This window comes from Phoenix dactylifera, unplaced genomic scaffold (genome assembly GCF_009389715.1).
Source record: "Phoenix dactylifera cultivar Barhee BC4 unplaced genomic scaffold, palm_55x_up_171113_PBpolish2nd_filt_p 000196F, whole genome shotgun sequence".
Lineage (NCBI taxonomy): Eukaryota > Viridiplantae > Streptophyta > Magnoliopsida > Arecales > Arecaceae > Phoenix > Phoenix dactylifera.
This window is the reverse complement of record NW_024067720.1, coordinates 394,302-458,330: the sequence shown is the minus strand read 5'-3', so window position 1 is coordinate 458,330 and position 64,029 is coordinate 394,302. Positions and strand designations below refer to the sequence as shown.

The 64,029-nt window shown below is 41.2% G+C and overlaps 1 protein-coding gene across 7 annotated transcripts; it reads left to right on the top strand.

The window, feature by feature from the left end:
* The first annotated feature begins 29,687 nt into the window (after positions 1–29,687).
* LOC103698076 (protein FAR1-RELATED SEQUENCE 5-like) lies at positions 29,688–39,674 on the top strand. 7 transcript variants are annotated; one of them, XM_026801482.2, is made up of 7 exons: positions 29,688–29,876; positions 30,018–32,308; positions 32,498–32,538; positions 32,620–32,751; positions 34,606–34,704; positions 38,182–38,332; positions 38,633–39,674. In XM_026801482.2, the coding sequence occupies exons 2-7, from the start codon at positions 30,178–30,180 to the stop codon at positions 39,274–39,276; spliced, it is 3,198 nt and encodes a 1,065-aa protein (XP_026657283.2). In that variant the 5' UTR covers positions 29,688–29,876; positions 30,018–30,177; the 3' UTR covers positions 39,277–39,674. The 7 variants fall into 7 exon arrangements, with proteins under 7 accessions (XP_026657283.2, XP_026657281.2, XP_026657279.2 ...); XM_026801480.2 differs by having other exon boundaries at positions 29,689–29,876; positions 30,167–32,308; positions 32,498–32,751; XM_026801478.2 differs by having other exon boundaries at positions 29,689–29,876; positions 32,498–32,751.
* Positions 39,675–64,029: the final 24,355 nt, after the last annotated feature.

Genomic DNA, 64,029 nt, shown 5'->3' with positions numbered 1-64,029 from the left:
CTAAAACCCAATAGATCGCATGTGGGCCCGAGTGTGGCTCGACCAACCCATATACACCTATTGGTAGGTTTTGAACCAATTGTTTCACCAAACAACTTCTAGTGATGATTTTGCCCCAGTCTCTTCGGCAGGCGTGTAGTGCCTTCACCAAAAAACCTAGTTAGGTCCAACCATTAAATGATAGGGTTCCATATAATCTACTAATAAATGACCAAGCCTAAGTGTGGCTTGGCCCACCTGATCACTTATTGAAGGTACACTCGACTCATCATATATTGAATGACAATTCCAATATCCGATAAGCACCAGGCGTGTGGCATTTCCAATGATTATCGAAACATTGGACTCATTATCACCCAACTTAATGGGAGGCTATGACCTAGTTATCTCCATAACTATTTCATTTTAGGGATCTAATAATTTTAGAGGATTTTATAATTAGGATAGATGAGAAGAACCGGTTAATCTAGATCCTTCCACTGATTTCATCAAGTCAGATTAATAAGAACTAGATTCAATCCGGTTAAGGAGGCACCTAAATCAGTTATACTGATTTTTTTTAAGGGCATGGGTCAACTCGAATCATTAAGTGATCCAATCAAAATGTGATTGACCATGTCAGTCAGATAAGTGAGATTGATGGAAGGGATATGCCGTTACTCGACAAAGGCGAATCAGTGCGAGTAGCTCCCAATTAAAATTCACCGGTCAAAACTGCCAAACTTACCTTAGACACAGACTGGTTAATCAATTTTGATTTGATTACTCAAATGACTCGGGCTCAATCTCTGAGCCTCAATCAAGTTCCATCTTGGTCCAATCAAAGACATGGAATTTGATCAACTACAACTATTGTATTTGACCTAAAATTTTCTTGACCTAATCTAGTTACTACTTAATTAGATTTGATCAATTAACTCTAATTAGACCATGTTTAATTCTTACCCTAGGTATAACCCAATTATAGAACTTGACTTGAGCTAACCCAAAACCTCAAGAATTATGCAATGTCATTTAATTGAGTTCACAATTCTAGATCTAGGTTTTCATATCACTTAATTCTTAATTAAGTGTAAGCTTATGAAAATTTCAGATCACTGCATATTCTTTTAATTATATACTAATTACAAAGTTTCAGTTCTTATATCTTATTTTTCAGATCTGAGATTTGCAATTAATCATATTAAAATTTAGATTTAATTCATGTTTAAATCTTAGATGATTTATGTTCATATATCACATATACAAACTAATATGAATTAACTTAAACAATATACATCATATGCATTTGTTTTCAGATCTAATTTATTATTCAAAATCAGAAAATAAATAAATCAAAAATTTTATTTAGATCTAATCTAATCAAGTTTATGATTTCAGATTTATTCATATTCTCTATATCACATATACTAACATGAATATACATCACATGCATCCTATTTTTCAGATCTAATTAATCATGTAAAAATAACAATTGAATCAATCATAAATCTCTTTTAGATCTGATCTAAACATATCTATGATTTTAGATTTAATTACAAAGATTAAAACTACTTTTAATCTTCTTTTCGTGGTTCATCTTCAAGGATTGAATCACAGTGGCACCCCTACACACCATAAGAGATCTTATTGAATGGGAAAAGAGGATTATGAACCCTTCTTTCTCCTATGACCGGACGGCCTGGTGATCATTCCAATCAGATTACTTGACTACTAGGATTAGAAAACTTGTTTTAGGCATAAATGTTTAAACTACTTTAAACCTATGGCTCAATACCACTGTTGGGAACCCTAGTAGTCGCATGCATATATTTTTAAAAATTTTACAGCGGAAGCATGAATTAAACTATTTAATTTTTATGCATGCTAGAGATCATATCTCTACAACAAAAATAGATCCAGGACTTTAAACATTTATCTTAAACAAGTATGCATGATTCTATGTCTAACATGTAGTCATGCAGAATTTCAGCAACCTAGTTAATTTCTAATCCTAATTTCTAATGAGATCAGATATCATACCTTTTTATTTTGAGAACTTTGATGATGCCTTGATCACCTTATGTAGCCGCACACGTGTCCGGCCTCTACGGATAGTCAATGCGAGGCTCTAGGAAGATCCACAACTGCAGGAGTGCTAGCTCGTGCAGAGGTGCTGCAATGGCTGAACTTTTCTCCCTCGAAGCACTCAACTTTTGATTCTTCTACGAGAGGATGAAGGATGGAGATGAAGAAGAAGGAGGAGGAGAGAATGTGGCTGGCTCTTAGAATTTTTCTAGAATTTAGAACCCTTTTTAAAGACCATCTCTTGCAAACCCTAGGCGTGGGGGTCTTTTTATAGCCAAAAGACCCCCCACGCCTCACACCTCTTTTGGCTAACAAATTTGGATGATAAAATTCCTAAACAATTCTAGTAAATCAGCAGCTAAGAGATGAACAAATTTTCTTTTAATCTTGTGCCATGAATCCCTAAAAATTAGGAGGTTATTGCACCCCAAACTTCAGCCGTACGCCACCCTCCTTGATGCGCCTTACAGTCCCTACAAATTAGAGATTTAATTCCTATCTTTTTAGGAAGATTTGAGGCACCATATTTTTCTGAAAAATAGCCCCACGCCTTCTCTTTCTCACACCAAAAATTGGCCAAAAATAAAGAGGATAGGCACCACTATTTTTAGGGATAACGATGAGGTGTCTTTCTTCTCCAAGAAAGAAAGCAAGGATCCTAAAATTTAGGGATTCTTTTTCTTATCAATTTCTAAATTTTTGAACTTAGAATCCTTATCAAATAAGGACTTTTAATAGGCTCGGGTCAAGCCCAATCCAATTGGGTCAAGTCCGATTAATTGGGTCAAGCCTAATCAACTCGGATCGAACCCAATCTAATTAGGTCAAACCCTGATGTAGCCTAAATTGAATTTTATTCAATTTGGCTTAACCTAAGCTCAATCATTCAATCAATTGAGTTCATTAGCAATCTAATTGCTAATTAATTCTTCAATAATTCAATAATTATTTTACTGCAACTTTTGCTTTGGGTAATTTGTCAATCGAACTGATCGATGTACCCTTCGACGATTCTTAATCGTCGATCAGCCATTTGATCAACCTAGAAACTTCTATGCGTGTGACTCCATAGATTCGAACCTAAGTCAGTAGCACAAGAACAACTTCTTGTACTAATCGAAATGACCATCTAGTAATGGTACCCGACGTCCAGATTGGCCGAATGATTGGAAAGCAACATTCAAGAACCCTTGGACAATGGTTACCATATAATTCATCCCTATGACTCCAAATGCTCAGGACGACTTCAGAGTTCACTGTCAACTCTTTAATCAGTTCATCTATAATGTATTTCAACTTTACAAATCCTGTGACTCTTCACAAGGATTACCCTGGCCAAGATTTTGCTAAATTGAGCACAAGGGCATTATCTCCTGTCACCAGAAGGGGTCAATTCCATCTTGACTCATGCACCGACTTCGCAAGTACTTGACTGCACTCAGTAACCTTCTATCACTGAATTAGAAACTCAGATAGTCCGGTACCAAAGTATAGTGAGTTGCTTGCTAGTTACCGTGGTGATCTCAGGTCGGAGGGACACATATACCCATATCCACTCGAAACATCTCTTGACAGCAGAGTGTTTCGGAACTAGTCACGTTCAGTGAAGTATACTCCTATACTTTACCTATGTGGCATATCAGTGTCTCTACACTCCTTGGTTAAGAAGACAACCAATGATATGGCACACAACGACCTATTCTTGATAATGCTATTGTCCTAGTAATAGCACATTGTTTGGTCGCGAATAGGTTTAAGGACTCATAGACAAATCCTCCTTTATCTTTTAAAGAGTCCTAAGGACTTCATCACATTACATGAGTAAAAATGTACAAAATATATGCGATGAGTAATGCCAAATAATCTTTTATTAATTCATTAATTCATATACAATTTAATCATGAACAGGCTGACGATTAACTTTTAGGACACAATTCCCAACAGAGATCTCACGCCAACTGAAGATGGATTTTTCTAAAATTACTTTTGTGAACTTTTAATTGAATGTTTATAAGGCTTGTAGCCAGTTTGCATGTTAATCCAAGAACGAATTAAAATACAAGTAATCTTTGTTCCTATGTTAGTGGTGAATTTCTTGCCTCAGGTTCTTTTATTCATATCATTTTTAATTGCATCTCTTATTAAATTGCTTAGTTTAATAGTCTTCACAAACTTTCATTTTCAAATATTTTTACGAAAACAATTATACCCAATCCCTGTGGATCGACATGCATAATCACTATCCTACAAGATACGTGCTATTGCGTGATCTTTAAAATTGACTATCACGAACCTAATTTGATTTGGCTCATCAAATTAGCCCAATTGCAATCCAATTGCAATCAATTCCACTTAATTCTTCTTTTTTTAACTCACTAATACTTAGTGGGTTAATTCAATCACCAATCATATTGATAATTGACACCAATTGTGATTCTAAATCACAATTACGACAATCGGACTAATCAAATTCTCTAATGTGTGTGACCCCGTATGTTCTCTTTTGTCTGGTAGTGAGATATATTGAGATCTCCATCTCAATATCACTGAAACTTCTTTCAGTGGACTGAAACGATTTCAATTCTACTCATCAAGGTTTATCGATCATCAAATAAATGCCCATGAGCCTCACAATCCACCAGTGACACCTAGCAGTATGTAGTGGCAACCCACTAGAACGGAATATATGAACCTCTAAGTGCATTTAGCGTATGATATAGTCCCTCTATCATGAATTCCGACAGGACGGAGGTTATGAATAACTCGTCAAACCCCATCGTCTGTTATATGCAAGATGTATTTGATTCCAGCTCGAGATTTGGAAAACTTCTTTTCCAAAATATCTGGCCAGAAATTTAATCGAACTTAGTCTCATAAATCACATAGGATCACTTCTAATCTATCAAAGTTGACAGATCCTCTCTAGATGCACTTCTATTCCTACAATGAACCTACTGCAGCCAATCTATACGAGAAGGACCCGAATGGCTAGGGCCCATGTGTATGTACTCGTCAAACTATAGCAACCTCACAGTGAATAGCTAAGGCACCGTAGGTCAAAGGACCGGTCATACAACTGCAGTATAAGTATGTCACTGACGAGTGGATAGACATCCATATGTTTACTTATTTTGGTCACGCTCAGTACCCTTATTCTCTAATAGGCACTTGCACAATTACTTTAGTGTCCTCACACTGTGGACTTAAGACTCATCCATCTGAATAAGTGATCTGTGCACTAATCTCGGCGGATCAATCATCATCCTCGTGATGATCCATCAGTCAGGAGTATTTAGAAATTAAACACTAACGACACATGCCTCAAATTCTTAACTCTTGAGAATATTTGTCATTATCTTATTAATTTCTTGGATGATTCATGGACACATAAAACAATGAATGAAAATAATGCCTAATCTTATTAATAAATAATAAGGGTCAAGTACAAATTTATGTTTCAGATTATAAATATGCGTCAGCCACATTGGCTTATAGGACATACTTGTAACAGTACTTTCTCAGATCTTTTTCCACTATTGTTAGGCCAAAGGTCTAGTTATTCTATTCATTACACTAGCACTATTCAGCCTATACCTTTATGCTCCTTATGATCATTTGAACCCCATTTGGCCAGTCAGATGTCACGTGACAACCCAGCTAAGGTTATTCTATCCATCAGCCTATACCTATAGTTCTTGATGTGCCAATTGTCACTTCTAAAATATTCTCTTGGAATCCACTTTTCAATCAAGATATGGTGTAAACAAAGTGCCTTAGTCTTTAAGCCTTTAATAATAATGTCCTCAATCCTTATCTAGGCTAGTACTATAGATCCACCTTATCTACTCTCTTTTCTTCAAGTTTGCTAGTTTTTAAGCTACAAAAGGGCTAGTGGTGAGTCCAAAGTTATCCTGGATCGTAGTTGAGGCCCTCATTCTAGAGGATCATTGCCCTCTAGCAACTTTGCTAGAAAAATTGATTTGAAATTTAAAAACTTATATGATTTGGAGTCGCCATTTAGGGCTTATTGCTTTGTTTTAGCTTTGTTTCTTAGTCATGTACTTCTCCTTTGCTTGTTTTTATTTCTTATTTTAGGTCAAAATATTAAAAGAAAGTCAAAGAGCATTCAAGGAGGTAGGCCTTAGTCCCTTCTGCTTTTAGATATAGAGTTTTACTTGGATTTCCTAGCTTAGATCTTTACTTTTCTACAAGTTATGTTTCTATGCTTTGTAAATCCATGCTTTGATTGCATGCATGCCTACATTCTATGTTCTGTATTGCTTATTTGCTTAGACCTATGATGCTTTTTTGTGGATTTGTGGTCTTCTTGTGTGGATCTAGCATGAGGTAGTGTAGATCGTGCTTTGCCTAGTTATATTTAGTTTCTTTTGATGGCGTCTTGTTTAATTAAATCTAGTTTTCTTTTACTTGATTTAGTGCGGATTTTTTTTTTTTCGCATACTTCTTGCTTAGACCTAGTTTCTTTGATTGCAATATTGCTTCTTGCTTTAATCTTTGTCAATCTTACATCATTTTATTTTAATCTATTATAGTTTTCTTGCTTTCTTTTTCATGTTGATTGCAAACATGCTAGTTTTAAGGTTGCAAATGGGTTGGGTTAACCTATGACCCGACCCGACCTGCTTAAATCCAACCCGACACATTTTAGAGGACCTAAAATTAGATCCATTCCATTTTCTAGGTTAGATTTGGCTTTACTGAATTCAGACCAAATCCGACCTATTTGAAATTTGGATAATTTTGGATCTTAATCCTACGACCTGACCCGACTCGAATCTATAAAACTATTTCGGTCCACAAGTCGCAGCCTGTGGGGGTGCAAACAAGTTCTGAAGTTATAGATGGGTTGACCCAAACAAACTTGACTCGGACCTAAATTCTTTAGGTTGAATCCGGGTTATATATAGACCTGACCCGATATGAATGACCTGTTAAGTCAAAAATTATAGCAGTAGACCCAACCAACCTGATCCGGTCTTTTATTGGGTTGGGTCTGGGTCCAAAATTAGGACCTGAATAAAGAACCAGGTTGGGTTAGGGTCACTCATTGTCCGACCCGACTTGACCCATTTGCACCCCTAGCTAGCTTCTATATCTGATCATATGAAATTAGTTTGCTTGTTTATTATTTTTGCTATAATTGCTTAGTTTAGATATTTTCTTCTAGCTTTGACTTGTTTATACTTTGTTTGAAACTATCAAATAACGTACAACAAACATATAAGATACAAACCATCAAAAATAATACTAGTCCAACATTTTTAGTTGTGGATAGAACTCCCCGTGACTTAAGTTGGTATGAAAGGATCTAAAAGTAGCCTACCTTTGGCTTTCATCCCCAACCCACCTATATATAGTCATCCCTTTTGCCTCTATCTAAAGAATAAAAAGGAAATATAGGCAGTTATGTCTAGCTTTTCCATGATTTTTTGCCATGACTTAATATTGGCAAGTGTTGTTTTAAATTTTTACACATGCTTGTTATCAAATTCTCTATTCTCTTAATCAAAATAAATATACTTTCTTTCACAAATATCCTTCTTTTTTACCTTTTTAGATGATGACATTCTTCCAATACAAGCCATATTGCCATCCCTTATCCCTTTCATTCCTCCTCCCCTCATTTTCTCTCTTCCCTTTAGACCCACAAGAACTTGTCTAACCCTTTTCTACTCTTTCTTTTCATAAGAATCCCACCCACCCTTCTCTCTCTCCCCCCCTCCCTCTACAATCCTGAACCATAGCCTCTCCCCCAATTTTGAAATTGCTCCTTTTTTATCTCTAAATGAAAGAAGTTTGTAGCTCCAAAAAGATTATTTAAATAAGATTCTCTTACACATCAAAGATATTTTCCTGGTGTTATGGGAACATTGTTCTTTTAGGATAATCTACCAAAAGATCTCAGTTGACATTCAGAAAGAAACTATCATATTTCTGCAATAAAATAATGGAGTCTGCTTTGTTTCTTTAAAAATAGAAAACCATATGAATATTTTTTTTAGAAAAAAGGAAACATCATAGAAATTCTCCAAATGAGGTATGTATGGCTGGAAAAGAATAGATATGGTAGATACTTTATTTACAAATCATAGAAGTTCACATCATTTATGATAATCGAAGACCATATTATTTTCACAAATTGTGTGCATTTGAGATTCTATCATACAGTTCAAAAATAGCTATATATTCCACGTCGTTAGGGAGATCTAGAAAAAGGAGACTTTGAGAGTCAAGAGAGAGAGAGGGAGAGGGGGGGGGGGGGGCGAGAGAGAGAGAGAGTTACAAATGGAGAAAATGGAAGGGGGGAGGTAAGCCATGGTGTCCACCACAACGAAGGAACTCAAGTAGGGTAGAAGAGGCGTAACGAGAGAAATCTATGCTATTGGATGATCCAAAATCTGCATGAGAATGATGATCAAGAAAGCAAGGGCCTAGTCATTGAGGGGTATATTTGGCATAGAATTTTTCTTGAATCAGAGAATGCATCTTCTTAAAGCATGAAAAGGAGTATTACAATGGAAGCTTAGTATCCCTTAAGAATAAATCTGGCATGTGCACTTGTTTGCTCAAATAGACCTGTTCAAAGGTGGGGCAGCTTGCCTAGCGCACTTTGGCGTGAAGCTTTTTGGACACGCTCAAGTAGAAGTTCTTAGGCCCACATGGGCCAGGCCGAGTTTGGAAAATATATCTATTTTATAAATGGACTAAGCTTGACCTTGGGGATTAAAGCCTCATACAAGCTTAGCCTGACTTAAATTTTTTATTTGTTTATGCTTGATGTATATGTAGACTTAATTGACAATTGTTGGTGATATGTGAACTTAATGGGATATTAGACGTAAATTGTTTGCAATATGTATTCATATTTAGCATTTTTTTATAAAAAAATTTGAAGTATTTTAACTTTTTAAACATTTAAATAATGAACATGAAGCTCGATGTCCGGGCCTAGGCTTGGAAGTGAGGCCTAGGCTTGAGCCTGGAAGTTAAGCTAGCTGGCTGGGCCAAGTCAGGCCTAGGTCTAAGTAAATCAAATTATCAAAGCCTGGCCTAAGTACAACCTAGCTTGGCCTATGAACAAGTCTATAGGTAAAAGAATGAAATCTAAGAGAAACCATAAAGCTTTATATTTTACATGATATACACCATGAAACATTGCCAAGTATGAAAAAAGCGACGTTATTTTTGAAACTCTAGATTTCTTTTTAAATAGATAACTTCAGAATTTGGTAGGATATTTTTGATAGTCTCATAAAGATAGGGCTCGGAAAAAGCCAGTTATGCGTGACGTTTAGGCTAAATTTAAGCTTGAAACGTTTATCAAGGCTTCAACCTAAGTTTTATTAAGAGTCTAACTTGAAGTCAAAATAGGCCTAGCCTTGCTCTAAGCTCGATTGAATTAAGCTTCCATCTTCAGCTCTTCGCCCTAACACGACATAGGGAGGGGGGAGAGGGAGGGAGAAGTCAATAGGGAAAGAAAGAGAGATGGGGATGAAAGAAAGTGTAGAGAGAGTGTAGGAAGGATAGGGCTAGAGAGATGGTGGGGCACATATATATACATATGTAGAGAGAAAGGAGGGGGGCGTGGTTATCTGAGTGAAGAGGATGGTTTCCCGTTGTCCACCATACTAAGGGGAGGAGAGTTTCTTAGCCAAGTGACTTAGCAGTTCAGGGTGTTCGGGAGGGTTAGGGTTAAGGGTGGCAAAATATGATCCGACTTGCCAATCCGACCCGTGTTCGATCCGCCATAAATAAGTTTGGATTTGGCTTAAATAGGTTCAGGTCGTAAACAAGTTAACCTGTTTAACCTGTTTATTAAATGGTTCGGATATATATTTTAGATATCTGACCTGTTTGACCCGTTTAACCTGTTTATCCGTTTTCCACTCCAGACTTGTTTAAATTTTAAAGATGCGCCAAGGAGCCCAATTGCCCAGGGCCTCGCCCTCTTCAAACAACAGCTGTCCTCTGTCCTAGACCTACGCCTTTCCTAATATTTCAGCTCGCTCGTGCGAAGGAGAACAAAACCCTAGCCCAGGAAAGAAGGCCAAAGGAAGGAGAAGGAGAGGACGAGGAAGACTGATTGGGGCGCGCGAGTGAGCTAGCTTTTTCACTGAGGAGGCTCGTACAAAGGTTCGGAGGCAATCCATCCTTCTCTCTTTCTCATTCTCTGTCTTTCCCTGCCTACCTTTCGGCTTTTTATGCGAATGGATCTGGGCTACGTGTGGCGGAGTGTACTTGGTTGGGTGTGGTGCCTTGTGCGTCGACCGTGGGGGAAGGCCGGCTCATGTGGCGGAGAGGAGCGGCCATGGATTTGGTCGTGCCACCGCCGGCACGTGGCGGGTCAGCCCAGGTGGGGGTGCCGAAAGGTGTGGGGATGGGAGCCGGCAGCAAAGCCGAAGTCCACCCTCTTCTCAGCCGAGCCGTGACGGGGTGGGGTTGGGCGGCGGGGCTGTGCTGACTAAGAAGGGGGGTTTGCTCACCGAGCATGGAAGGGGTCACTATTGGGAATTGTATCCTAAAAGTCAATCGTCAGCATATTGATGATTGAATTTTGTAAATGAATTGATAAATTACTAAAGTGTTATTTGGCATTATTCATCATTTCATTGTACATCTTCAAATGAACTCTTACATGATGAAGTCCTTAGGACTTACTTTATGATAAAGGAGGATTTATCTTCAAGTCCTTAAAACTGTTCGCGATCAAATGATATGCTGTTACTAGGACGACAACATTATCGAGATTAGGTCATTGTGTGTCATATACATTGGTTGTCCTCTTAACGAAGGAGTGTGGAGACGCTGATATGTCACACAGGTGAAGTGTAGGAGTACATTTCACTGAACGTGACCAATTTCGGAACGCTCTACTGTCAAGAGATGTTCCGAGTGGATATGGGTATAAGTATCCCTTAGATCTGAGATCACCACAATGATTAGCAAGCAACTCACTGAACTTTGGTACTGGACTAGCAGAATTTCTAATTTTGGGACGGAAGGTTACTCGGTGCAGTCAAGTACTTGCAAAATCAGTGCGTGAGTCAAGATGGAATTGACTACTCCTGGAAACAAGAGATAATGCTTTGTGTTCAATTTAGCAAAATCTTGGCTAGGGTAATTTTTATGAGGAGTCATATGATTTCTAAAGTTGATCACATAAAGGATGTACTTATTACAGAGTTGACAAAACTCTGAGGTCATCCTGGCATTAGGAGTCAAAGGGATGAATTATACAGTAACCATAGTTCAGAATTTCAGAATATTTGCTTCACATATATTCGGCCTATCCGAACGTCGAGTACCATTGCTAGATGGTCACATCGATTAGTGCAGGAAGTCGTTCCTGTACTACCGGCTTAGGTTCGAACCTATGAGGTCACACGCATAGAAGTTTTTTGATTGATCAAGATGGCTGAAGGATGATTGAGAATCATTTAGGGATAATTTGGTCAATTCGATTGACAAATTATCGTATAAAATAATTAAAGTAATTATTGAAGGATTAATTAGTAATTAGATTACTAATAAACTTAATTTAATTAAGTAATTGGACTAAGCATGAGCCAAATTGAATTGGATTCAATTTTGGGCTTAATCAGATTTTTGACCTGAATAGATTAAGGTGTGAACCAAGAGGAATTAAGCTGACCAAATTAAATTAGATTAAATTTGTGCTTAATTAGGGATTGACCTAATTGGATTAGGTTCAACCCAAGGTAATTGGACATTCCTAATTGTTAGGATTTGATTGAAATAAATGGGTTTGATCTGAAATTGTTCGGATCTCGAAATTCACATGTCACATATCCATGCATGGTGCCATAAATTGATTTTTAATATGATTAAAAATTAATTTAATTCATTTAATGGTGCCATGGGACATGTGGCACACATCAGGGACCTCCTTCATCATCATATGGGGCGACATGGAGAGATAAGTTCATGAAAAAAATTGGATAAGATCAAATTCTCTCTCTTCATGGCGCCATGACACATGTATGCATTTCTCTCTCCCATTTTCATTTGAGTTTGAATTTTGAATTCAAACTCCACCTGCCTCCACATGACCCTCTAACCATCAGATTGTGGGCATGGGAATTCGAAATTGAAAGAGGGAAGTGGCGATATGATGAATGGTTTAGATTAGATCAAGCTACATCATGTGATGGTGCATGAACTTGAATTTTGAATTTTGAATTCAAAACTTCACAAAATCCTCCCAAAAATATGGATAGTTGGCGTGTGAAGAGGAGAGGAGTTAGGATGTGGGGTGACAATAAGAAGGGGTCATCTTGCTGGTGGTCGAATGCAAGGAAAAAAAAAAAGAAAGGAACCCTAGTTCATGCATGGAAATAATTCTGCCTTCCATCTAGCCGACTTCTTCCTCCTCTAAGTCCATCACGCCATTAGTGTTAGGGGTCCCTAATAAGAGCCTTTAGATCAGATCTAAGTCCTCTTCAATCCCTATAAACCATTCCTCCAAATTCTTCCAAGAAGGCAGATCAAAGGTTGATAGTGTCAGGAAGATCAAATTTCAGTCTTAAGAAATTCTGCGCAAGCTAGCACTTCCGCGGGATTGGATCTCTCCAGGAACTTCGCGTGGATTACTCGTGGTGGCCAGACGATTGTGTGGCTGCAAAGATCGAGCATTTGATCCATTGTATTCTGATTTTGCAAAGGTATAAATCTCATACCAGTACTTTAGATAAGATCTAATCTCCGAGGGTTAAACCTCTTCAGGGGCTCTTCACAGAGTAATCTTCAGAACCTATTCAATGGGTATTCGAAGATTAGTTGGATCATAGATTAGTTAAGTTTAGAACTTAATAATCTCATTTCAGATCTGATATTAATCATGCAAATGTTTTAGCATAATCGTTTAAATGATCCCGGCATGTTGATCATGAGTTTTTGTAGTGATATTTTTGAAATCTGATTTCTTATGCATGCTAGAATTAAAATGTTTAATTCAATTTTTTTGCTGCGATTTTAAAATTAAAAGAACTACGTATGGCTTGTTCTTCCTTTTGAAGAGGTACGTAGGCAACCCGAATAGGTGTAGCCACTGAAAAATTTTAAAATTTCAGCATGCAATCATTGCTAGAACTGATCGAACACTTTCAGTGGTATTAGAGTCAGGTTCTCTGTTTAAACTTTTATGTTTTAATCATTGCAATTAAATCTGAAATTATGAATATGTTTAGATCAGATCTAAAGTAGATTTATGAATGATTTAATTGCTGATTATGCATGATTAACTAGATCTAAAATTTGGATGCATGTGATGCATGTTTATGTTAATATATGTAACATGAATAAATCTGAAATCATAAAATTGTTTAGAATAGATCTAAATAAAATTTATGATTCATTTATTCTCTGATTTTGTATAATAAATTAGATCTGAAAATAAATGCATATGATGTATGTTGTTTAAGTTAATTCATATTAGTTTGTATATGTGATATATGAACATAAATCATCTGAGATTTAAACATGAATTAAATCTGAATTTTAACATGATTAATTACAAATCTCATATCTGAAAAATAAGTTTTAAGAACTGAAAATTTGTAATTAATACGTAATTAAGAATAATGCAATGATCTAAATTTTTATAAACTTACACTTAATTAAGAATTAAGTGATGATAAAAATCTAGATCTAGAATTGTGAACTCAATTCAATGACATTGCATAATTCATGGGGCATTTGGGTTAGCTCAAATCAAGTTCTTAGGATTGGGTTAGACCTAGGGTTAGAATCAAGCATGGTCTAATTAGAGTTAATTGATCAAATCTAATTAAGTAGTAACTAGATTAGGTCAAGAAAACTCTAGATCAAATACAATAGTTGTAGATTGATCAATTCCATGTCTTTGATTAGACCAAGATGGAACTTGATTTAGGCTCAGAGGTAGAATCCGAGTCATTCGAGTGATCAAATCGAAATTGATTAACCAGTCGGTGTCTAAGGTAAGTTTGGCAAACTCAACTGGTAGTTTTTAATTGGGAGCTACTCGCACTGATTCGTCTTTATCGAGTTAATGTCATATCCCTTCCACCGATCTTACTTACCTGGCTGACATGGTCAATCACATTTTGATTGGATCACTTAATGATTCAAGTTGACCCATGCCTTAAGAAAAATCAGTATGACTAATTTAGGTGTCTCCTTAACCAGATTGAATCTAGTTCTTATTATTCTGACTTAATGAAGTCAGTGGGAGGATCTAGATTAACTGGTTCTTCTCATCCATTCTCAATTAAATCAAATCCTCTAAAATTATTAGGTCCCTAAAATGAAATAGTTATAGAGATAACTAGGTCATAGCCTCCCACTAAGTTGGGTGATAATGTGTCCAATGGCTAGATAATCATTGGAGGCGCCTCACGCTTGGTGATTATTTGACCATTCGAATTATCATTCAATATATGATGAGTCAAATGTACCTTCAATAGATGATCAGGTGGGCTGAGCCACACTCGGGCTTGGTCATCTATTAGTAGATTACACGAAATTCTATCATTTAATGGTTGGACCTAATTAGAATTTTTGGTGGAGGCGCCACATGCCTGCCAAAGATCCTGGGGCAAAATTATCACTAGAAATTGTTTGGTAAAACAATTGATTCAGAACCTACCAATAGGTGCATATGTATTGGCCGAGCCACACTCGGGCCCATATGTGATCTATTAAGTTCTAGTGTCCACTAAAGAGTTAGTGTAATTCTTCAAATTTGAGGTAGAGGCTACAAATTTGTATAAAATAGTGGAAGAACCTTTAGACTAAAGTTCAATTCTTTAGGGTATTGTCAATTCATATTCTGATAGCCGATTTTCTTTTTATGCAGAAATGGCCACTAATTTATCACTTCGTTCATTGTTGGATAATGACAAGTTGACTGGACCCAATTTCAATAACTGGCTTAGAAAATTTAAGATTGTGCTAGAGCATGAACGGATTCTTTATGTGATAACGGATCCGGCACCTGAACAGCCCGCTGCTAATGCACGGGGTACAGTCAGAGACATTTATCAGAAGTGGCTCAGTGACCGTATCACTGTCTGCTGCATTATACTTGCTGCAATGAACGATGAGTTCAGTCGTAGGTTTGAGAATGCTCAGCCTGAAGAGATCGTTCAAGTGTTGAACGAATCTTTTGGCACTCCCGACGACGTTGAAAGGCGAAGACTAGTTGTGCTATTTTCAACGCATGGATGAAGGATGGGGCGTCGATGACCGATCATGTATTGTACATGATTGAGTTGATTGAGCGTCTGAGTACTCTCGGTTTTTTCCTTCATGATCAATTGGGGAAAGATGCTATACTGAACTCTCTTCCTGGTTCGTACCGTCCATTTCTTACCAACTTTCGTATGACAAAATCGGGAGTAAATTATCACCAATTGTTGGGTTTACTACAAACTTTTGAGAAGGATCACCAACTTCTAAAAGGATCAGTGAATTTAGTGGGAGGTTCATCCAGGGATCGTGGTACCTTTAAGAAAGGAAAGAAGAAAAATAAGAATCAAAAGAAAAAGGTGCAACATACTAAGCTAGGTCAGACCAAGAAGACGAAGGCTGATCAAAGTAAGGCATAGTGCTTCTACTATTGTTAAATGTATGCCCTAGAAGCCAATCTGGCTGACACATTATTAATTCTAGGGACATAATTTTGTACTTGACTATTTATTATTGAATAAATAAAAGGCATCTTTTTATTCATATTGTTTATGTGTCTATGAATCGTCCAAGAATTAATAAGATGATGATGCGTATTCTTAAGAGTTAAGAATTTGAGCCATGCATCATTGATTAATTTCTGAATGCTCCTGAACAATGGATCATCACAAGGACGGTGATCGATCCGATCAGTGCACACATTGCTTTCCTTATGGATGGACGAGACTCGAGTCCACAGTGTGGCGACACTGAAGTAATAGTGCAGGTGCTTGTTAAGAACAAGGGTACTGAGCGTGACCAAGATAAGAAGTCACTTGGATGTCTATCCACTCGTCAGTGACTTGCTTGATGTTGCAGTAGTGTGACTGGTCCTTTGACCTGCGATGCTTCGGCTACTCACAGTGAGGTTATTGTAGTTTGACTGCACATATACATGGTCTCTAGCCATATGGGTCCATGCAGTGTAGATTGGCTGCAGTAGGTTCACTGTAGGAGTAGGGTATGCACCTATAAGGAATCTATCGACCTTGATAGATAAGAAGAGATCCTATGTGATTTATAAGACTGAGTTCGTAAGACCTCGGCCGGGGCAGATTGCACAGTGGAGAAAGAGTTCTCCGCTCTCGAACTTAAGTCGAATAAATCTTGACATATGACAGACGAAGGGGTTTGACAAGTTATCCATGACCTCCGTCTTGTAGGGATCCACGATAGAAGGACTGTATCACATGATAACTGCACCTAGAGGTTCATCATTTTATTCTACTGGGTAGCCACTATATGCTGCTAGGTGTCACTGGTGGATGGTGGGACTCATAGGGATTATCTCGATGATCGATAAACCCTAATGGGTAGAGTTGGAATTGTTCCAATCCATTGAAAGGAGTTTTCAATGATATTGTGATAGAGATCACAATATATCTCACTACCAGTCAGAGTAGAACCTATAGGGTCACACACACTAGAGGCATTGACCGATCCAATGGTTGAATCGTGATTATGAATCACAAGTAATCAATTCGATTGATAATAAGTTGAAGAAGGAACAGAGGAAATAATTAATTGGACTTAAAACAAGAATCCTACTTGGACTGGAATTCCTACTTGGACTGGAAATCCTATTTGGAGTAGGACTAGGATTCCTACTTGGAGTAGGATTCCTACAATCCTAATTAGATTAGAAATTTTGAATTAAATTTGGATTCCTACTTGGAGTAGGATTCCTAGAGTCCTAATCGGATTAGGACTTCGAATTCAAATTAGAGTCGTAATTGGATTAGGACTAAAATTAAACAAGTCCTAATTGGATTAGAATTTTTTAAGTCCTAATTAATTATTAATCTAATGAATCAACATGACTCCTAATTGGATTAGGATTGAAGAGTTCAATTGAGCCATGATTCATTCAAGTTCTAATTGGATTAGAACTAGCATAGATTGAACCCAATTGATTCATGATTTGGTTAAGACCTAATTGAATTAGGACTAAGCCATAAGAGGGACACCTAATCCTCCTTAGAGGAGGATTAGGGCATCACAAGAAGGAGGGGATCACGCCCCTCCTCCTTGATTCCTTTGGTGCGGCAAGAAGAAAGGGAGGCGCCCCACATGGCATAACATCAAGGGCTCCTAATTTGTAGGAGCCCTAGATGCTTTAAAAAGGGGTAAAGAGGAGGTTCCCTAATTGATGTGAAAGCCCTCTCCTCTCCAGCCGTGGCCACCCTTTTCCCCCTTTGTTTCAGCCGCCAACAGCAAGAGAAAAGAAGAGGAGGCGTCTCCCTCCTCTTGGGCTTCTTCCTTGGCTTCAACGCATGAGAAGAGAAGAAGGCTGCCAAGGGCTTTGATCCTCTTCATCTCTTCATCCTTCTTCTTCCTCCTCCCAAGCACAATCAAGGGTTGATTAAGAGGGAGGACATCAGCCATCAAAAGTTATCTCTGCAGGGAGCTAGCACCCCGGGGAGATAGAGAGCTTGGATCGGTTCCTGCTTCGTGTGGATACCCGTAGAAGCCAGGCACTTGAACGGCTTCAAGCGAACCTTCATCCAAAAACCACGATCATCAGTTTGCGGTGATCATCTACCCGCACAAGGTGAAGATCTGATCTTCTAATATTTTTAAAAGTTTTTAATCCTTATCTATCTACGAACGGTTTTAAACAACGTTCATGCGATGAACGGTTGATCCCGCGCATGCCTCTTCCGCTGCATCTGAAATTTTTGAAATTTTTCTGCGGCATGGGCGGGTTCCCAACAACTATAAGAAGCAAGGGCATTAGAAGAGGAACTGTCCTCAGTACATTGCCTCTCGTGACCCGAACAGGCCAAAGAAAAAGATGCAATTAGTTGCAGATCAAGGTACTTATATGATAACACCTTGTAATTTCTCAATATATGATAATTCGACTTGGGTATTGGATATCGGTAGTCCTTTTAATATTTACAATTTGTTGCAGGGACTGCAAGTTAGTGAAAGATTTGGAGAAAGCGAAAGATTCCTGAACGTTGGAGATGGAAGATTAGTTCCAGTTCTAGCTTTAGAAAATCTGAAACTTGCATTCAATTCTCAAGAAATTGTCTTAAGTGACTGTCACTTTTGTCCAAGTTTTTTATTGAATATAATTTTTGTAGGCCTTTTGGCCATCAATGGTTATGAGATGTCAATAAAAAGTGATTATTGTGATATCATAATGAATAGTGTTATTGTAATGCATAGATATTTATATATTATCACAGCCTGTTAACATAATGTACAAGTCAAGTAAGTGCCCTAAAATAGATAATGTCACGGATGTCTACCATTGGTATCATAGGCTAGGTCATATTAACAAGAACAGGATGAATAGGTTAAGTAAAGAGAAAATTCTCAATGTTAATGATTGTGATTCATTGACGACCTGCGAGTCATGACTTTTTGGTAAAATGACCAAATTACCTTTTACCAAAAATGGGGAACGAGCCAGTGACTTATTGACCCTTGTACATTCTGATGTATGTGGGCCAATGAGCACAAATGCTAGAGGTGGGTATTCATATTTCATTACGTTTACAGACGACCTTTGTAGGTATGGTTATGTCTATTTAATGAGACATAAATCTGAATCATTTGAAATATTCAAATTATATCGTAATGAAGCAGAAAAACAAACTGGAAAGAGTATTAAAACTCTTCGATCAGATCGAGAAGGTGAATACCTCACCAGTGAGTTTTTGACATATCCAGGAGAAAATGGGATTCTCTCCCAATGAACTCCTCCTGGTACACTGCAATATAATGGTATGCCAGAAAGGAGAAATCGAACACTGTTAGACATGGTTCGGTCCATGATGGGGTTTGCTGATCTACCCATATCCTTTTGGGGATATGCACTTGAGTTAGCATGTTATATACTTAATAAGGTTCCAAGTAAATCTGTGAATAAAACACCACATGAGATGTGGATGGGATGGAAACCGATACTTTGTCACCTAGGGTTTGGGGGTGTCCAGCTTATGTCAAACGTTTAAAAGTAGACAAACTTGAAGCCAAGTCTGACAAATATTTCTTTGTCGGTTATCCTAAAGAAACTAAAGAATATTATTTCTACCTTGCTGAAGAACAAAAGTTGTTCGTAAGCAATAGAGCTGTATTCTTGGAGAAGAAATTTCTTGGAGAAGGAAGCAAAAGCTCTAATGTAGAACTTAAGGAAGTTCAACATGTAGAAGACCCAACACCATCCACTGAACCTATTGAGTTAGATTTGATTAGATCAGATCCCGAACCGATCTTAAATGCACCATTAAGGCGATCAGGTAGAGTATTACGTCAGCCGGACAGATACTATGGTTTTTTGGTCCGGGCGGGGATCCTATCGAACTTGATGAAAACGATGAGAATCGGATCACCTATATGGATGCAATGCAGAGGTATGACTCTGATAAATGGCTTGGAGCCATGCAATCCGAAATGGAATTCATGAAGGTCAATGATGTATGGACATTAGTTGACCCACCCGAAGGGATTAAATCCATAGGGTGTAAGTGGATTTTCAAAAGGAAACGGGGCGCAGACAGAAAGGTAGAGACCTATAAAGTTCGTCTGGTTGTCAAAGAATATCGTCAGCATTATGGTATTGACTATGATGAGATATTTTCTCTTATGGCAATGCTCAAGACCATTCGGATTATGCTTGCGATAGCAGCACATTTAGATTATGAGATCTAGCAGATGGATGTTAAAACCACCTTTTTAAATGGAGATTTAGAAGAGAAAGTGTATATGATACAACCTGAAGATTTTACATCTGCAAATGAGTCTAAAGTGTATAAGCTTCGAAAATCCATTTATGGATTAAAGCAAACTTCACGGAGTTGGAATATACGTTTTGATAAGGTAATAAAAATATATGGCTTCATTAGGAATAAAGAAGAATCCTGCATTTATAAATGGGTCAATGGTTCAGTAATTATATTTATAGTTTTGTATGTGATGACATTCTATTAATTGGGAATGATGTCCCTGCATTACAAGGAATAAAGGTCTAGTTGTCATCTCAATTTGCCATAAAAGATTTGGGTGAAGCATCTTACATCCTTGGGATGAAGATCTATAGAGATAGATCTAAAAGATTGCTTGGATTATCCCAATCTACGTACATTGATACTATGCTGAAGAGGTTCAGATGATTAATTCCAAGAAAGGCTATCTTCCGATGAGCCATGGAATTAACCTCTCTAAGAAGGATTGTCCGACAACTTCTCAAGAAAGAGAGAGTATGAATAGAATTCCATATGCTTCGGCAGTGGGATCTATAATGTACGCTATGACATGTACTAGACCAGACGTGGCAAACTCATTAGGAGTAGTGAGTAGATACCAGTCTGATTCAGGTAACAACTACTGGAAGGTTGTAAAAACCATCCTTAAGTATTTGAGAAATACTAAGGACCAGTGGCTTGTCTATGGTGATTCTGACTTGAAACTTGAGGGTTATATTGATTCCAGTTTCTAGTCAGATCGAGATAATAGTAAGAGCGTGTTGGGTTATATCTTTACTCTTAAGGATGGTGCTATCTACTAGAATAGTTCCAAGCAGCACACAGTGGCATATTCTACATGCGAAGCAGAATACATCGCAGCATCTGATGCCGCCAAGAAAGCCGTATAGTTGCACAAGTTCATCACTGAGCTTGGAGTGGCACCCTCCATTGAAGGTCCAATTCCTATATTTTGTGATAACACTGGAGCCATAGCTCAAGCAAAGTAATCTAAAGCACATCAGCGGACTAAGCATATTCTACGACGCTATCACCTGGTTCAGGAGATTATAGAACGAGGTGACATTAATCTTCAAAAGATTGATACAGAAGAAAATCTGGCTGACCCATTTACCAAAGTCCTCAGCAAGTAAGATACACCTAGTAAGATACATCATCATCGAAGGCCTATTGACCCCCGAAATAATTCACCGAAGTTGGAACTTCAACATAGTTTTTCCGCAGTCTCAGAAAAACTTTGTTGAAGTCCAACTCCCTCTTCTCTAAATCTTTTCTTTTCTTTTTTTTTTCTTTTTCTCTTAATTAACTCACCATTTATGTGTATTAGGAACTCCCTTGCATGAGTACAAGGTCCCCCTTGGCCTAATCTAGGCTTAATACCCTATTATGGCATGAAATTCCTTATTTTCCCACCCGAATGAACAATAATCCGGACCGACAGCCGGTTACTTCATCCCAGGTTTGATCGACTTTCCAAACTCCAAATTTTATGAAATTTTTACCTAACATTCTAAACTCATAGAGAATTCCAAATAGATAACATGCATTGCTATCGGAGGCCGTTTGACCCCGAAACAATTCGCTGAAATCAGCACTTCGACACAGGTTTTCCACAGTCTCGGAAGAACCTTGTCGAATTCCGATTTTCTCTCTTTTAACCACTTCTAACACTCCTATCTAACCTCTCTAGACCAAATCCACCCTTTGTATAGCCTAATTTCATTAGAAGACTAAGTAGGGATGGGTATTTACCCTTTTTTTCAGAAAATTGAGGTTTTTGCGTAGAGGGGAATGAGACCTACGCTTTTTCCTTCAGCTGGCAGCGCAACCGGGACTCCCTTCCACCTCAAATTTCCTCCCTCTTTCTTCTTTTTCTTCTTCTTCTTCTTCTCTTTTTTTTTCTTTCTTTCTCTCTGTTTGATTCCACCGCCTGAGACTCCCCTTCCTCTCTGTTTCAAATCCAACGCCTCAGCCACCAAACCCCCTAATTAAGTCACATCAAACACCAAAATTTTTATTTTGCCCTTGCCACTTCAACGCATCAACAATTATGCCATTATCTTTTGATTCCTTCCAATTTTGCCCTTGCCACTTCAACGCATCTATAATTATGCCATTATCTTTTGATTCCTTCCAATTTTATCCCTTATATCAATTTTAAGGACTATTCTATCCTTCTTTATATATTAAAAAAAAAATTAGGGGTTATTACAATCTTGCTGGTGGTCGAATGCAAGAAAAAAGAAAAAAAAGGAACCCTACTTCATGCATGGAAAAAATTCTGCTTTTCATCTAGCCGACTTCTTCCTCCTCTAAGTCCATCACGCCATTAGTGTTAGGGATCCCTGATAAGAGCCTTTAGATCAGATCTAAGTCCTCTTCAATCCCTATAAACCATTCCTCCAAATTCTTCCAAGAAGGCAGATCAAAGGTTGATTGGTGCTTTCGAAAAATTGTTCTCCCAAGTGCAGGAGAATCGCACAAGTAGTATAACTCGGAAGTCCAAGGTCGATTCCTCAGAAAACGGTCTATGGATTATTAGCGTAATTTTTAAATATAATTTTCAGTTGGTTTTCAGAAATTAAAAGCAAAGAATAATAGATCAATAAATAAAGTTCGATGATATAGAGAAGGCTAGAAATCTGGAATCCTTCTTGACAATATTACTTTCAATAAATAAACTCGGCGATTCTTGATTAAGGATTAATATGATAGAGTAGTTCTAATCATGGAGTATACAATCTAAGAACATGAATTCAACATCTAAGTAATATTGTGCCGGTTACGTCTACGACAAATCAAACATCAAAACAATCCATGCATCAATATATATAAACCATACAAGATCTATCTCATAGATGAGTATGCAAGAATCAAAATCATACCAATAGATATTAAATAATTAGAATACAAGTTTAGAGTATACTTGATGAAAGCAACATGCCAAGGGTTCATCCATCACCCTTTGCCAAAAGAAATCAGCCCTCCATTAAAACATTAAACTCTCCCTCCTAATTTTTTATGATTCTTTAGAACACCAAGTAATTTTTTTTCTTGGGTATGATCAAGTCCAGATGAGATGATTACAGGAAAAATATCTTCGGGTCCAAGAAAAACATACTTAAGTTCCTTTGGTAAGGGTTTCAATTCGAGCTGGGGTGCTTGCTCACGAGATGGTACTATTTTCACCTCTCGAGGCGACAACTTCTCAAATGCTCATATTTTCGGTCTCCATCTATTGACCATCTTGATATCCAAACTATCCACAATAGGTGTGACTGACAAATCACCATCATTGGTGCCATTAGGACACCAATCAATCAAGCCATCATTGGATGAGTCGTTAATTGCTTTAGCTAACAAATATTCTTCCGCGATGGTTTCAACCCAATCAACCTCCTTACTCTCTTCGGAATCATTGGGTTGTTTGCATACATTAAAAATATTTAGTTCTAAGGTCATGTTACCAAAAGAAAGCTTCATGACGCCATTCCTATAATTAATCAATGCATTAGAAGTTGCAAGGAATGGATGTCCTAAAATGATCGGAATCTGAGATTGTGAGTTTGAAGCCGGATGTGTGTCCAATACGATAAAATCAACAGGAAAATAGAACTTATCTACTTGGACCAATACATCCTCGATAATCTCCCTCGGGATTTTAACTGACCTGTCAGCTAATTGCAAAGTGACGGAGGTTGGCTTCAACTCACCTAAACCAAGTTGCTCATATACAGAATATGGCAACAAATTCACATTTGCCCCTAAATCTAACAATGCTCGCTCTATCCTAAAGTCGCCTATGATGCATGAAATGGTTGGGCAACCTGGATCTTTATATTTAGGGAGAATGTTGTGCTGCAAAATAGCACTCACATTTTCAGTTAAAAATGCCTTCTTCTTAACATTTAATTGGTGCTTGACAGTACACAAGTCCTTCAAAAATTTGGCATATGAGGGTACTTGTTTGATTGCATCAAGAAGAGGTATGTTGATCTTTACTTGCTTGAAAAGCTCAAGAATTTCAGAATTAGGTTCGAGCTTTTGCAACGGCTTTAACCATTGTGGAAAAGGTGGAGGAAAAGAACATTCAACTTTCTCGGTAGAGGTTGGAACCTCAACTTCTTCTTTATCCCTTTCATCGACTTTGGGAGCATCAGAATTAGAAGTGACCTGCGGCCTCAATGGGACGGTCTGATCAATGACTTTTCCATCACGCAAAGTCATGATGCTTTTTGCATGTTCTGTATGCGAACTAGAAGGAGCCGTATTATTACTACCGTGAACTTGTGGGTTAGGTTGGGGTTGAGCTGGAAGCTTACCCTTCTCTTGGGTACTTAGGACGGTAGTCAACATTGACAATTGGTTCCTTATATTTTCAAAATTTCGAGTATTTTGAGCATTGATATTAGCTTGACCTTGTAGAAAAGTTTGTATAGACTGCAAGGTATCCTCGATATTCGGCTTCTGAGAGGGTGGTGATGCAAAAGTAGGATGTGCAGGTGGAGGAGCTGAATGGTGTGACTGTTGAGGATGATCATTTCTCCACCAAAATTTGGATGATTCTTCCAACCAGGGTTATAGGTATTCGAGTATGGATCGTTATAAGGCTTTTGGTAGGAGTTCATAGCATTTGCTTGATCGTGTAAGACTTCTTTGAATACCGGTATGGTGGGGCAATGTGTAGTGGTATGACCCGACATATCGCAGATACCACAACACTCGTTTCTAAGCTCTATAGTCTTGACAGGCTCAACCTTTCTAAGCTCAATTTCTTTTACTTTCCTAGTGAGAGCTAGTAGGCTTAGGTAAAGACTTATTGTTTCTATCCCCGTTATCCCAAAGTTGGGCAGTCTCAGCAAGGGAATCCAAATACTCCCATGCCTCATCAGGTTGTTTTTCTAAAAATCTACCATTGCACATGGTCTCTACAAACTGTTTCAACTGTGGAGATAAACCTTCATAAAAGAAACTAATAGTTCTCCAAGTTTCGCACCCGTGATGAGGGCATGAGAGAAGAAGGTCTTTAAATCTTTTCCAACATTCATAAAATGTTTCATTATCTTTTTGTTGGAAATTGCTGATATGTCTTTTCAAAAAGTTGGTCCTTTGTGCGGGAAAGAACTTTTTCAAAAATTCTCTCCGCATATCTTGCCAAGTTCTTATTGATCTAGGTCGCAAGGAGTTTAGCCATGTTTTGGCCTTATCCTTTAGAGAGAAAAGGAATAATGTCAGCTTGAGGACATCCTCAGTGACGTTCGGCACTCTAAATGTTATGCTCAATTCTTCAAAATCCTTTAAATGAAGATACGGACTTTCGGACTCTAACCCATAAAACTTGGGCAGCAATTGAATTACCCCTGGTTTGATGTCAAAACTCCTACGTTATCAGAAAAAATTATGCATGAAGGCTGACTAGTCCTAGCCGGTTGTAGGTATTGTCTTAGGGTCATAACATGGGGTTCACGTTCTCGATCGTGGTGGCTTCCCGCATCTTCATTTAAATCAGCCATCTCACAATGTGTGAGATACTGCGAAGGAATTTCAGGGGTGTGTCCTAAGGGATGATCTAAAGTTGTACGACTTAATCGACCGGTGTCATCCCTATTCCACTTTAGCATGCAAAATATTTCCCTCTCTTTTCTCTCTTTTTTTTTTAATATAAGTGCTACCTAAAGATATCTAAAAGGACAACCTAATACAGAAAAACAAAAATCTATTCACAATCAAGCATGTATCAAAACATTACACCTCAATTCCTAATATTTTTCTTAAATTTCTAGACAGCTCCTAACTGGTTTGAAGAGGACACCTAAGCCTCCAATCCGGTTTAGTAACCTAGTCGACCAGGTAAGCTTTCAGGTAAGTGGAGGGGTCACGATGCGTTTAGCAAGGGTCCCACTTAAAACCCATTTTCCTCGAATAGAGACTGTCTCCCTTAAAGGGACAAAGCTTGCCTAGACATCGACTGGGCCATAGAGCGAAATTGGTGCAACTTTCGGTGGTCTTCGTCCTATTGAGCTCGAATGTCCTTAGGGGCCAATGTCTAGTTGATTTTAGTTAAGCTTAGGATATTTATGCACTGGAATGATTTTTGGGCTAAGGACGAGTGATGAAATCCCGACCTTACCTTTTTAATGGGTTCAGCCCTTAGAATATTTTATGCTGATGCCTTATACTATATGCAACAATCAAGAGATATATATTTTTTTTAATGTTTTATGACATGACATTAAATTTCATTGAATAGGTGATCAAGTAAATTATTTATTTTTTAAAAAAAATTTTATGAGTTGAAGTTTGAAATTTGAATTCTAAAATTTGAAATTTAAAATTTAAAATTTTAGGTTTTTCTTCTTTTTTTTTAATTTTGAATAATCACCCTTGATCTTTTCTTAAAGTTTTTTTTTCTTCAATTTTCAATTAGCAACAAGGGTTAATGAGATATAATAACAATAAAATTCTGATTCTAAAAATTTAAATACAGAAAATTCAAAACAGAAATCAGCAAGATTTTATATTAATCTAATGGTCTTAAAAGTCTCAGAATGTCAATCAGACCGTTCAGATTATCGAATAATGTGTCTTGCACTAGCTGACCAAATTTGAGTCCAATCAGACGGCTAATTTTTATGATATCAGAGATTGATGCAAACTGTGCAGGAAATTAAAAATAGTAGTAAAGATTTAATTTTTTTTTTCAAAAGAAAAATACTAACTACTAAGGTAAAAATTAAATATAAAATTATACTAATAACTCAGCCGTTGCCCGGCAACGACGCCAAAAACTTGGTGCTTTCGAAAAATTGTTCTCCCAAGTGCAGGAGAATCGCACAAGTAGTATAACTCGAAAGTCCGAGGTCGATTCCTCAGGGAACGGTCTATGGATTATTAGCGTAATTTTTAAATATAATTTTCAGTTAGTTTTCAGAAATTAAAAGCAAAGAATAATAGATCAATAAATAAAGTTCGATGATATAGAGAAGGCTAGGGATCCGGAATCCTTCTTGATAATATTACTTTCAATAAATAAACTCGGCGATTCTTGATTAAGGATTAATATGATAGAGTAGTTCTAATCATGGAGTATACAATCTAAGAACATGAATTCAACATCCAAGTAATATTGTGCCGGTTACGTCTACGACAAATCAAGCATCAAAACAATTCATGCATCAATATATATAAACCATACAAGATCTATCTCATAGATGAGCATGCAAGAATCAAAATCATACCAATAGATATTAAACAATTAGAATACAAGTTTAGAGTATACTTGATGAAAGCAACATGCCAAGGGTTCATCCATCACCCTTTTCCAAAAGAAATCAGCCCTCCATTAAAACATTAAACTCTCCCTCCTAATTTTTTTCTTTTCTTTTCGGAAGAACAGGGCATCCCCTGTTTCTTCCTTCTCTTTTTTTTCTTTTATTTTCCTTTCCAAACCACTGGAGCTCCTCCTCTGTTTCCTTCCTTCAACCGCAACAGCCCCCGACTCCTCTGTTCTTCCTCTCCTCCACTGTTTCTTCACCCGAATGAATGCTATATAGATGGCGTTTGATCCCCCCTGAGCGCACGCGGTGGAGATGGGCGGATGGAGGGGGATCTCGAATGTTGATCGCGGGCGGATCCAGCGCTGATCGGTGGCTCACTTCACGGGATGCTGGGATCACGAGCTTGGGCGAACGTTGTGGAGGGGGTGGATGGCTGGATGGCGAGATCGAATGCGTGAGAGGCGTGGGAGAAGAGCGGGATGCTGGGGACTTGATACGGGTGCTCCGCGGACGCTATGGAAGAATGGATTTGAGGCTCGGAAACGGAAGAGGCATGAAACCATCACGGACTGCTGGGATTTGTTGGAAGGAGGAACTGGGACTTGTGAGACGAACGGGATGATCCGGGAAAGAAACTGGGGCTTGAATGCTGTGCGAAATTAGGGGTCTGCGACGAAAATGAACAGCTGAACGCAATCGGGAAGAAGGTTGGCTCGATCCGAAATCATAGCTAATCCCGACTGATTTAGGAGGTTGAGGAGCTGATCTTGGCTGGGCGGTGATCGCAGGAGAGGTGGACGTGCTGATGGAGTTGCGAATTCGGAAGACTGGGCGGAGGCGGACGGCCGGGCGGTGATCGTGGACTCGCGGATACTGTGGAGCTGAGGAATCAGTGGATGAAGTTGATAGAAGGGGGATCTCGGGAGGTTGCACGGACACGGGAGCTGGGACTGGGAGATCATTGCGAGAGGAGCTGGACGTTGATCACGGGATGCTAGGATTGGGTGCGGGGATCATATCACAGATCCTAGCTCACGGAGGGCTGGAATCTTGAGTTGCATTGCGGAATTTGGGAAGTCGCTTGGGTGTGCGGAAGAAGAGCCATGGACTCTGTTCTGCAGTTGGGAGGATGCATCCTTTTTAGATGAATTTATACAAAATAATGTTAAAAATTATAATAAGTGCTAAGGATAAAATATTAATCATGCAAATGTTAACATCTATTATTTATCATTATTTTGCTAGCATTAGGCTAAGTTAATTGGTACTTAGATCGCACTTTTGTGCTCTTATCATACCCCCCAACTAGCTTATTGCTAGTCTCTAGCAATTCGGAGTAAACAATAAATCTCATACCAGTACTTTAGATAACGAGGACCAGTACTTTAGATAAGATCTAATCCCTGAGGGTTAGACCTCTTCAGGGGCTCTTCATAGAGTAATCTTCAGAACCTATTCAATGGGTATTCGAAGATTAGTTGGATCATAGATTAGTTAAGTTTAGAACTTAATAATCTCATTTCAGATTTGATATTAATCATACAAATGTTTTAGCATAATCGTTTAAACGATCCTGGCATGTTGATCATGAGTTTTTGTAGTGATGTTTTTGAAATCTGATTTCTTATGCATGCTAGAATTAAAATGTTTAATTCAATTTTTCCGCTGCGATTTTAAAATTAAAAGAACTACGTATGGCTTGATCCCCCTTGTGAAGGGGTACGTAGGCAAATGAATAGGTGAAGCCACTGAAATATTTTAAAATTTCAGCATGCAATCACTGCTAGAACTGATCGAACACTTTCAGTGACCATGAGGAGAACAAGGGGGAGGGGGAGATCAGGAGAGGTGGAGAGGGAGGCATGGGGAGGGTTTTGCCTAGGGGATGTGGAGATAAGGGGAAGGAAAAAGCAGTAATTGGGGTGAGCCGGAGAGGGTGAGTTGAATTGGGAGTCGGATGGGATGGATTAGGAGCTCGTTGGGAGGAGTGCAGAAGGTTAAATAGATAACTTGTTTAATTTCTATTTATTAAATGGGTTAAACGGGTCGGGTTGGATTACTTATTTAATAAATAGGTCGGGTTCAGGTTGTAATTCCGGACATGTTTAATAAACAGATCGGGTTTAGGTTTATGAGTATCTGACCTGATCTACATTTGATCCGATCCGCTTATGTCCGATCTAACCCGATTGCTATCCCTAGTTAGGGTTTTAGGGGTTTTGGGTCAGGCTTCATCTCAGGCTGAAACTAGGCCCGAATCCAGCAAAAAGTCACTCAGGTAAGCTTAACAGGTCTGCTGGACTGCCCAATGAAGGAGGCCATCTTGGGCCCATTTGCAACTCTATCCAGAACGCAGAGGTGCCGGTTGTTCCACCGGACCTCAAACCAATCCACGTCGAGATACTACCCGGTCAAGCTGGACTGCTCCAGCCGGTCGCCTTCTCCTCTCATCAGTCTCCTCTCTCTCCTCGCCCAATTCTCAGCAATCAGGTGCTTCCCATGAGATGGCGGTGAAGAAAAGAAGCCGAGTAAAAAGAGGAGGATGAAAGAAAAAAAGAGGGGAAAAAAGGTCAGTCTTTTATCCATTTTCCTTCTTTCTTACCGAGAACTATTCCCAACAAGAGGAAGTGGATTGTACGAAGTAGGGTTACCTTTTTCTAAGCGTAGAAAAGTAGGGTTAACCTCTGTTCCACTGGATTTTTCGAAACAGGAATCTTGAAATGTCGATTTGGGCTCGCAATGGCGAGACACGAGATTCCCATCTTGGAAATCTTGTTGGTTTCTTCCGTTTTTCATGTGTAATGGCTAAGAAATCTAATTTTTTCTCATGTCGGTAAAAAACAACTTGTGGGTCTGTAGCTATTGGGTTCATGGAAGGTACCGTCAGCTGCGGTGGTGAATCAATGGAGACGGAAATGGGCCACAGGGACAGCGATGGAATGGAGTACGGCCTGGAATTGGTCGTGGAACGCAGCAGCGGCGAGGGAGAGGAAATGCCGGCGAGCCCGGTTGCCAGGTCCCAGGGAGGAGACGCCAAAATTGAACCTTTTGAAGGCATGGAATTTGCCACCGAGGAGGATGCTTGGACTTTCTACAACAGCTATGCTCGTCTTCTGGGGTTCAATACCAGGATCAGCATCTTCCATCGCTCGAGGCGCGACGGGTCCATCACTTCCCGGCAGTTTGTGTGCGCGAAAGAGGGCTTCCGGACCTACGGCACCAAGCAGGACCCCTGCGGTGAAGGGAAGCCAAGGCGGACGCGGGCTGTCACAAGAGTCGGTTGTAAGGCAATGATCCGAGTGAAGAAGCAGGAGAATGGGAGGTGGGTAGTTTCTAGGCTTGAAAAGGCACATAACCATGATCTCATGGCCCCAAGCCGAGTGCATTGCCTCCGGTCGCATAGGCTTCTATCTGAGAGTGGGAAGAGAGCAGCAAATGATTTCCAAAGAGCAAGAGCAGACCACGGCAGTGAAATGCTGGCAATTAAAGAAGAATCTCATGAGCCCCGAGTATGTTATAGCGAGATCATTCCTAAGACAAAGGTTGGAAGAGAAAATCACAGTATTGTAGAGTATATCAAGCACATGCAAGCTGAAGATCCTGGCTTGTTTTATGCACAGCAACTTGATGGGGATCAGAGTGTGGGTAATGTTTTTTGGGCTGATGCAAGATCAAGAATGGCTTACAAACACTTTGGAGATGTCGTCACCTTTGACACATTGTATAAAATGCATCAGCACCAAATCCCATTTGCCACTTTCACGGGAGTTAATCATCATCGGCAACCTGTGCTCTTTGGTTGTGCACTGATTGTGGATGACTCTGAATCTTCACTCACCTGGATCTTTGAGATGTTGCATTCGGCAATGTCTGGACAACATCCCACCTCAATGATCTCCGAACAAGACAGAGTGATACAAGCTGCAATGTCGCACGTATTTCCCCATACACGACACCGTAGTTGCAAGTGGCACATCTTGAAAGATGGTCAGGATAAACTGTCGCATGTCTTTCTTGCATATCCTTCTTTCAAAGAGGAATTCCATCAATGTATTAACATGACAGGGACAATTGATGAGTTTGAGTCAAGTTGGAGGAGTCTCGTGGCTAGGTTTGACCTTAGAGATAATAAGTGGCTTCAATCAGTATATGGTTGCCGCCATCAGTGGGTTCCCGTGTACTTGAAGAATACATTCTTTGGAGAAACGTCTTCAACCCAACGATGTGAAAGCAGAAGTTCATTTTTTAAAGGGTATATAAATGCGCAGACTGATGCACAAACATTTATTCAGCAGTATGAAAAGGCATTAGATAGCTGGTACGAGAAGGAGGTGAAAGCAGATTTTGATACGATTTACTCTTTACCAAATCTGAAGACATCATCATCATCATCAATGGAAAAGCAAGCAGCAGAGCAATATACAAGGAAAATATTCAAAATATTTCAAGAAGAGTTGATTGAAACATGTAGATATACAGCAGATGAAATTACCGAGGAGGGGGAGATGAGCATATATAATGTAAGAAAGAAGGAGGAGGAACATAAAGCATATATTGTTGAGTTTAGTCCATCTGAAACTACTGCAACGTGTAGCTGTCAGATGTTTGAATATTCAGGCATTCTTTGTAGACATATTTTAACAGTCTTCAGTGAATTGGGTGTTAATATGCTCCCATCTCATTACATTTTAAAAAGGTGGACAAGAAATGCTAAGGATGAAGGTGTTAGTGGAATAAATCATAGGGTGGTAAAGGATGAAGAGAAAGATGATTCCCAAAGTAACAGCCAAGATTGCCAACAATCGCCGACATGGCGCTACAATAGTTTATGTCGTGAAGCTATTAAGTTTGCAGAGGATGGGGCAACATCTATGGCTATTTACAATGTAGCAATGCGAGCTCTACAAGAGGCCGCAAAAAAGGTTACTACAGCAAAGAAAAATGTTGGGAAAGTTGGGTGCCAAGGTGCTTTTCCTAATAGAAGTACCGACAAAGAGAACGGTAAGGCATTTAATGAAAAATATCTGAATGTTAAAGGGATAAATTCAAATGAAATAAAACAGACAATACCACCACAGGAAGCTAAACAAACACTATCATCAGAGGAAGTTCTATATTTGCAACAGCCCATTAATTTCATTTTAGTTTCTCTTGGTTTATCAAGTGACTCTGGATCCCCACATTGTGTAGGTGCAGCAGCTCCTTTGGTTTTAAATACACCTAATGGCCAGGTTTGCTATACCCTTTCCAGTGACCACCTGCTGGTTCATAGTACGCGGGGCATGAATTTACCTGTTTCACTTACTGTCCAGAGACAACTGTTCCCTTCAACAATACCTGCCAGTGGGTTGAACGAAAATGGTTCTCTAATGCTAACTGTTCCTTTAATGAGCATCCAAAGAGGAGATCCCAAGTTTGCAGGAACTGCATCGCAGCCACCTCAGGTTCCTTGTCACCCAAAAAACCTTATTTTCCTTTATGTACTTTCTGTTCCATTCAAGTCTTCATGCTACAGTTATGCATGTTAAGCCACTTGCACTTCAAATAGCAAGTCTTTGTGATTAATTGCTCATGGTTGCACCTATGAATCCTAAAAAAATCACACAAAATATGTTGCTTATCTGAGTCCCTTGGATCATGTTTATGTGTGCATCATTGTTTTGCTACGGTTAGACCTGCTGGAAATGCCTCTAAGTTTTTGCTGGTTGTCAAATATGTGCTTAAGCAAATACATAAATCTTACAACACATTCTAAGTGGCTTTGCTTTCCTCCTTGTTTTCCATTTATTTATAAATGGAGATAATGTCTGACTTTCCATTGTATCTAATATAATCATTTAATTCTCTATTTTCTATTTTTAATCTTTGGTTGTATCTATTTTCCCGAGTGTCAAACTATAATTAATGATTAATAACGAGGAATTAACCAAGATTTGGTTAAACTATTTATTTATTTGTATATTGGCATTTGGAGAGACCATGTTTGACGACTTGTCATTCATACAAAGGCAATTCACGAGAAGTTAGAATTTGTTCATAGAATTAACCACCAAAGGAAGTTATTTTTAGAGGAAACTATCGACAGTTAGAATGGAAGGGAGTTATTGATGTAAAGAACTACCTGGGGGAAGTTATTATTGGACATGGCATCCCCTCTTCATTATAAGAAGATAAAAAAAGCTTCATTTGGATCTCTCTCATCTCCTAGAAAAACATACCACACCTGGATGTGGGGAGGCTTTTTAGGCCTTTCTTGTATCTTTTTTAATTCCTTTTTCCTCTAAAGTGAAGGTCTGACCTACTCTAGAATCTTTATCCTCTAGAACAAAGGTCCTATTTATTCTAGAGTTTAAGATGTTCATGGTCATCTTGCAATCAAGGAATAATTTTCATTTCTTCTTTTTTAATTTTTCTTTTATACTTTCAAGGAAAATGGATGAGTCACATTGTCTTCTTATTCACTATGCATGGAACAGTTTTCCTGAGATATTGGTGATAGCATGTGAATCAATCAACTAAAACTCTCCAGTTATTGGGACATCATGAGACTTGGCCAATGAAAGCATAGGTTGATGTTAGGAGTCATAGGTGGCACCTTGGTCCTTTGATCACATTGCTAATGTTAGTCCTCTTCTTTAACAAATGAAAAAGAACATATGAAGGAACTGACAACCTCTCTATTAATCATGGCACACTTGGCTTTCTGAAGAAGTATCCATGTGAGTTAACCTGCTCAATTAAGAGCTTCATGAGAAACTGAATTATGAAACAAAGGCAATTCTTTTAAGATGCCCCAAAACTTGAATTGTGAAAGAAAGGAAATTTATAGGAACTTGGCTACCAACAGGTAAGCATTGAAGGATGAAGCAAGGAGGGGGTTGGAAGAAGGAAAGAGAAAAATAACTAAATTAGAAATTCTTTGTAATGGTCTTGATAAAACCGTCCCTTTTCTATGGTAGGTCATGACCTTTTATTTGTTTCTTTTTCTAGGAAGAGAGTGAAAACTAAAAAAAGAGTCTGCATAAATACCCATAAATTAAGGTTGTAGCTGTTTACAAATTGAGTCCAACTTAAGAAACCAGTGGGAACACAGACTTAAAACTGGTTTCCTAATATTTTCTCTGTGGTCTCTCTACATTTTGATGCGTTTTCATAACTTTTTTGATTAATTTATGATTCTGTTTCCTGCATTAAGGTCTCTTTCTACCAATTTTTCTCTTTCTCATTTTGTATTGTTTCTTGAATCAGTTTCCTCTAATGGCAACTATGGGAAACACTTTAATTTTTGTCATATTCAGTGCTCAAGGGAAACATCTGCTTCCTGTTGCATCAAACACTCTGTTGCCAGCAGATTTGGTTGGGATCTCTCAATATCACCACTAAGAGCAGCTTTGACGGTAACGCCAAAATATTTCTCGAGCAAGTATAAAAGTACTTAAAATTGTAAATAACAAGAAGCACATTTTGATGAAAAAGTAAAAATGCATCTCTTCCAAGGGTATCCGTGGAAGAGGAGAAAACTTGTTTAAAATCATTTCCAGTTCGCGAGTTCTGTTTTAGTCCTAAAAGGTTGCAATTCATTTTTAGAACTGATGTTAAGGATGGAATCTAGGATGGAATTATTTGAAAACCAGATTGTTTTATTCTGAAATTTAACTTTTATGCTTTTCATGATTACCTATATTGTCCATGATGTGTAAGTATGTTATCCAAAGTTAATCTTGCTCTTTAAAGTCCACACTCTTAGTTGCTTCGTACTGGCATCTCCTAGGAATGATGCTTGGTTGTAGCTTATGTTGCTTTTAGGCTAATTAGGGCTAATTTAGTCTACAACAAATTTATCCATGAATCAATTCAACATGTTCCGGTACTTTCAATTTAACCAACATGAAGTATTGCTTTCATTTTACATTTTCCTGTTTTCTTTAATATTTTAAGAGGAAGAAAGATTCAAAATGATTGGTTGTTCTGAAAAGTAATCTATGAAAAAACAAATTCTATTCCAGGCTCGGCATGCATGGGCCTCTTAATATGAAACCTTTGCGATTTTTTTGTAAAATGTCAAAGGATCATTATAAATCAATTCAAAAACATGCCAAAATTGTTAATATTGCATTTTAGAGTCCATCTAAGATTTCTGGCTGGAACTTACATGAACATACTAAATTTAAGCTTTTCTTTATTTAGTTAAATTTTTAGGTTCTTTTGTTTTACAATTTTAGACTAGTATGTTCATAAGCTATGCTACTTTAATTCTAGATATACTTTATTTCATGGAGCTTGACTCAGTAATGTCTCTATTTGTATATATTAGGTGAAAATTAACTTAGCATGTTCATTATTTTCACTTATAGAGTATCCTTCATATTAATCATGAGTTGCTATTTGGTAGTTATCATTTTTGACCTAATTGGCTAAGCCCAAGAAATGGTAATCTTACTCAACATGGATCATATTTATCCTATACAAAGTGTTCACATGCTAACTCTGATAAGAAGATTAACACCCCCAGGAGGTGTTTTATATGAAGTATGCCATAAGATCTGAATGGAGAGAAACCAGAAGATGTTCCATTGTTTGGGGTTGTTCATTACCTTTTTTTCATGAAAATCTTGATGCAGTATAATGCATGTGAAAGTTTGGCAAGTTGGGGTTGGATGGTGCGACTTTGGGGAGGACCTACTAGGATTTGGATAATTTTATGTTCACTAATGGAATATATTTTTGATGCCTATTGATACTCTACAACACCACGTAGGTATGAGAGATCTTGTTCTTGTATTACTTCCCTTGCTTCCTTGCTATATTAAGCTATCTAAAGTATAACATTAGTAATAGTAAAATAACCTTCAATTAATCACGAGTATTATTTCTCTTGGAGTATGGTGTGATTCTCACATCATGTGCCATCCATTTCTTGGCCTCTATATTCTGATTTGTATCTCACTACCTGTTTCCTGATATATGATTTTTTTTATTCTTTATGCATAACATTTCTGATGTTGATCTCAGCCTGGATGATGAATAGGTGACTATTAATTTTAGGTTTACTGTCATAAAAGTTAAAACTGTGAAAGAAATTTTCAATATAGGTTGGGAATTACTTTCAGATAAGAATTCATTAAGGCAATCCCAAAGAGTTGGGGCAAGGCTTGATAAAAGGGTCAAGATTATTATTATTATTTTTAAATTAGTGATAATTTGTAAGTAACTCTTTTAATTATGCCTGAGGACCATAATTATATATTTTATTTTATACTTCCAACTGATCTCCAATTACTAGTTCCTTCCAGACTAGTTTCTTCAATCTAATAATGTGTCAAAGGACCAACTGAATCCATGGTTAATGAGAAGAAACTTCAGGCATCTTAAAAAGTAAAATTTTTTCAATATACCAGTACGCTATCATATATAAAAATGTGAATGTGTTTGTATGTGGTTGTCTTGTTAGTTTTCCTGCTATCTCTATATTTACCTTATAAACAATGTTTTTTGGAATAATTATGCAGTGTATTTTAATGTTTACCAATTATCAACATGGGGTTTGTGGTTATTTTCTGCTATTCCCTGATGCTCTTAACTTAATCATCAAATCCACCACGTCTCCACTAGCTAAGCTTGCTTCCAGAAAAATGAAGAAATATGACTCTTCATTGGGGGGAAGCAAGGTCTCATGGTCCAAATCAGCCATTATCTTCTACCTTTGAATCTGAGGGCAGTCCTACTGAACTTTGAATTCTTTGAGGTCCAAGACCTAGACGTTGTGTTGTGCTTATTGGTTATTAACAATCTATAATACTAAGATTCTTCTGAATCCATTGCTGCGTCTTCACCTTTTTTGGAGAGAGAGAGCACAAATTTTTCATGACAGGGCAACTTTGGCATGGAAAAAAGGACGGTAGTATTTCCTCTTGTTTGACATGACAAATGAATCCGTTTTGGTTTGTTGGTAGATCATCTTATTGTATAAACATTAACAATAAATCACATGATAGCCGTCCTCCAACCATTCTTAATTCATTGGGCGTACATTGTGACCATGTCAGTCATGCTATGCAACGGTGACAATGCGACTGTGTCCATGCAAAAACTCCATCAGATTTATTCTCCATGTTCACAGTTCTACCTATTACTTAACCCTTATAAGTTAATCTAATATCACTAGTATAGCTTAACATGTATGCAGAATGTCCAAGAGGTGCTGATTGTCAGGCAACTTTGGCATGGAAAAAGAGGACGGCAGTATTTCCTCTTGTTTGATGACTAATGAGTCCGTTTTGGTTTGTTGGTAGATCATCTTATAGTCCAAACATTAGCAATAAATCACATGATAGCCGTCCTCCAACCATTCTTAATTCATTGGGCGTACATACTGGGACTATGTCGATCATGCTATGCAACGATGACAATGCGACTGTGTCCATGCAAAAACCACATCAGATTTATTCTCCATGTTCACATTCTAGTGTTCTACCTATTACTGAACCCTTATAACTTAATCTAATATCACTAGTATAGCTTAACATATATGCAGAATGTCCAAGAGGTGTTGATTGTCACATTATCTTTCTACTACCCTACCTTTTTTTCATTTTCCAGTCATGAGTGGTTTCAGAACTTTAGAAGTCATTCCTTTAATTTCAAAAATTTAAGCATGATTTTGAACCTGGTAATTTTTCTATAATACCATTTTGTGTTTGATAACACTGAAGCCTTCAGTTGACAAAAAACCTGGTTACTATCATGTTCCCCTGGCAAAATTCTCTTTAACATTAATATTAACTTCTTCCATCTCTGTAATCTTTTCTATTATCATAATTTTTATATCGATTTATAATGTTTCATTGGAGAGTGATTATTGATTAAATCTTCAGGGACTGAATTTGGTTACGATAGGACATTCCAACGCCAGTCCAGGCACTGGCAGCAATACTGCAAGTTTAAGTTCATCAATGCCATTTGTAGCAGTTCCGATGGAATTTTGTATGCCATTGGTGGCCAATTTATCAGCTGCTTCTTCAGGTGGTGCTGTCAACCCCCACCCTTCTTCTGAAGTTTGAAACAAGTTTCAACTTCTGTTTCGCATTTCTTTCATTTGCCCCTTGTCCAATTACAATAATGTTCAAAAAATTTACCAAATTATCTATTTTCTGCTTCAATTTTCTGAACTTGTTTCTCATGCTAGCAACGCTGCATCTAACTACCATTAAGCATAAATTCTTTTTTTTTTTTTTTTTAAATTTCTATCATTTTGTTTTGCTGCTTATCTGTTCAATTTTTCATTACAAAATAGCAAGTTCTAATTGTATTCTAAAACTGAAACAGCCCCATCAAATTCAAGCAGTACGCGTTATTCTGGAGGTACTTCCCCAGCACTGCATCAATTGCAACTGGCTCCGCACCTGGTAACAGCACAGCAGTCACATACAGCAACGCCAGATGGAGCACCTGATTCTCCAGCAACAGTTGATGACCCATCAAGATTACCTTTGGTTTTCACAAATCCCATTCGTGCTGCTGCCCTCGCTGCAGGGGCTCGAATTGCCTCACCATCTGATGCTGCTTCAATCATCAAAGCTGTACAGTCGAAAAATGCCATCCATATCAGAGCGGGGGAGTGCTCACCGAGCAGCTTAAAACCTCTTGGACCAAAACCATCGGCCCCACATCCAGCCAATGTTCATTTTGTGCCAGTTAATCGAAGTGGCACAGTAAATGTGGTCTTGCCTGGCAACAAACAAGTTCAAGGTGGTTTCAGTGGAACCATGACAACATCCAAGGCAGGGAACTTACATGGCCAGGCAGTCCTTCGCAAGGAGTTGATAAAGGATGAAATGGCAACAGATGGTGACAGTGAGGACCAGACATTGGAGGAAGGAGCAATGGAGTTCACTGATTCAGAGGATGATGAGGTATTCACTGATGCCGAGGCAGGTGGAGGACCTGGTGTGAGTTGGGCAGCAGGGTGATTTTGAGGTCGAATTGTTGAACAAGTGGCTGAGGGGATGCCCTTTTATGGCCTTCTAAATCCTTTATACTCATCCTCAGAGAAGCTTGCTGCTAGAACTGTGCTTATTTCTCTCATTGACCGCTTACTAACCCTTTGTGCAGGGATGGTTCGAAATTCAGTTCTCTTCTCACCCGCTACCACAATTATGTTCTGTTTCTCTTTCCTTTATTTGGTCGGTCCAAGCTTCACATTTTGAATATTGAATGCTTATCACTGTTCATAGTCATATAGATCTTTCTATGCTCATTGGATATGTAACCTGGGCATGTTATTTGCCCAGCTTACAGAGGAACCTAGTGACGTGTATTTGGCACTAACTCCTGGTTTGATGATGCTAATTGCCATTTTGGCCTGATCTCTGTGGCATGGATAGGGATATCATTGAAGATATATTTACTGCCACATGCTTGATATGTTACTACAAATTTACAAGCGGCACGATAATGTGGAATCAGAAGTTTGCCCAATCCAGCTAGCATCAGAGGAGCCAATGGGCAGAAGCCAGGGAGAGCATTTAGGTTTTGACAGCTGATTGGCAACATCAAAGCATATAGCACTGTTCCATCTGGATAATAAAAAGATATTCTAGCAAAAGTATTGCTCTTTTTCCAGATTTTGGAACCAAGTTAACCATGTACTGGAATAGAGGGTGGTCCTACCATTTTGTTGAATTAATGTCCGCATCTCCAGCCTAACTGGGATCCACTCAGCATCGACCGTTCATGATCTCCACTATCGCAGCTGGGCAGGTGCCCTCGCAGTCCAGAGCAAGGGGCTTCATGCTGGAGCCATGCTCAAGGAGGCAAAAGGTGTATGGTTGCACCAATCTCATCAGGAAGCGTAATGAGGTGAGAATTCAAGGACTGGACCTTTCAGACTTTCAGTTATGGTTGATCCCAAAAATATTTTAAATAAAATATGCATTTCAAAATAAAGGATTTTAAGTTTTGTAATTGTAAGATTTGTCACAAAAGATTGCAGGTCCTATCGGGATAAAAATCAGACTTGCTCCCTTTAGTTTTTCATACCCATTTGGGTTACCTTAGGCTGACCCAAAATGCAAATCAGCTATAAGTTGGGTGTGTTTCAATAGTCGTTTAGGCTCAATTGAGACTAGATTTTGTTCAACCAACATTGAGCTCTGTTCAGGTCTAACTAGGCCTAAGAGTCAATGAGTTGAATGGTATACAAAACACCTATCATTTTATCAAGGCTAAAAAAATAACTATATGTATTTTGCATGAATTTGCAAATACCTTTCTACATGTCCAATTATTGTAATGTCAACCTTGTATTTTCCAAATTGTTTCAATATTGCTCATTGGTGGTGCTTACTTATCGACTAACGTAGATGTAATATGTTGAAAATGCTTACTTGGCAGTTGACATGGAGAAAATTAGGTGATGATTGGATCTGTCATCACTATCACCTCCATAATCAAATACACTCTTAAATCCTAAACCTAATTCTCTCTCCTCTTCCAACCCTCATCCTTAAGATGACCGCACAAGCCTCGCCAGTGACCTTTGGCCATTACTACTGCCGCACCTCTCTCATTGGTCCTCATTGTCCTGTCTTCCTCCCTCTTCCTCTTATTTTTTCTCTCCCTCTTTTTTCTCTTCTTCTCCCTCTCCATCCACAAATCCTAGCCTATTGGAAACAAGAATTAGGAAGGCAAGTGCTGGAGAAAGAAAGAGATATTAACAAATATGATGGCTCTCAAACAGAGTTTTTTTTCTTCATAAAATCCATCTCCCTCCATCCTTCCACTTGGAGTGGCCATCTTCTTATAGAGGCTACAACCAAAGCTGATAGCACTAGAATAGATCCCATCAGAAGAAAGAAAGAGAGCGGGAGAGAGAGGAGAGGAAGGCTTAGACCTCATGAGCTCCATAATGGTAGATGCCTACTGGGCGCAAACATTTCACTTCCCCTCCCTTCCCCCATCCTATCTTCTCCTCTAATGGGTGGTTGATGAAGTGTCGTTGGCTTTAGTTCAATGTATTTAGGTGGAAAACTACTTCGAGAGCAGGTCTGATATCTTTCGGTTATATTTTTCATATAATACAAAGCATTTAATCCTATCCAAAATTAGGCTAGTGAGCAATCTATCTTTTGTTTGTTTATGACCCACTGATCATGGGAGATGAGATGATATGTTGATTTTTTCTTCTCATTCTGTATGTTTATCACTCATCAAAGCTTTGCGAAGTTATGTCTTAAGGACCGTGAGGATCCTAGTGTGATTTTGATGTTTACAAAGCCATTGAGGTCAAATGGAAGTACTAATGCTTTCAATTCAATTGATCTAATATATAAGTGAGTAAGGAAGAAAGATTTGATACATCCTTGATACGCTTTGCTTGATACATTTAAAAGAACCTTCAAGAACACATCTAAAACAAATTATATTGGAAGAACTTGAAGAAAGAACTAACTTAGAGTTTAATATACCTTAGAGTCAAGTTCTTTTAATTGAAGCTTAACTCTGTCATTTACATGCTTAATGAGCTTAAACTTTAATGTGCCAAGCATCCTAAGGAGAAAGAAATGATTTGCAATGTTGTTGCTTCTTTTATATGTTTAATGTGCAAATCTAACCTAAAGATACAGAAAAACAGGGTTAGAGTCGACCCCATAAGAGATGGAGTCGACCTTGGCACAATTTGGCACACTTTGGCACATTCTGGCATAAATGGCACAAATGACACAGATCTTGGGTTGACCCAAGAAAAGCTCGGGCCGACCCCAGCTTGGGTTGACCCCAGAAAAAGCTCAGGCCGACCCCAGCTTCAGCCATCTGAAAATACAGCCTTTTGAAATTTACTGAGAGGGCCGACCCCAAGTTTTCTTGAGCCGACCCCAGGTGGAGCCGACCCCAAGAAATCTTGAGCCGACCCCAAGTTGAGCCGACCCCAGAAAAAGTTAAGTCGACCCCAGATTGAAATGTCAAGAAAGTAAGTCTCTGGATTTTTTGAGAGGGCCGACCCCAGAAAAGCTTGAGCCGACCCAAGTCTGATGAACAGTGGTTTGAGTCGACGCTAGGAAAGTTTGGGTCGACCCAAGCACGGACAGAAGCATAACGGCTAGTTGTGCAGAAGTGCTTTTTGGACTCCCAACGGCTATAAACGGCTAGTTTCTTCAATCCAACGGTCAGGAAGGTCTATTTGGAGGTTGGAGAAGTATTTAAGAGGGAGTATTCATCAGAGAAAGTAAGCTTTTGAAAATATATCAAGTGCATTCAAGAGAAAACCCTAGCAAGGAAAGCTTCATTCAATTGCTTCATTCAAAAAGCCAAAAGAAAGTGGTTGAGCAGATTCCAAGAGACATTAAGAGCTCCACCAACCCTTGAAGAGTGAAGCAATCTTGACAAAGAAGAGAAGATCCTTATTAAAGCGATAACTATATTCTAAACTCTTCTTTGTAGCTCATATTTGTTATATTTGCTCATTTAGGAGCTTTATACCTTTGATTTCTTATTTATTGTAAGGTTTGTTGGTGAGCCCGTAAAACCAACGGTGTAGGTTGTTGGTAAGCCCGTAAAACCAACGTAGGTTGTTGGTAAGCCCGTAAAACCAACGAAGGTTGTTGGTCAACCCGTAAAACCAACATTATGTTGTTGGTAAGTCCGCAAAACCAACGTTAGGTTGTTGGTAAGCCCACAAAACCAATGTAGGTTATTGGTGATCCTGGAAAACCAAATTGTAAAGGTTTTGGATTGTGAGCCCGAAAAACAATCCTACTGTAATCCGAGGAATTATAGTAAAATTCCCAAGGGGACGCTTGGGGAGTGGACGTAGGTGCCTTGGGGTGCACCGAACCACTATACATCGTGGTGTTTGTGTTGTGGCTTCACTTGTGATTATTCTTGCATTATCTTTCATCTTTGCTATAGTTTAATTTATTTAAGAAAACATCCACCGCACTCAACTAAGGAAGTTTTTTAAAGCACTAAAAAATTTGGAAAAACCCAATTCACCCCCCCTCTTAGGTTGTCACCTTGGGCAACAAGTGGTATCAGAGCAGATGCTCTATAATTTCTTGCCTTGTGACTTTGACCTAACCGTCAAAGAGCCAAAGATCATGACAACTCAAATAGATAGTTTTCTAGGAGAGGGACAATTAATTGATAGACCTCCACTATTTAATGGTATAAACTACACACATTGGAAAGTACGCATGCGTATTTTTATTCAAGCACATGACTACGATTTATGGAGTGTTATAGTCAATGGGCTATACACAAATACTAATCATGATAAGAAAATGGCTCAGCAAAATGCAAAAGCCATGAATATTCTATATTGTGCATTGGATGATAGTGAACTTAATAGCATATCTTTTTGCATAACTGCTAAGAAAATATGGAGTATGCTTGAAGTTAAATATGAATGTACTAATATTTCTAGTGAATTTGAAACTAGCTCCGAAGAAGAAGAGCAGCAAACTGAAATTAAAAATCTATGCTTTGTGGCATATGAAGATGAGGTATGTACTCGAATACAAAGTAATTTCTCATTCAAAAATCAAGTACATACTGAAGCTCAATCTGATTTTACATTTGATGAACTTCATGATGCTTTTTCTGATTTATACTTAGAATACAAGAAGCTTAATTTAAAGAATAAGAAGCTTAGTTTAAAGAATAAAAAGCTATATCTAAAAATGTCAGAAGAAAAAAATTCTACTGCTGAAATGAAAGACAATTTAAATTCTGAGAATGAACGCTTAAGGTTAAATTCAGAAGAATTGATTTAGAAAAATCAGAATTTAATTAAAGAAAATCAAAACTTAAGTGAAGAAGTTAACCAATTGAAATCTTTTATTAACAAATTCACTGTAAGTTCAGAAAGATTAAAAATGATGTTTGAAAGCCAACATGCTGTTTTTGATAAATCAAGACTTGGCTGGATTCCTTTACTCAACAATAAATCCCTAAAGAAAAAGGTTATCAATTCGCCAAGCAAACCATCAAATAAGATAACTTATTTCAAACATAAAAAGATTGGGAATAAAAACTTTACCTATGGTTCTAAAACGAATAAATCAAATGGTAAAGTTATTATTATTAAACAGATTTGGGTTCCAAAAAGAACCATATGCACTAACCCTCAAGGACCCAAGCAAGCTTGGGTACCCAAAATGAAAATATGAGGGTGTAGATGTAGGTGTGCCAAGCTACCCACGGAACAAATGAAATTTTCATACAAATGGGTGCGTTGACACATAATTAACGATAAGTCTCAATTTATTCATTAAATCTAGTATAAGGTTTAACATTCTACATCGTGTACCGAAATTATCTTTTTATGAAATTACGATACTCTCTGCATCAAAGTTTTTAAATGCCTCATATGTTAAATCTTATCTCAACGATTTTAGCATGAAACTTTCTAGTGCTTGCATCATGATAAGAAAACAATGAATAGATATATATATATATATATATAACCTTCTTCTTCAAGTTTACAAAATCTAAATTTTCTCTCTAATATAAACATTTGATGCTGATTTCATGCCTTCATTGAGCATAATACTTATGAAATTTATTTCATCTTTTGTGAAGGTATGAATATAATTTATCATTATATCATTCATTCCTGATATGATTATTCGAAATATACTATAAGTCGCATGTGTGCATCATATGTTAAATCATCATCATCTCAAATTGGTTCAATCGTAAATGATTAATGTGTTATGATCATAACGAAAAACTCACTTAAAAGTCTTACAATAACGAATTATTTTTTCTTTTACAAGTAATTTTCAAGACTATTCTAAAACTAAAGTCAATAAATCTGATCTTTAAAGTGTTTCATTGAGCATAATCATTGTATCCTTGATTGAATGATTAACACCCTCTCCTAAAATGATCTCAAATTTCACTGATTAATTTTAACTCATCATGTTTAATCTGAGCATAAAAATCTATTAAAGCATGAATATTAATTTTCTTAAACTATCTCTTATAAGTCAAAAATATTTCTTATTTGCTCTAAAAGAAGATTGCTTGTCTTCCTGAAACAAGAGTATCTATATTGAAAGCTAAATCATAATCAGAATTTTGATAGAAACAACTATTTAAGATAATCTGATTAAAATTCAACTTGTATATTTTATTGATAATTATCTTAAGCAAATAGAATCTAAGTTAAATTGATTCTGAAAACAAAAAAATTGATTTAACTTTAATGAATCTTTCTATTGCCTCACATACTTGTCCTTAAACCATTTTACTTAATGAAGTTATCTCTTTAGTTCAAGTGACTTGTGCTTGCTTATATTTAGGCAATCTCTTGAGTAAAGTGACTCAAATTCAATTATTGTCACATCTCATGTTCAGTCATCTAGTTAAGAAATATGTTGTATGAATGTTTTTGTATCCTAGAGAACCTAATGAATTGTCTTCAAGAAAAGAAAAAGATTTTGCTAATGATACAGGATTTATGAGCAAGAAATTTCAACTTGAAGGACACCTCGATGAAAGATACATTAAACATTCCCTTGCAAACAAAAAAAAAAAAAGAGAGATTTTCTTCAGCCAAGGGTGTAAAGAATCTAAAAGGTATTTGGCTTGAAGAATACTAAATGTACTGGTAATCTAAACCCTTCTCTTGTGAGTTAGTTGAGCAAAATCAATAGTCTGAAATTATATAGTAGCATGATTAAACCTTTAATTGCTGATCATCTTGATATCATGCTTCATTCTCATGCTAATGATAATTGTTTCATGGTATGATTAAATTGAAGTTTACTTTTGCCTGTATAATGCATAATCATGAAATACACAAGTTTATGCCTCAAATCTCTAATTCAAAATAACTTGTGATAAGCTATGAATCATTGGGCATAATGAAAATGCTGTTTGCATGATATATATTTATATGCAGCATATTAGATTAATTCTTTATTCTGCTCTTTCATGTAATTACTTGAAAATAACAAAAAGAGAGAGAGATAAAGAAAATAAAAATTAACATTGTTCGGAAGAAGTAAAAGCTAAGTAAATACTCCAATCTTAAGTAAAAGCAGAGCAAGCATAATATATTCAGCACATTTGTGAGACTTGTGTGAGCATTCTTTTGGAAGGAATAAAATCCGTAATTAATTATATTTAAATAGGAAGAGTTTGGAGTGAATATTTTTAAAGGGAATGGTTTAACCTTTCTATATTACTCATCATAGGGATGGTGCCAATGGAGAGGCTAGTGGTAGTACCCGGCACTATTTGACCCAACTATTCGGTGTAGGGTATATTAGGGACGGCATAAGAGGAAGGCTAGTGGTAGTACCTCGTGCCCCTTCCAACTCCACCGGATAGGGAGCAAATAGAATATAGAGCATAGAAAAGTAAAACCGAAAAACAAATGAAGATGATTAAAATGTTCATTGAGTGGTTAAAGAAAGAAATTAAAAAACAAATTGGGGAATGAATGATAAATAAATGAAAATATATAAGAAGGTTGTGAAAAAAAAAAAAACAAATGAAGTTTCAATCACTTGAAAACACACCTTAAGGATAAAATCAGTGCTAAATTATATTTAAATAGAAAGAATTTTATTTGAAAAGAATTGATTTTGATCCATGACATGCTTGTTATGTTTTGCATACTTTGAATTATATGTTTTCAATATTCAGTTTGAAATGCTCCATGCTTGAATAATTTGATTGAAACATGTTTCTACCAATAGGAAATTTATTTTTCTTTTATGACACTCATAATTTGAAATAGGCTTTAACTTTGTACACAAGTTTTTGCTTCACCTTTGACTTCGAAATAACTTGTATTCCAAAGCCTAATGAAAATTGTTTTCACTTGCATTCTATACTCATCAATGATATTTTGGATTTCTCTCGTACTCTTTTGATCAAATAAATTTTTTTTAATTAAATCGGTTCCAATGCTTGAATATTTGAAAAATTACATAAGAATTTTTCTAAAAATATTTTTGAAAGAAATTTTAGATTTGTCATTCATGATCACCTTTGAAATCTGAAAGTTGAATATATTTACAAAAAGGAGAAGAAAAGAATAATTCTATTTTAATGAATATCTTCTGAAAAATTAAAGAAAAGGATAATTTGAATTTGCAAATTAGGCAGAATGAATTGATTATAATTTATCTTTCAACTTGCCTAACATTAGTACATAAAGTCCTCCAATTTGTACCAAAATTCAATATGAATTTCAAATATTCTGGATGTGCTCTAATGAAATATGTGTTTTCAATCTTAATAATTTAAGATGAGCTACAATGTAGAAGATGCATATCTCAAATTATAATCCTGAAAGCTTCCTTGAAAATTTTTATGAAATTCAAAATCTGATTTTGTATAAAAGCTTAAACTTAAATTAAAAATGCTTATATCGTTGCATTTTTGTAACTTTCATTATATGCTTCAATGATTGCATCATTTTGAGAATAACTCAATATGATTTCTAGATGAAAACTACGGTTTAAGAAAAATAGAATTAATTTTGATGTCTTGATTGCTTGCTCCGATACGCATCTAAAACATATCATTTTTTATCTTATAAGTTTATTAAAATTGGTCTAAATGATGTATTTTTCAATAATCTTGATTGCGAACAAATGTTTCTAAATATATGATTTTATTTTGATATTAAAAAGATTTATTGTGCTTCATGTATACATTGCTGAGAAACTATGACTAAGAAATTGAAATTTATAAATATACACTTGAATGATCTTCTATATATTTTTCTTGCATAGTTAATTGCTTCTATCATTAAAAGAAAAAGCTATTTTTAAGAAGAGAGTGAATGATCCTAAAGCTTGAAATATTTCATCTTACTCAAATAATTTTTAAAGGAAAAAAATATAATTACTTGTGAAAGAAATTTGAGCTTTAAAAGAATTATTTTCTGATTAATATTTCCATACATATTCAAAAAAATTAAGAGGAAATATAACTTATTCTTGAAAGATTAAAAAGAGTGATTGCTATTGTTGCTGGTGGTCCAAACCGAGAACGATTGACACGACGGTGTGAACGGGGTTCCGCCTGAGTTGTCTTGGTTGGTGCTGGTCGCGCTCCACCTTCCGCCAAGGAACCTGCAAACAAGCCTTGCACCACCACCAGGGTGGTGATGGCCCTCCGACGGTCAAGTCAGAGGAGATTGGAGGAGGAGAGATGATAATCACAAGTGGGAGAGAGTGCTCCGGGAGGTATTGCTTACCCCCCCTTCTCCCCCCAGCCGCATATATACCTGGCTGGGAGGTCTCTCAGGGGGGTTTGTCGTCGTGGGGCACGATAGAATGGCCACTGACATGGCCGTTACGGGGCGTCGTGGAGCAGCGCTGGGTACGGTCATGGCAGGGCGTAGTGGAGCTCCGCTTTGTACGGTTGATACAGGAGATCGTGGGCAGCATCGGGTACAGCCGTTGCAGGGAGTAGTGGAGCAGGAGGCCGCGGCGTGCCTCTGGAGAATAGCCTGTCGTTATCAAAAGATCTCCGACTCGGGGTCGGAATGCTGGATCATAGGGCAGCCGACCCGGGGTCGGGCTGCGAAGCCGAGGAGGTCCGACTCGGGGTCGGAGTGCTGGATCATAGGGCAGCCGACCCGGGGTCGGGCTGCGGAGCCGAGGAGGTCCGACTCGGGGTCGGAGTGCTGGATCATAGGGCAGCCGACCCGGGGTCGGGCTGCGGAGCCGAGGAGGTCCGACTCGGGGTCGGAGTGCTGGATCATAGGGCAGCCGACCCGGGGTCGGGCTGCGGAGCCGAGGAGGTCCGACTCGGGGTCGGAGTGCTGGATCATAGGGCAGCTGTAGCTTTCCTGGATACGCGTGCCGATCACGTGGGGCATGGCGGCTCAATTCCCCCATAACAGTAGCCCCCCACTTCCGAGCCTGGAACCAGAAGGGGAACAGGTGAAGGGAGTGATGTTTCGAGATTGCCGCCATCCTTCGGAGAGGCGCGCGCGCTTCAAGCTTCCCGCCTTCTTTATGGCGTATGGCGGTTGCTGCTGACCTGGCAACCTGAGGATTTCGGCGGACATCCTTCCTTAATGGTGTCAATTCGCCTTTGGGGTGCGAGCGACCCTTCGGCGGCCAGGCGTCTTCTGGCGTCATCGAGGTGTCACTTGCCCTTTCGCCTATTTAATCGGGGGCCCTCCCCCGTCCGTCTTCTTCTTTACGGACATTTTCGAGTTTCTCCTTTGCGCTACCATTGTTGCCGCCGAAACGTTCGCTTGCTTTTCCTTTGACGCTCTCGGAGCCGTTCTTCCTCCTCTTCAAGTGAGTTTCCCACTCTTCTACTTTGAGCTCTTCATACTTTTTCTTTTTGTACTAGTGCACCCCAGTCGTTCCGGCCTTTCCCTCCTTCTTGACCCCGTCCTGACCGTAGATTGGCCATTAGGGATGGGCGAAGTGGGAGCAGATACCTCAGGAAACTCTTCCGGCGCTAAGCCAGGCATCCGAGGGTTAGGCCTCAGGAAATTCTTCCGGGGCTAAGCCAGGCATCCGAGGGTTAGGCCTCAGGAAATTCTTCCGGCGCTAAGCCAGGCATCCGAGGGTTAGGCCTCAGGAAACTCTTCCGGCGCTGAGCCAGGCATCCGAGGGTTAGGCCTCAGGAAACTCTTCCGGCGCTAGGCCAGGCATCCGAGGGTTAGGCCTCAGGAAACTCTTCCGGCGCTAAGCCAGGCATCCGAGGGTTAGGCCTCAGGAAATTCTTCCGGCGCTAAGCCAGGCATCCGAGGGTTAGGCCTCAGGAAACTCTTCCGGCGCTGAGCCAGGCATCCGAGGGTTAGTCCTCAGGAAATTCTTCCGGCGCTAAGCCAGGTATCCGAGGGTTAGGCCTCAGGAAATTCTTCCGGCGCTAGGCCAGGCATCCGAGGGTTAGGCCTCAGGAAATTCTTCCGGCGCTAAGCCAGGCATCCGAGGGTTAGTCCTCAGGAAATTCTTCCGGCGCTAAGCCAGGCATCCGAGGGTTAGGCCTCAGGAAATTCTTCCGGCGCTAGGCCAGGCATCCGAGGGTTAGGCCTCAGGAAATTCTTCCGGCGCTAAGCCAGGCATCCGAGGGTTAGGCCTCAGGAAATTCTTCCGGCGCTAAGCCAGGCATCCGAGGGTTAGGCCTCAGGAAATTCTTCCGCTCGCTGGTCGGCCAAGGCTGGCGCAAGCCGAAGCGACCGGTCGGGGCTTCCGGCTAGTCTGCTCCCGGGATGATCATCGGGTTAGCCAGGCATCTGAGGGTTGTCAAGCCTCAGGGAAATTCCGCTCGTTGGTCGGCCAAGGCTGGCGCAAGCCGAGGCGACCGGTCGGGGCTTCCGGCTAGTCTGCTCCCGGGATGATCATCGGGTTAGCCAGGCATCTGAGGGTTGTCAAGCCTCAGGGAAATTTCGCTCGTTGGTCGGCCAAGGCTGGCGCAAGCCGAGGCGACCGGTCGGGGCTTCCGGCTAGTCTGCTCCCGGGATGATCATCGGGTTAGCCAGGCATCTGAGGGTTGTCAAGCCTCAGGGAAATTCCGCTCGTTGGTCGGCCAGGCTTCCGGCTAGTCTGCTCCCGGGATGATCATCGGGTTAGCCAGGCATCCGAGGGCCAAGCCTCAGGGAAATTCCGCTCGTTGGTCGGCCAAGGCTGGCGCAAGCCGAGGCGACCGGTCGGGGCTTCCGGCTAGTCTGCTCCCGGGATGATCATCGGGTTAGCCAGGCATCCGAGGGCCGAGCCTCGGGAGATTCCACTCGTTGGTCGGCCTAGGCTGGCGCAAGCCGAGGCGACCGGTCGGGGCTTCCGGCTAGTCTGCTCCCGGGATGATCATCGGGTTAGCCAGGCATCTGAGGGTTGTCAAGCCTCAGGGAAATTCCGCTCGTTGGTCGGCCAAGGCTGGCGCAAGCCGAGGCGACCGGTCGGGGCTTCCGGCTAGTCTGCTCCCGGGATGATCATCGGGTTAGCCAGGCATCCGAGGGCCGAGCCTCGCCGAGCCTCGGGAGATTCCACTCGTTGGTCGGCCTAGGCTGGCGCAAGCCGAGGCGACCGGTCGGGGCTTCCGGCTAGTCTGCTCCCGGGATGATCATCGGGTTAGCCAGGCATCTGAGGGTTGTCAAGCCTCAGGGAAATTCCGCTCGTTGGTCGGCCAAGGCTGGCGCAAGCCGAGGCGACCGGTCGGGGCTTCCGGCTAGTCTGCTCCCGGGATGATCATCGGGTTAGCCAGGCATCCGAGGGCCGAGCCTCGGGAGATTCCACTCGTTGGTCGGCCTAGGCTGGCGCAAGCCGAGGCGACCGGTCGGGGCTTCCGGCTAGTCTGCTCCCGGGATGATCATCGGGTTAGCCAGGCATCTGAGGGTTGTCAAGCCTCAGGGAAATTCCGCTCGTTGGTCGGCCAAGGCTGGCGCAAGCCGAGGCGACCGGTCGGGGCTTCCGGCTAGTCTGCTCCCGGGATGATCATCGGGTTAGCCAGGCATCCGAGGGCCGAGCCTCGGGAGATTCCACTCGTTGGTCGGCCACTTGTCGCTCGCCGCCCATCGGGGTTTCTCTGTGCCCAGCCGCGACCGTGTTTCTCCTCTCCTCCAAGCGTTGCCTGGGGGGAACACGAGAAGGGTATTAAACGCTAATTAATGCGTTACCTGGGAAATCGGATCGCCAGTTGCTGCTGGTGAGGAGTGTTAGTTGAGCGGCCGCGATACGCGGGTTCTTCGAGGAGGATGCGGCCTGGGCGCGAGCGGAGACACGTGGACCTAGGGGTATACGTCACCCGGATCGTCCTGCACAAAGAATGCGATTTAAGGAGAATGACGCTTAGGAAATCGCGGGGAGATACGCCTCGGGAGCCGGAACGGCTCCGGATTCAGTGCGCCTGCATTTATTGGAGCCACCCGTATCGGAACTACCAGGGGGCCGCAGCTTGGCTATAAATACAGGTGCAGGTACGATGGAATTTGCCAAGCCGGAGCTGCAGGTTGCCATGGATCGCGGACCTCCTCCTTGGCATATGACTGAGAGACTCCTGTCGAAGGAAAGGGGAGGCGCTCCCCTTACAACTTCAGCCAACTAGCCGTTTCATCTGGGATCAACAAGGAGGGTCTCCCCGGCGGAACTCCGCTCTAGGCGTTTCATCCGGGATCACATCTCCCCTCCTTGAAGTTCAGCCTCCCGGTTGAGCTCTGCGCCGGACGCTCAATCCGGGACCGCGCCTCCATATACTCTTCCCCCTTGAATCCCTTCTCTTCCCTACCATTGGGGAAGATGGGAATATCCTTTGGAGGCGGCGTTCCCCTGGGGGCAGCGGGAGCTTCTTCTGCGGCGGCTCCTCCTCTTTTTGGTGAGGTGCTGGATGGCGCCTCCGGTTAGAAGCACCCACTTCTGGTGGGACTGCAGCCGCCCTGGGTTGAGGGTTTGGGTCCCCACCTCTTCTTTACTTTCTTTACTCCCTAATTCCCCTCTGGGAATTCCTTGTAATCACACGAGCACGCCACTGTAACCAGAAATTATTGAAATGAAAAGTATTGCACCTTTTTAAATTGTCTTTCTGGCCTTGTTGTTCTACTGGTAATACATCCGCAGGTTAGCGGAATTCCAGCCCCTTGGAATTTCTCGGCCATCTAGGGCTTCCAACTGGTAGGAGCCAGGTCGGTTTACCCAACGAACTTTATACGGGCCTTCCCAATTTGGCGCTAGCTTCCCACCTTCCGTAGGTTGAGATGCCTTAGCTCGCCTCAGCACCAGATCTCCAATTCTGAAAAGCTTCGGTCGGACTTTGGAGTTGTAATATCGGGCCACCCTCTGCTGATACATTGCCATCCGTACCTGAGCCATTTCCCTTGCCTCTTCCAAGAGATCCAAGTTCCCTCGGAGTTGCTCTGAATTGGCCTCGGGTCGGTGCGCGGCCACCCGAGGCGAGGGGAGTCCGAGCTCCACGGGGGCAACGGCTTCCGTGCCATAGGTTAGGCTGAAAGGCGTCTCTCCAGTAGGAGTCCGTTGTGTGGTCCGATACGCCCAAAGGACATTCTCGAGTTCCTCGACCCAAGCTTGCCCCGTCCGGCCGATCCGCGCTTTGATACCTTGGAGGATTGTCCGATTTGTGACCTCGGCCTCGCCGTTGGTTTGGGGATGCGACACGGATGTGAACCGATGCTCGATCCCGAATTCCTCGCAGAAGTCCCGGAAGTGCTTGTTATCAAACTGTCGACCGTTATCCGAGATGAGGACCCGAGGTACTCCAAATCGGACAATGATGTTCTTCTTCACGAACTTCCGGACTTGTGCCTCCGTGATGGTGGCCAGTGGCTCTGCCTCCACCCACTTGGTGAAGTAGTCGATGGCGACAATCAAAAATTTCCGCTGGGCCGAAGCGACGGGGAATGGTCCGAGGATATCCATTCCCCACTGTGCGAAGGGCCAGGGCGCGGTGATTGGCGCCAAGGGGACAGAGGGGACTCTCTGGACGTTGGCGTGGCGCTGGCAGGCGTCGCATTTCCGCACGTGGTCCTTCGAGTCCTCCAACAAGGTCGGCCAATAGTAGCCTTGCCTCATGGTCTTATGCGCCAAGGACCTAGCCCCCAAGTGCGATCCGCAGATGCCTTCGTGGACTTCGCCGAGGGCGTAGGCCGCTTCCGCGGGGCGGAGGCACCTTAAGAGGGGGGCGGTAAACGAGGTCCGATACAGCCTCCCTTCATAAAGTACGTAGTGGGCGGACTTCTTTACAAGCCGCCGGGCCTGATCTTCGTCTTCAGGGAGGATTCCTTCGGCGAGGTAGGCGACGAGCGGGTCCATCCAAGACGGCTCCGGATCAATTGCCATCACCGCTCCAGCCCCGTCAATGCTCGGGGCATCCAGGGTCTCCAGGTAGATTGCCCTCGACAAGTTGTGCGCGTCTGCGTCCACTAGGCGGGACAACCTGTCGGCCCTGGCATTTTCGCTCCTCGGGACCTGCTGAATGTCAACACTGCCGAGGTCGGGAATGAGTGTTTGCACCTTCCGGACGTAGCTCTGCATGGTCGGGCTCCGCGCCTCGAACTCCCCTCGAACCTGCCCGACCACCAGCTGGGAGTCGGTGAAGACTTTCAGACGCCGGATGCCGAGCTCCTTGGCGAGTTTGAGTCCCGCGACTAGGGCCTCGTACTCCGCCTCATTGTTGGTCACTGGAAATCCGAACCTCAAGGCATACTCGGCTATCACTCCATCGGGATTGGTGAGGACCAGCCCAGCCCCTCCACCTTCAGGGTTCGACGACCCGTCAATGTGGAGCGTCCAGATCGGGAGATCGAGGCTGGGTGTCTCCGGCGGCTTAGGTTCCGCCTCCTGCACAGTGCACTCAGCGAGAAAGTCCGCGAGCACCTGGGCCTTGATGGCTGGTCGGAGCTGGTAGCGGATGTCGAACTCACCAAGTTCTACTGCCCACTTCACCAGCCGTCCCGCATTCTCTGGATTGCTGAGAATCTGCCGCAGTGGTTGATCGGTCAAAAGGGTGACAGAATGAGCCTGGAAATAGGGGCGAAGCCTCCTGGTCGCAGTCAGCAGCGCGAAGGCGATCTTCTCAGCCTTCGTGTACCGCGTCTCGGCATCCCGGAGGACTCGGCTGATGTAGTATACAGGCTTCTGAAGTCTTGCCTCTTCCCGAACCAGTACTGCGCTGACTGCGGTTGGGGAGACCGCCAGGTAAAGGTAGAGCATCTCCCCCTCTTGCGGCTTGGACAGCAGGGGAGGAGACGCCATGTACTCCTTGAGCTGGTCGAACGCCGCATGACATTCGGCCGTCCAGAGGAAGTCTTTTGGGCGCTTCAACACCTTGAAGAATGGTTGGCAGCGTTCGGCCGACTTTGCCACAAATCGTCCGAGCGCGGCGACCCTTCCAGCGAGCTCCTGAACCTCCTTCACTTTGGTCGGAGGGGACATATCTTGGATGGCTTTGATCTTGTCCGGGTTGGCCTCGATCCCCCGCTGGTTGACAATGAAACCGAGGAACCTCCCGGCCGAAGCACCAAAAGCGCACTTCGCTGGGTTTAGCTTCATGCGAAACTTTCGCAAGGTGGTGAAAGTCTCCTCCAGATCTGCAATGTGCTGGTCTGCATGGCGGCTTTTTACCAGCATATCGTCCACGTACACCTCCATATTCCGGCCGATCTGCTCCTTGAAGATTTTATTGACGAGGTGCTGGTAAGTGGCGCCAGCGTTCTTCAGACCGAAGGGCATTACCTTGTAACAGTACAGCCCCCGGTCTGTTATGAAGGCAGTTTTCTCCTCGTCCTGTGGAGCCATCATTATTTGGTTGTAGCCGGAGAAGGCGTCCATAAAAGACAGTAGCTGATATCCGGAAGTCGCGTCGACCAGTTGGTCTATCCGTGGAAGCGGAAAGCTATCCTTGGGGCACGCCTTGTTCAGGTCGGTGTAGTCGACGCACATCCTCCACTTCCCGCTCGCCTTCCGGACAAGTACGACGTTTGCCAGCCACTCGGGGTAGCTCACCTCTCTTATGAAACCTGCCTCCAAGAGTTTGTCTACCTCCTGGTCGACCACCCGGATCCGATCCGGGGCACAGTGTCTCTTCTTTTGCTTTACTGGTCGGTGGGTCGGGTCGACGTTGAGGGCGTGAGAAACGACCTCCGGGTCGATCCCAGGTACATCGGCCGCCGACCAGGCAAACACATCTGCATTGGCTCGGAGGAATTCCACTAACCGGAGCCGAGCTTCCAAGTCGAGGTTGGCACCGACCCGGACCGTGCGGTCCGGGCGGCCTTCTTCGAGGGGAACTTCGATTACGCCCTCGGCCGGCTCTCCGTGCCGCAAGGCCACTTCGTCTCTGGCGTCAAGTGACTCGACGCTTAGGGCCTCCATGGGCTTCTTCCCTTTGAGAGTTGCTAGGAAACACTGCCGTGCGGTCGGCTGGTCACCTCGGACCTCTCCAATCCCGGCCGCTGTGGGGAACCGCATGAGCAAATGGTAGGTAGAAACCACCGCGCGAAGGGCGTTCAGTCCGGGTCGTCCGAGGATAGCGTTGTAGGCCGAGGGGACACGGACGACCAAGAACCCGAGCCGCACCGTGGCTTCTGCGGGTGCAATGCCCGCAGTCACAGGCAGCTCGATGACACCTTCGGCCGAGATAGCGTCTCCAGTGAATCCTATGAGGGGGGTGGATGTTTTGTGCAACAATTGTCGGGAAAAGCCCATCTTTTGGAAGGCCTCGTAATACAAAATATCAGCTGAGCTTCCACTATCCACAAGAACACGCCTTACATCATAGTCCGCCATAGTGAGAGAGATCACCATGGCGTCATCGTGGGGAGTCTGAACCCCCTTTACATCTTCATCACAAAAAGTGATTACATTTCCGACCCGCTGCCTCTTCGCGACGGCCACTCCTGATACTTCCGCCGAGCCCCCTGCGTTCCTCACGGGCCGAGAGCAGCCCCCTGATGGTGTGGATCACTCCCGCAACGGGTCGATTCTGCTCCCGAGGCTCCTGAGGGGCCGGGTCGGCTGGACGCGGGTCTGCGGGGGGACGTCGGTCGTTTACATATCGACCGAGATGCCCTCGGCGAATGAGAGCCTCGATCTCGTCCCGAAGCTGGAAGCAGTCTTCGGTATCGTGGCCGTGGTCTCGGTGGTACTCACAGTACGCCCGAGAAGGCTTCCTCCCAGGGATCTTCTTCATCTGCCTCGGGACCGGGAGGTCCTCCCGCCCCTTGACCTCCATGAGGATCTGGGCCCGGGGGGCCAGGAGTGGGGTGTACCGGTTGAAGCGTCGGTGCGGAGAACGAGGGCGTGTGGCGCCGTGGTTCCTTGCTGGTGACGGGCTTCTGCGCCGGCGTTGAGGCGTCGGGCTCCTCCTCTGGGGTGCCTCTTTTCGCCTTTTCTTCCCGGGTTTTAGAGGGGCCTCGGCGGCCTCCTTGTTCCGGTGGGAGGCTGCCTCCTCGGCGTCTGCATACTGGTTTGCCCGAGACAACAGCTCCGGGAAGCTCCGCGGCAGGCGTTTGTCCAGGGAGAAGGTGAGTCTGCCCTTCCGGAAGCCTCGCTTCAGGGCTGAGAGAGCCACCTCCTGGCTCAAATTCCGGACCTCCAGTGTTGCCTTGTTGAAGCGGGTGAGATAATCCCGCAGGCTCTCTCCCTCGTTCTGCCGGACATCGAAGAGGGAGTCGGAGACCAGTCTTCGCCGGCTACTGACGGCGAAATGGCTGATGAAGAGACGGGTGAACTGGTGGAAGGACTGGATGGAATTAGCCTCCAGGCCGGCGAACCACGCCCTTGCCGGGCCGCGGAGGGTCGCCGGGAAGGCCTTGCAGAGGAGAGGATCCGATGCTCCATGGAGGAGCATAAGAGTCCTGAAACTCTCCACGTGGTCCCGTGGGTCCGCCGCCCCGTCGTAGGGTTCGATCGCCGGCATTTTGAACCCCGGCGGGTTTAGGGTTCGCAGGATCCTTGAGGCAAGCGCCGGCTGGGAGGAGATTTCCAAGTCGGCGAAGGGATCTTTGGAGTGGCCCTTCAGGACCTGGAGCTGTCTGTGGAGATCGTCCACCCGCCGGTCCAGGGAGCGCGACCGGTGGGTGGGAGACAAGGAGCGGCGCGAGGGGGACCGACTGGAGTGCGGGCCCCTCGAGGACTGGGGTGTCTGAGAACGCGCCCGGGTCCGCCTCTCGTACCCCGCGCAGCTCCGATGAGAAGGTCCTGGCAGAATGGACCGCACTCGAGAATCCTCCCCGCGCCGGCGCTCCTCTCCATGGGAGAGGAAGGAGCGCGGGTTGTGAGGAAGAGGCGAGTGCTCGGGGAGCAGCGGCTCCTGAGCCCGCTGCGGCACCCGAGAGATCACACCCTGCAGATTCTGCACTGCCTCCGCGAGGGTGCGAACCTGCTGGGCTAGCTGGTCGAACTGAGCAGGTTCGACCGTCTGAATGGGAGGAGAAGCGGTGGAATGCTGCTGAGAGTGTGTTGGGGACGCAGCAGCCTCCCGGCCAGAGGCGCGAGAGGCTCCGCGACCGGAAGCATTGGAAGCTCCGCGACCACCTCGCCGTGCCATTACGATCGTTCTGAGATTAGGCCCTCCTTCTAGCGCCAACTGTTGCTGGTGGTCCAAACCGAGAACGATTGACACGACGGTGTGAACGGGGTTCCGCCTGAGTTGTCTTGGTTGGTGCTGGTCGCGCTCCACCTTCCGCCAAGGAACCTGCAAACAAGCCTTGCACCACCACCAGGGTGGTGATGGCCCTCCGACGGTCAAGTCAGAGGAGATTGGAGGAGGAGAGATGATAATCACAAGTGGGAGAGAGTGCTCCGGGAGGTATTGCTTACCCCCCCTTCTCCCCCCAGCCGCATATATACCTGGCTGGGAGGTCTCTCAGGGGGGTTTGTCGTCGTGGGGCACGATAGAATGGCCACTGACATGGCCGTTACGGGGCGTCGTGGAGCAGCGCTGGGTACGGTCATGGCAGGGCGTAGTGGAGCTCCGCTTTGTACGGTTGATACAGGAGATCGTGGGCAGCATCGGGTACAGCCGTTGCAGGGAGTAGTGGAGCAGGAGGCCGCGGCGTGCCTCTGGAGAATAGCCTGTCGTTATCAAAAGATCTCCGACTCGGGGTCGGAATGCTGGATCATAGGGCAGCCGACCCGGGGTCGGGCTGCGGAGCCGAGGAGGTCCGACTCGGGGTCGGAGTGCTGGATCATAGGGCAGCCGACCCGGGGTCGGGCTGCGGAGCCGAGGAGGTCCGACTCGGGGTCGGAGTGCTGGATCATAGGGCAGCCGACCCGGGGTCGGGCTGCGGAGCCGAGGAGGTCCGACTCGGGGTCGGAGTGCTGGATCATAGGGCAGCTGTAGCTTTTCTGGATACGCGTGCCGATCACGTGGGGCATGGCGGCTCAATTCCCCCATAACAGCTATAAATTTTGAACAATTATGGATCACTCTACATTCTTGATATTATAGAAAAAAAAAGAAAAGAGAGTTTGAAAGAAAATTCATCTTTTGAGGGAAAGATTTAAATACTCAATATCTTTATTAAAAATTATCTTCAAACTCTAAACTCTCAAATGGAATGATTAATTAAGGGAGAAAAAGAAAATTTCAGAGGAAGAGATAATATAGAACTTAATCGTGTAAATTCACAACTAAAGATGAGAGAAAGAATACTAAATGTAAAGTGGTATTAAACTTTGTGCTTCATTGAATATCTTTTGAAAGTTGGATTTCCATCTATATTCATCGGTAAATCATTTGTTTCTGAAAATTAATTTAAAATGATTCCATCTGTCTTAGTATCGAAAATTTATCTTGAAATCTACTTATGAGTTCTTATTGGGTTACACTTTAATTGTCTTATTGTGTTTCAATCCTGAATCAATTCATTTTAATTGATTTTGATGCTATGATCTTTAAAGGAGTAAAAGAAAGTCTTTAAGAGAGCTCTAAAAGAACTTTCAAAGTTCTGAATTTTATGAATCCTACATTGCATAAATTCATGTTTTGGTATCTATGCCCCAATACTTTTATATCATGAAAGAACTTTGAAGTCATTAAGAATTAAGGATTCAACATAATCTTATATTTTTCGAGTATATAAGTTTTGATCTTTATCTGCTCTTATACTATACTCTGAAAATTAATTAGATTGCTCTCATGTTGCTATATACTAAATATATTAAAAAAAGAAGGTATTGGATTTTCATTCGTGCTTTCTTTGAATATTATTCTTGATACTTCTTGAAATAACTTGAAAAAGATTCCATCTACACTTGATTTGAAAACTATCTTTGGAATCTACATTTAGAGATCTCTTTTGGCTCACATCTTAAATGTCTCATTTTTAAAGCCAAACTTTTCATCCTTGATTTTGATGTGATCCAATCATAATTTTAAAACTATCTTAATTAGCTCTGATCTATACTCATTATCTTGCCCTGACAGTATTGCCTTGAGTCACATAATTCATATTCTTGCAATAATTTGGCATGCACTGAATGAAATATTGTCTTGTGCTTAATATTTCATTATTTTGCAATTTTTTTGATATTGTTAAAAAGAAAAAGAAATATCTGAGTATATGCTCATAATGCTTTATGTTTTGAATTGAATATCAATCAGCTTAGATTGAAATATGTTGATTATGTTAAAGCTGATTAACTCTAAAGCATTATCATGAAGTATGTTCTTAAAGTATCTCCCAGACTTTGTATTTGTTTTGACTTATATTTGCTCTTTGTGGTAGTTTGTATTTCTTCTCTAAAATATAGTGCTTTTGGCATAGACAATGTTTCTCTTGAGTTATGATCTTTGTAATTGTCATTACAATGCTATCCATTTCATTGTTATTCATTCTTTTTGATGATAACAAAAAGGGGGAGAAAATATAAGGGAGAAACTAGAAGCAAATTTTATAAGAAAAACAGTATAGGGGAGAAAATATAATAGGGGAGAAAATATAAAAGGTATATATTGCATACTTAAGGGGGAGACATGTATTATATACTTAAGGGGGAGACATTTGACAAAGAGAAAATCTGAATTTGGCACATAATCATAGAGATTTTTTTTGCCTCGATACATAGCTTGAAACTCTTGCTTTGGTTGCCATCCACGAGCTGCACATATGGGCCATCACCATGGGAAAGGTCCTGTTAGCTTGCCATGTAACAATCACACCAGAGGCAGACGCTGATCGCATACTCGATGAGGCGACAGGATATATCAGGAGAGAGTGTAGCATCAGTCATGTCACCATTCAGATAGAGCGCCTGTAGATTTGTTTTTGCTGAGAGGTATAAACCAAGGGCGTTGGAATGGCAAAGCTAAAATTCATTAGGCATTCCACTTGGATAAGATAGGGGGAGCTTTTGGTTCATTGATACATTCTCTAAATTGGACTATTTGAAACTTTTACACCAAAAGCATTTTCTATACATTAAACCTTACTTCTCACATTAATATCAATTTGCTTACACTCAACGTTTTGTAATCATCAAAAAGGGGGAGATTGAGGATCGTAGTGTGATTTTGATATTTACAAAGTCATTGAGGTCAAATGGAAGTACTAATACTTTCAATTCAATTGATCTAATACATAAGTGAGTAAGAAAGAAAGATTTGATACATCCTTGATACGCTTTGCTTGATATATTTAAAAGAACCTTCAAGAATACATCTAAAACAAATTATATTGGAAAAACTTGAGGAAAGAACTAATTTAGAGTTTAATATACCTTAGAGTCAAGTTCTTTTAATTGAAGCTTAACTCTGTCATTTACATGCTTAATGAGCTTAAACTTTAATGTGCCAAGCATCCTAAGGAGAAAGAAATGATTTGCAATGTTGTTGCTTCTTTTATATGTTTAATGTGCAAATCTAACCTAAAGATGCAGAAAAACAGGGTTAGAGTCGACCCCATAAGAGATGGAGTCGATCCTGGCATAATTTGGCACATTCTGGTACAAATGGCACAAATGACACAGATCTTGGGTCGACCCAAGAAAAGCTCGGGCCGACCCCAGCTTGGGTCGACCCCAGAAAAAGCTCGGGCCGACCCCAGCTTCAGCCATCTGAAAATACAGCATTTTGGAATTTACTGAGAGGGCCGACCCCAAGTTTTCTTGAGCCGACCCCAGGTGGAGCCGACCCTAAGAAACCTTAAGCCGACCGCAAGTTGAGCCGACCCCAGAAAAAGTTGAGTCGACCCCAGATTGAAATGTCAAGAAAGCAAGTGTCTGGATTTTCTGAGAGGGCCGACCCCAGAAAAGCTTGAGCTGACCCAAGTCTGATGAACAGTGGTTTGAGTCGACCCTAGAAAAGTTTGGGTCAACCCAAGCACGGGCAGAAGCATAGCGGCTAGTTGTGCAGAAGTGCTTTTTGGACTCCCAACGGCTATAAACGGCTAGTTTCTTCAATCCAACGGTCAGGAAGGTCTATTTGGAGGTTGGAGAAGTATTTAAGAGGGAGTATTCATCAGAGGAAGTAAGCTTTTGAAAATACATCAAGTGCATTCAAGAGAAAACCCTAGCAAGGAAAGCTTCATTCAATTGCTTCATTCAAAAAGCCAAAAGAAAGTGGTTGAGCAGATTCCAAGAGATATTAAGAGCTCCACCAACCCTTGAAGAGTGAAGCAATCTTGACAAAGAAGAGAAGATCCTTATTAAAGCGATAACTATATTCTAAACTCTTCTTTGTAGCTCATATTTGTTATATTTGCTCATTTAGGAGCTTTATACCTTTGATTTCTTATTTATTGTAAGATTTGTTGGTGAGTCCGTAAAACCAACGGTGTAGGTTGTTGGTAAGCCCGTAAAACCAACGAAGGTTGTTAGTCAACCCGTAAAACCAACATTAGGTTGTTGGTGAGCCCGCAAAACCAACGTTAGGTTGTTGGTAAGCCCGCAAAACCAATGTAGGTTATTGGTGATCTCGGAAAATCAAATTGTAAAGGTTTTGGATTATGTCACGATCCCCGCCCCATTTCGGTAGGCCGCCGCGACGGTCCTAGGGTGCGGGTAGGCATAAGGCCACCAGCCACCACGTAGAACCCTACTACCTATCAATCATCAATAAATTCTGAAAAATTTTGGCATGATGCATGCACAAAATGATCACCTTTTCTATAGTGACCTGTCAGGATTATCTCAATACATACAACAACACTACCTGTCAGAGCAGTAATCACATAATCTGTCATATAATGAACCTGGACAATATATATCAATACATCATCTCAGGCATATAACTCATCTGCACACATATATATATACTTGCTTCCTAATCCATCCATGGTCAAACCCATATCCACAACAGGATCTTCTTAGATGTATGCCCTAGAAGCCAATCTGGCTGACACATTGTTAATTCTAGGGACATAATTTTGTACTTGACTATTTATTATTAAATAAATAAAAGGCATCTTATCATTCATATTATTTATGTGTCTATGAATCGTCCAAGAAATTAATAAGATGATGATGCATATTCTCAAGAGTTGAGAATTTGAGCTATGTATCATTGGTGATTAATTTCTAAATGCTCCTGATCAATGGATCATCACGAGGACGGTGATCGATCCGATCAGTGCACAGATCACTTTCCTTCTGAATGGACGAGACTTGAGTCCATAGTGTAGGGACACTGAAGTGATAGTGCAGGTGCTTGTTAGAGAACAAGGGTACTGAGCGTGACCAAGACAAGAAGTCACTTGGATGTCTATCCACTCGTCAGTGACTTGCTTGATGTTGCAGTAGTATGACTGGTCCTTTGACCTGCGGTGCTTCAGCTACTCACAGTGAGGTTATTGTAGTTTGACTACACGTATACATGGTCTCTAGTCATATGGGTCCTTGTAGTGTAGATTGGCTGCAGTAAGTTCACTGTAGGAGTAGGGTATGCACTTACATGAAATCTATCGACCTTGATAGAAGAGGAGTGATCCTATGTGATTTGTTAGACTGAGTTCTAAGACCTTGGCCAGGGCAGTAATATAAAGTGGAGAAAGAGTTTTCCACTATCGAACTCGAGTCAAATAAATCTTGACATATGACAGATGAAGGGGTTTGACGAGTTATCCATGACCTCCATCCTGTAGGGATCCACGATAGTAGGACTGTATCACATGATAACTGCACCTAGAGGTTCATCATTCTATTTTACTGGGTAGCCACTACATGCTGCTAGGTGTCACTGGTGGATGGTGGGACTCACAAGGATTATCTCGATGATCGATAAACCCTAATGAGTAGAGTTGGAATCGTTCCAATCCATTGAAAGGAGTTTTCAATGATATTGTGATAGAG

Coding starts and splice junctions, on each gene's coding strand:
- LOC103698076 (XM_026801480.2), top strand. CDS start 30,178: ATGGAAGGTACCGTCAGCTGCGGTGGTGAATCAATGGAGACGGAAATG. Junction 32,309..32,497: donor AAGTACCGACAAAGAGAACG/GTAAGGCATTTA, acceptor CACATTGTGTAG/GTGCAGCAGCTCCTTTGGTT. Junction 38,333..38,632: donor ATCAGCTGCTTCTTCAGGTG/GTGCTGTCAACC, acceptor AAACTGAAACAG/CCCCATCAAATTCAAGCAGT.